This window comes from Pseudorasbora parva, chromosome 12 (assembly GCF_024679245.1).
Source record: "Pseudorasbora parva isolate DD20220531a chromosome 12, ASM2467924v1, whole genome shotgun sequence".
In the NCBI taxonomy this organism is placed as follows: domain Eukaryota; kingdom Metazoa; phylum Chordata; class Actinopteri; order Cypriniformes; family Gobionidae; genus Pseudorasbora; species Pseudorasbora parva.
In genome coordinates, this window is record NC_090183.1 from 2,788,223 (window position 1) to 2,860,311 (window position 72,089).

The 72,089-nt window shown below is 40.0% G+C and overlaps 3 protein-coding genes across 3 annotated transcripts in view; all 3 read left to right on the forward strand.

The window, feature by feature from the left end:
• Window positions 1-3,566, forward strand: part of snrpb (small nuclear ribonucleoprotein polypeptides B and B1) — a 6,050-nt gene extending 2,484 nt beyond the window's left edge. Inside the window, exons 5-7 of the mRNA XM_067458758.1 lie at window positions 637-769; window positions 980-1,105; window positions 3,388-3,566. Coding sequence (XP_067314859.1) covers window positions 637-769; window positions 980-1,105; window positions 3,388-3,425 — 297 coding nt within the window. The 3' untranslated portion in view covers window positions 3,426-3,566. The remainder of the gene's footprint in view (window positions 1-636; window positions 770-979; window positions 1,106-3,387) is intronic.
• Window positions 3,567-5,120: 1,554 nt separating this feature from the next.
• Window positions 5,121-29,963, forward strand: ddx27 (DEAD (Asp-Glu-Ala-Asp) box polypeptide 27). The gene is made up of 21 exons (XM_067458225.1): window positions 5,121-5,449; window positions 7,063-7,212; window positions 7,909-7,968; window positions 10,040-10,253; window positions 10,329-10,375; window positions 10,468-10,551; window positions 11,904-12,009; window positions 12,827-13,000; window positions 20,465-20,615; window positions 20,687-20,786; window positions 21,376-21,517; window positions 21,668-21,821; window positions 21,903-21,984; window positions 23,073-23,250; window positions 23,854-23,960; window positions 24,042-24,138; window positions 25,822-25,913; window positions 26,016-26,136; window positions 26,228-26,318; window positions 26,403-26,474; window positions 29,367-29,963. The coding sequence occupies exons 1-21, from the start codon at window positions 5,363-5,365 to the stop codon at window positions 29,380-29,382; spliced, it is 2,325 nt and encodes a 774-aa protein (XP_067314326.1). The 5' UTR covers window positions 5,121-5,362; the 3' UTR covers window positions 29,383-29,963.
• Window positions 29,964-31,017: 1,054 nt separating this feature from the next.
• znfx1 (zinc finger, NFX1-type containing 1) lies at window positions 31,018-58,394 on the forward strand. Its single transcript, XM_067458759.1, has 15 exons — window positions 31,018-31,286; window positions 36,101-36,186; window positions 38,501-40,128; window positions 40,886-41,172; window positions 43,095-43,333; window positions 43,830-43,952; window positions 44,254-44,402; window positions 45,421-45,564; window positions 46,073-46,178; window positions 48,184-48,431; window positions 48,603-48,742; window positions 52,910-53,210; window positions 54,149-54,259; window positions 54,372-54,467; window positions 54,581-58,394. The coding sequence occupies exons 2-15, from the start codon at window positions 36,120-36,122 to the stop codon at window positions 57,041-57,043; spliced, it is 6,102 nt and encodes a 2,033-aa protein (XP_067314860.1). The 5' UTR covers window positions 31,018-31,286; window positions 36,101-36,119; the 3' UTR covers window positions 57,044-58,394.
• The last annotated feature ends 13,695 nt before the right edge of the window (window positions 58,395-72,089 follow it).

Below are 72,089 nucleotides of genomic sequence, written 5' to 3' on the forward strand. Positions count from 1 at the left end.
CTTTGACAGCAAGAACCGTAACTGCGTATGGGATACTTGCCTCCCACATAAAAATGCCTATAGAAGCATGATATCTAGTTTTAGGGTGCGTTCACACCAGTGCTTTGAGGCGAGTTTTATGCGTGCTGAGCACAAGGCATATATCCCATCAGCCTATATTCAAGTCTCCTTATTTGTATGGTGCTTTTCACAATACATAGTTTCAAAGCAGCTTTACAGAAAATGCATGTCTGTTATAATTTAGTGACGTTATCAGGGGTGATTAAGTAATGTACATATACAAATCATAAAAAATCCATTGGTGGATCCATTTTTAGGATTTCTGCTTTGTAAGGATTTTTTTTTAGGGAAGCACTGCTACTTGGGCGCAGAGATCACGCAACACATTGCGATCGCTCAACACCCGGGAGACGTGAGGATGAGGCGTGATATCTCTGCACCCAAGTAGCAGTGCTTTGCCTGTGCTTCACCCTAATATAGTCCCAAGATAATATCTGCCTAGGAAACCGCCCAGTCATAATCTGCATCTTAAATTAAGCTTGGTTTGGTGATAGCCAGACAGCTATTTTATGCGATTGCTCTGAAAGCCACCTGTCCTTCTCTTTGTAACCCATCGTGTGTGTCTCTCTCTCTCAGGTCATGACCCCTCAGGGTCGAGGCACGGTTGCGGCGGCTGCTGCAGGGGCCAGTATAGCCGGAGCCCCCACACAGTATCCTCCAGGCCGGGCAGGACCGCCTCCGCCAATGGGCAGAGGAGCGCCGCCTCCAGGTAAACATGGCTCTGTGATGCTCAGTTACGGCGTCTGATGGCTGTGCTGATTCGCCGGCTGTGATGACATCAATGTTTTCTGAGGGCGATGACGAGTCCGCTTGTGTGGAAGCAGGATTACACTGAGCTCAGAATCACATGGCTGTGTAACACACACTCATCCTGTTGTGTGATGGTTAATGTTCACCATTATGCTCGTGTCATCCGCAGGTATGATGGGACCTCCTCCAGGTATGCGACCGCCCATGGGTCCACCAATGGGAATGCCACCTGGCCGTGGTGCTCCAATGGGAATGCCTCCCCCTGGCATGAGGCCGCCGCCCCCAGGAATGAGAGGTACTGAGTCTGGTTTCTCCCAAGGTTTATTTTTCTCCATCATGCCCTGATGGAGTTTTGGTTCCTTGCCACTGTCGCCTTTGGTTTGGCTTGCTCAGTTGGGGACTCTCAAATTATGATCCAAGTTATGCTACTAAGTATACAAACAACATTAATTAATTAGGACTTACTGTATTTTCCGGACTATAAGTCGCTCCGGAGTATAAGTCGCATCAGTCAAAAAATGCATCATGAAGAGGAAAAAAACATATATAAGTCGCATTAGGGCAGAGCGGGAGCCGCGCGCGCATGCGAGCACTTTAACTGTAATGAAGAAGAAAAAGAAAGCTACTTGCGGACTTTAAGCAAGATAGCCAGAGCTGAAGGAACGAGTCCACAGACGCTTGAACTCTCTGCCGGGAGAGGCTCAGCCGCGTGACGCTGTGTGAATCGTTCTCCGCTGCATTTTACTACATGCTGTTTGTATCTTGCAGAATAAGATTTTCTTTATGGGGGCATTTTGTTTGTGTTCAGTCTTTCTAAGTTGTCTTTAAGTTAATATTAGGCTACTGGAGCAGCATAGAGCACATTCTCGTGGCTATTCTTATTCTTGTCAGTCAGTATGAATTAAATTTGATATATAAGTCGCACCTGACTATAAGTCGCAGGACCAGCCAAACTATGAAAAAAGTGCGACTTATAGTCCGGCAAATACGGTATTTAATTCTGTAGACTATAATACTGATCTAAAATAGATGGAGTATGATCTATGGAGTAGATCAGTAATAAATACTGATGGAGTTTTGGTTCCTTGCCGCTGTCGCCTTTGGTTTGGCTTGCTCAGTTAGGGACTCTCGAATTATGATCTAAGTTAACCTACTAAGTTTTTTAAACAACATTAATTAATGAGGTTTTATTTAATTCTTTAGACTATAATACTGATCTGCCAACATTGTCGCTATATGATAAGTTGAAATGGGCTAGTGGCATCACTTTTCTCCAGTGCGACTGTACAGCCAAATAAAATTTTGTTGCAATATTGTCCTGTTTAACACTGAAGCTGCTTTGAAACAATTGTCATTGTAAAAGCGCTATATAAATAATTTGATTGATTGAAATCATGTGACCACCGTGGGACCGCCCCCACCGTCAGAGAACCGACAGTACAAATAAAAACTGAACGTGTCGGCTTACTAAAGCATGATCCGAGCGAGAGTCACATCTCAAACACAGCAGGAGTCAGATCTCATTCATCACGAGTGAGGAGAGCTGACAGACAAGAGGCTGGCAGAAGATTTGGTTTTAAAGCTCAATGTTATAGGCCCGCTGAAGTGCCTTGAAACGCTCCACGTTATTCAATGTGTTGACATAATTTCCGCTGAAATGGCTCCAGCTGTTAGCAGCTCCTCCCCTTTTTTGAAACGGCCAATAGCGTTTTGTTAGTGTCAGTTTGACTAGAACCTTTTTGTTTGGTAAAGTGTCCTCTAACCGTTTATCATCTCCTCCGTATCGCTTTGGATTACATCATTTTGTACAGAATTTAAATGGGTCTGATATGTTTGTTGTCTGCCCCGACTCGCGCACATGATCCGTGCTGTGCTTTCGTGTCTAGTCAACGGCTCTCGTCTAGACTGTGTGCCTAGCTTCGGCGTGCGAAACTAACATCACAAATAAAAACTGAACGTGTCGGCTTACTAAAGCATGATCCGAGCGAGTCTCGCATCACAAACGCAGCAGGAGTCAGATCTCATTCATCACGAGTGAGGAGAGCTGACAGACAAGAGGGTCGCGGAACATTTGGTTAACATTCAATGTTAGTGTCTATTAAGTGAGTTTGTTATTGCACTGTTGTTGTTTTTCTTTAAGAATAATAGGCTAATGGTGTTCAATTCAAGCAGCCCGCCCCCGAATTGGCGCTAATTCAAAAATGGAACTAAAATGTGCACTGCTTCACGGAGCACGCGTTTACGGACGAACTGTGTGTGTGCACTGGTGCGTTTTCACTTCATGCATATGGAAGCTTAACTTTCATGGGAATTCATTAAAAGCACTCGCTTTGCCTCCGCTCTGGTGTTGATGTCCGAGCGGCCGTGTGCGTGTTACTTTCGGTTAGATAGAATTAGTGATTTAAAAGCCCAGTCGGTGATACCGGTATTACCGGTGTTGTGTTACTGTGATTAACCAGTGGGAAAATTTGCACACGTAACATCCCTAATGAGAGGTAACGCCCGTTTAGTTGGTTTGCATGCATCTGATTGAAATGCATGCTGTGATTTTTAATTGGTCTTCTGTGTTTCCTCCAGGTCCTCCTCCTCCAGGCATGCGTCCTCCCAGACCCTAGACCTCTGCACTGGGCGAAAGTGCTTGATCCGTCTTTTCCTTTTATAGGAAAATTTGGCTGCAAGTTCTTGTATAGTTTGATTTTTGTATTTTGTTACTTTTTTGTTTTAATAAAGTGTCTGATTTGACAGTTATGTTTTAATATGACTCTTGTGTTACTCAGTGATGCCAATGAAACCTACAATATGCTGAGATGGTTTTGCAACTTGCAACTAAATGGGACACAAAAATGCATTACAGAAGTGCGTAATCACACACTTATAAATGCCATGTTTTTTTAAAGGCATAATGTAAGATTTTTGGATTAAAATATTATGAACACAAAACGTTATATATTTTGTTGACTTGTGTACTTGCACTATCCCAAATGTTTCCAAGAATGTTTAAATCGAGAGAAATAAGCCGTTTTACTAGGGCACGGACTGTGTGTGTTCATCGCCAATCAATGATGACGTGTCTCTTCCTCGGTTTCTGGTTTTATTACTGTAGAAACCATGGAAACAGATGTTTTAATATGCGTTTTATTAGACAGTTGAGCAACTGTTTGACTCTTTTATAGACAGAAACCTATCATTGTTCTCCAGCTCAACACATTTCGTCTTATTGTTAAAATCTAATGTTCTTGATTTACCCTGAGTACCATGTTTTAATTTAGTCTAATATTGATCTAGCTGACTGCAGTGTGAACAAGTGTCTCAGTAGCATTATAACATAAATCTCAACAATAAAATGTTTAATATATAACGGAGCTGTTCCTCCAAATACACACAAGCGGAGTGAAAGCTCTGCCCAATCAAATTCACCAAGCCACGCCTTGGTTTTAAATAAGTGACCTCTAGTTTATGCGTATTTTTTCTTATGGAATCAGTATGCATATAGTTAATATTTAGAGACCTTTTTATAGTTGTACTTAATATTCAAGAACTGTTAAAAGTGGGAAACCTATTGCTTCAATGTTTTGATATTTGCAGAAGAATTCACCTTTTGTTATTAATATGCTAGGTTATTTTATCATACGTTGTACTAAGTGAAAGACTTAAAGAAGTTTCTTATAACAGCATGGATTCAATTCATTGAGACTGAGCCTGCTAGTTTTACTATGATTTAAAGCATTTGTTTAATAAGCATCTGTTCTGTCAGGTTGCTGTCAAATTGATAAATCGTATCCAAAATAAACGTTTGTGTTGTGTATAATAATGATGTATACATACACATTCATGTATGTATTTAAGATCAATGTGCATGGACATACTGTATAGATATATTTATATTATATAAATGGTTTATTTATTATAGTTACTTAAATCTATACATGTATGAGTCAGTATTTATACTTACATCATTATTATACACAACACACACACCTATTGATAACACAATCCTTTATATTGGATGTGATTTATCAGTTTGACCTATAGACCATAAAAATAATTTGACCTTGCACTTGCAACCATGTCAAAATTATTCAAAATATCAACGTATTTGGGGTTCAGATATTGTATATTTTAGGTCTACAACCATCTGCAGTCTCAGCTGACGTCATTTTTAAAATAAAAATATAATTTTAATTGTAAATGTTCAACTTCTCAATGCTTTGTCGGTGGAAGTGTCGTGTTTACCACTAGTCTCGTCCTCCGCGCCTGTAGGCGTCAGTGTCGCTTCATGTGTCCGCGGCAGCCGCTGAAGAAGAGCCGCGTGTGAATGACGCCCATCCGCTGCGCCGCTGCGACACACGTGTGTGTTTATGAACATGCAGCGCTGTTAGTGTGTCAAACACACGCGATTATATGTTTATGATTGGTGGGACTAAATGAACAAGTATCTGTTATGAATATAAATATATAAGATACGATATACGTCATATATAGTCACTAATAATAGTTATTAACCGTCTGTTTTAGTCATCAGTCAGTTTTATTTGGCGACTGCAGCGCAAATATGTTTTCCGATATGGATCTGATCAGAACTATTGATGATAATGACGACGTGCCGGAGGAGCCGGACTCAGCATCTGATGATGAAGCCGTAAGTTCACTTCACACTTCACATTCAACATGTTTTGGGGGGTCTGTACCATGGTAAAAGATTTACCATGCTTTGGGGTACTACTGTGGTATTACCACGTTTTGTGATGTGCATCACATAGTAAAACTACTTTAATTGGGGGTTTACCATGTTTTAAGCCTCATACTGTGGTAATACCATGTTTTGGGATGTGCATCATGGTAACGTTAGTAGTATGTTGTTTGAAGATCTAGTACTGTGTTTTGGGGAACATACCGTGGTAATACCATGTTTTGTGGCATAGATCAGGGTTATACTATGTTTTTTGGGGGGATTTACCATGTTTTGTGGTAATACCATGTTTTGTGATGTGCATCACATGGTAAAACTACTTTAACTGGGTATTAACCCTGTTTTAAGCCTCATACTGTGGCTACTAATATCATGTTTTGTGTTGTCATTTTTATTCCGCTTATTATGGAGACTTACCATGTTTAGACACTCATACTGTGGTAATAGCATATTTTGAGCCTTATACTGTGGTAAGACCATGTTTTGTGATGTGCATCACATGGTAAAACTACTTTAACTTGGAATTTACCATGTTTTGAGCCTCCTACTGTGGTAATACCATGGTTTTGTGACCTGCGTCATGGTAATACTACTTTATAAGGATATTTACCATATCTGAGCCTCATAATGTGGTAATACCATGATTTGTGATGTGCATCACATGGTAAAACTACTTTAACTGGGTATTAACCCTATTTTAAGCCTCATACTGTGGCTACTAATATCATGTTTTGTGTTGTCATTTTTATTCCACTTTATATTCCTCATAATGTGGTAATACCAATATTTGCACTTTGAGATTCTTCGGAATGAAAAGTGCATTATAAATAAAATCTATTATTATTATTATAAAGCTACTTAACTGGGAATTTACCCTGTTTTGAGCCTCCTACTGTGGTAATACCATGGTTTTGGGATGTGCGTCATGGTAATACTACTTTATAAGGAGATTTACCATATTTTGAGCCTCATACTGTGGTAATACCATCGTTTTGTGATGTGTATCACATGTTAATATACTACTTTATATGGAGATTTACCATGTTCAGACATTCATTACTGTGGTGTGGTAATGCCATGTTTTGAGCCTCGTATGTGAGTGTGATAATACTCTGTTTTGGGATGTGCATCATGGTAATAGTATGTTTTTTGAGAGTAACACTGTGTTTTGGGGAACATATTGAGATACGGGTAAATACGTCACTTGTTTTTTAATAAATCTTTTTAATGAATGATTCAATGACTCCACTTGTCAATGTAATCAATACAATCTTAATTTGAGTTACTTTCAAAAGGTGATTCGATCTATTTTGATCACAATCGCGGAGTTGCAGTCATCTGTGTTGTCAAAGGTTTAATAGAAGAGGCAAATGGTTTTCATTCTGACATGAGATCACGTGCGCGTTTGAATCGAGATCACCATCTTTTAACGATTAATCGCACAGCTCTAGTGCACCATGTAAATGCCATTGCACATGAATTTCTTCACCATTTTTAAGCATTTCCATCTGATGGCATCAGTATAGCACGGACTCACCTGAGATGATGTGTGTGTTGGTCAGGATCAGCCCATCGTGTTGAGTAAAGAGAAGCGGGCTCTGAAGGGCCGCAGCGTCGGAGACTTCAGCGCTGACTTTGAGTTTGGAGAGCGGGACGGGCTGTACAGCGGCGACTGGGCGATGGATGACGTGATGGCTCAGCTGAAGAAGAGGGTGAGACACACACACACACACACACACACACACACACACACACACACACACACACAGGTTTGTTTCACTATATTAGTGAGGACATTACATAGACTTCCATTGATTTTATATCAGGTTAATGATAATTTCTATCCCCTAACCCAACCCCTATCCCTAAACCTACCCATCACAGAAACATGTGCAGAACAACAGATTTATATAAAAACATGTTCTGGACGATTTATAAGCCTTTTAAACTAGTGAGGACCAGTCCAATGTCCTCACTAGTGGGTCATTTTCATGTTTTACTATATAAGTGAGGACATTTGTGTCCTCACAATTATTGCCAAACAAGGAACGCGCACACACACACACACACACACACACACACCCTATCCCTAAACCTACCCATCACAGAAACATGTGCAGAACAACAGATTTATATAAAAACATGTTCTGGACGATTTATAAGCCTTTTAAACTAGTGAGGACCAGTCCAATGTCCTCACTAGTGGGTCATTTTCATGTTTTACTATATAAGTGAGGACATTTGTGTCCTCACAATTATTGCCAAACAAGGAACGCGCACACACACACACACACACACACACACACACACACACACACACACACACACACACACACACACACACACACACACACAGCAGACTGACTGATGCATGTTTCTCATGGTGGCTCTTCATCCTCTTTTTCCAGAGAGCGGCCACGACTTTGGATGAAAAGATCGAGAAAGTAAGGAAAAAGCGCAAAATTGAGGTAAGACGATGTTGAGTCGAATCACCTTTATATAAACAACGCTTTATACAATTTACATCAAAACTGCTTCAAAACACTTAAATAAATGTTTTATAATTTATTATTAGTGTACTTATTATTAGTATTATTATTTTTATGTTGAAACATGTAGGGCTGCCCCCAAATAGTCGACTAAACGTTAGTCGATATGAAGAGGCCTTGGTCGAATACATTTTCATTAGGTGGTTAGTCGGAAAAAAAAATCCTGTGAAAAAATTATGCAATCAGGAGCTGTGCAGTCACGCCCGTTTCACACATACTCCGTCTACGCAACACGCACCGCACACGGAGTATGACATGACATCAAAGCAACGATTGGTCAATGAGACCTCGCGCCTCGCGGTATACCAAAGCGCACTTGTGGGAGAGGTGTCTGGCTGATGCTAATAATTATGTCAGGAAAAAAGTCCAGGGATCATTTTGAAAAGTCGAAGGATGACCCTAAAAGGGCTGTTTGCAAACTCCACAGGCAAACATTTGCCCACTCGTCAACATCGAATATGTCTTATCATTTAAAACATGTAAGTAGTAACGTTTCCTTATAGTGTTTCTGTTTGCTGTCTGTTAGGCTATATAAAAAAACGAGTATTTTTATAATGGGTAGGCTATAAAAATAAATAAATACATATTATTTTTATTTATTTGTTTTTATAAAATGCAGAAGTTGTTTTTTAATTCTGTAAGAAAAATTAGTCTGATGTTTGCAACTTGTTGTTTCAGTTCAAGACTCATCCGTCGTCTTAATGGCAGTTTGCGGCTTTGCTCTGATATTTTTGATCTGTTAGTGTTCTTTAAATGATTTGTTCTGCATTTTGTCTTAAATATAGTTGTTCTAAACAATTTAATCTAACACTTGTTGGCTGTTGATTTGTTTGCCGCCGCCTTTTTTTATTCTAAGTTTTGGCGTTGTGCGATGTGCCATGTGCATGTATTAGCTTGTTCATTTTTGTTAATTTTCCTTTTGAACAATATAAAAAGTATATACATTTTCCACTGTATTTTTATACCAAACAGCGTTTTAGCTACAGTACTTGTTTTGTACTAGGCCTAAGTTATAATACGTGTATTTAATTTATTTTAAAGAACGAATTGTAGTTTATTTTATTCAAAACTGTTTTTTTTGTTGTTGTTTTTTTTGGGACATGTAACTGTTACAGTTTGCATTTCTGATAATAAATTATTAAAATGCACAGGCGGTCTGATTGCTGTTTTTAATGTTATTTTTAGCCGATAACGGCCACTGATTTGTGTCCGTAAGCGCTGTAGGCTATACTTTAAATGCTTTACTATTCTGTTTTAAGCACTTCATTTTTATTTTGAACGCGCTAATATCATGCTTTAGCATTCTCTGTCATAAGGAAGTGTTAAACTTCAACTTGGACTATACCTTTCCTTGTATATACGCAAGTTTTTATAATAATATCATAAATGAATGATTATTCGAGTAATCGCTAAAATGCAGGAGTGTTAGTCGACTAGGAATATCTTTAGTCGGGGGCAGCCCTAGAAACATGGCTGCATTCTACCGAAGGATGTTTTATTTTTATATCAGACCACTATTGTGGATCTGACCATTGTATTTTATTTTATTATCTTTACAACTGTTTTAACTATCCATGTTTTTAATTTTTAATTCATCCACATGGTATTCTTTTTTTCTCATGCATATGTTACCACTATTTTAGTTAATTTCTATGTAAAGCACTTTGAATTGCCATTGGGTCTGAAATGTGCTAGACAAATAATCTTGCCTTGTATGACAGAAGTTGAAAAATAAAACATTTAATGAATTAAATATACAGCGTTATATTTATCTCAGCTGAGTTGGTTTGGTTCTCATCTGATGCGGATCGTGTCAGTGCTAATCAATAATAATACTGAATACTAAGTGTCTTGTTTTGAACACTCAATATTCAGTAATATAAAGTTGTCAGTTTTATGAATTATAGTATTTATTTGCTATAGTTTATAGTTTGGAAATAATTAATTATAATCAACTTAAAGTGTTTTTGTCATATTAATGCGTCTGCAGGAGAAAACTAAAAAAAATAAGAAAACAGAAGCTCCAGCCTCTAAACCGGAAAAAGATGATGACGACGATGAAGAAGAAGAAGAGGAGAATGATGAAGAAGAGGATGACAACAATGAAGAATCCCCTGGAGGAGGTGATGATGATGATGATGATGATGATGAGGTGGAGGAAGATGAGTTCTCATCAGGTGATGAAGAGGTGTTGAAAAAAGCAGGTATGTGGAAGGACACTCATTATTAATGTTCTATACGAACATCTTTCACATGTTTCATACTCTCTTTTCTTCCAGACACTTTGAGAGAAAAACAGAGGAAGGGCAAGAAGAAAACAGACATTGTGAGTATGAATGTGTTTGATTGTCGTATCACATTTCTGTGGTTGTGGTTTTGTGGAGGCGTTCAGAGTTTCACTCCTGCGCTCTCTTCTAGCCTGAGGCGTTTTTTGAAGACGCTTCGCAGTTTGACGAGAATCTCACATTCCCAGATATGAATCTGTCCAGACCTTTACTGAAGGTGAGAGTGATGTCATCCTTCATTAAAAACACACACACACACACACACACACACACACACACACACACACACACACACACACACACACACACGCACACACACGCACACACACATAAATTCTCTCGCTCTCTCTCTCTCGCTCGCTCGCTCTCTCTCTCTCATTCTCTCTCGCTCGCTCTCTCTCCTTTCTCTCTCTCCCTCTCTCTCTCTCGCTCGCGCTCTCTCTCTCTCCTTCTCTCTCGCTCGCGCTCTCTCTCCTTTCTCTCTCTCCTTACTCTCTCTCTTTCTCGCTCTTTCTCGCTCTCTCGCTCTTTCTCGCTCTTTCTCGCTCTCTCTCTCTTTCTCGCTCTCTCTCTTTTTCGCTCTCTCTCTCTCTCTCCTTCTCTCTAGCTCGCGCTCTCTCGCTCGCTCTCTCTCCTTTCTCTCTCTCCTTTCTCTCTCTCCTTTCTCTCTCTCCTTTCTCTCTCTCCTTTCTCTCTCTCCTTTCTCTCTCTCCTTTCTCTCTCCTTTCTCTCTCTCTCTCTCTCTCCTTTCTCTCTCTCCTTTCTCTCTCTCCTTTCTCGCTCTCTCTCTTTCTCGCTCTCTCTCTTTCTCGCTCTCTTTCTCGCTCTCTCTCTCTTTCTCGCTCTCTCTCTCTTTCTCGCTCTCTCTCTCTCTCGCGCTCTCGCTCTCTCTCTCGCTCAGACACACACACACACACACACACACGACTTGGTGATATAGATAAAACTTGATACCACTCATTCTTTTATGTTCTTTCCATCAGGTTTGTCTAAATAATTACTTTATAAGTAGTCATAATTTTTAAATTCTATTTTTTAAATGGTAATACCAAGCCAGTTCTAATAAAGTTGTTTACATATATTTGTTTATATATTACATATATTTTGTATTGAATAATTGTAGTGATATGTCACAATTTTAGTTTCTTTCTGTATTTTTTATTTTTATCAAATAAATGCAGCCTTGGTGAGCAGAAGACATAAAACACTTTTAATTGCTACTATATGTTGATTATTTCACAAATTATGATAATTAATTGTAATTTCATGTAATACACTTTTCATATACTCACTTTTATACCAATATATAGTAATCTTGTAATGCTAGTGACCATTTGTGATCACTTTTGCGCCTAGTAATGTTGGTTTAAGCTACAAAATGAAGATGTAAAGTAGCTTTAGGGCCGATGACTTGAAGATTTTGTAATAATGATTTTTGATAAATGACCTCTTTTACATTCTGTTTTTAAAATGGTGAACAGAATTGCATAAAAATGGCCCTACAGTAGAGGATGTACAGTGTTTCCGTCTCACATTCATTTCCTCGTGTGTGTGTGTTTGTGTGTTCAGGCCATCACTGCGATGGGCTTTAAGCAGCCCACTCCTATCCAGAAAGCCTGCGTCCCTGTGGGGCTTCTGGGAAAAGACATCTGTGCATGTGCCGCCACGGGCACCGGTAAGACTTCCACTTCTGCCTGTGTTTGATTTGACCAGAAAGAATGAATATGAGTATCAATAAACATACCTGTGTTCAAAGCCACGGTAAAATCACATCTGTTGAGTTCTAACCGTGGGCTTTAATGACGGGGGGCTGAGTCCTGTGTCTGTCAGTAGATGACTTGTATATGTATGTTTTAAACAATTCACTTGTTTGTTGTCTTTTTCTTTTTTAGTCTGTGATTGTGAAGCAATTTGGGCAATGTGTTGTATTAAACCATGGGTGTCGGATTTATTGTGTGTGTGTTTGTGTGTGTGTGTGTGTGTTTGGACAAACCCACCCACTTTTTACCACCAATGATATTCGACCCACTCTCTTTTATCATCTCTAATTCAGAAACCGAGAAACACCTTTTAGTAAACACGTTAGACGCTTTATTTCCACTTTGCTAACATTTTCTCAATTTTTATTTTTAAATAAATGCCTTTCTGATCTGATATGTAATGAGAAAAGGAGTAAAGCGAGTGTAGCAAAAGGCGGATTTGAACCTCTGATCGGTTTGTGTCAACTTGATGACATGCGTCTCTTACCCCTAGACTACAGCCACGGTTAATAACTCAGTGATTTCTGTAATTTAGTCTGGCCCAATCAATTGTTTAGTAAACGTTGGTATATGGCATCTAATGTTACTCCAGTAAAAAAAAAAAAAATCTGAGAGAGAGGACCCACACCCTTTGTTTGCTTATGACGCCCATTTATTAAACTGTGCTATACAAATGCAAAAAAAGACGAAAAATGAGTGTCATTCAGTTGATGACTCTGTTGTGTGTGTCAGGTAAGACGGCGGCCTTCATGTTGCCGGTTCTGGAGCGTCTGATCTATAAGCCGCGGGAGACTCAGGTGACGCGTGTGCTGGTTCTGGTGCCGACCCGAGAGCTGGGCATTCAGGTGCACACCGTGGCCCGTCAGCTGGCACAGTTCACCAGCATCAGCACCTGCCTGGCAGTGGGTGAGGGGTCTGAGTGTTTATTACTTTAAAATTAAAAGTTCAAATATAAAAGCCACTTCAGTTTAAGGATTTGGCATAATACAAATTCCTATTTTCCCTATTTTTATGTCAGTTTCTTAGTAATTGTTCATCCTATTATTGTTTAACCTGCCACGGCAACTTTCTAATTGAGTTGTTTGCCTAATGAAATTTTATTTCAGCTTTATGAAAAGATTTGGTAGTTTTATGTGCTTTTTTCTTTCTTTCGTTCTCTCGCTCTCTTTTGCTCTCTCTCTCTCTCTCTCTCTCTCTCTCTCTCTCTCTCTCTCTCTCTCTCTCTCGCTCTCTTTTGCTCTCTCTCTCTTTCACACTCTCTCTTTCGTGCTCTCTCTCTCTCTCTCTCTCTCTCACTCTCTTTTGCTCTCTCTCACTCTCTCTCACTCTCTCACTCTCTCTCTTCTCTCTCTCTCTCTCTCTCTCTCTCTCTCTCTCTCTCTCTCTCTCTTTTGCTCTCTCTCTCTCTCTCTCTCTCTCTCTCTCTTCTGCTCTCTCGCTCTCTCTCACTCTCTCTCTCTCTCTCGCTCTCTTTTGCTCTCTCTCTCTTTCACACTCTCTCTTTCGTGCTCTCTCTCTCTCTCTCTCTCTCACTCTCTTTTGCTCCTCACTCTCTCACTCTCTCTCTCTCTCTCTCTCTCTCTCTCTCTCTCTCTTCTCTCTCTCTCTCTCTCTCTCTCTCTCTCTCTCTCTCTCTCTCTCTCTTTTGCTCTCTCTCTCTCTCTCTCTCTCTCTCTCTCTCTCTCTCTCTTCTGCTCTCTCGCTCTCTCTCACTCTCTCTCTCTCTCTCTCTCTCTCGCTCTCTTTTCTCTCTCTCTCTCTCTCTCTCTCTCTCACTCTCTCACTCTCTCACTCTCTCTCTCTCTCTCTCTCTCTCTCTCTCTCTCTCTCTCTCTCTCTGTCTCTCTCTCTCTCTCTCGTGCGCATGTGCGGAGTGATTGTGGCAGGGAGTGTGTGAACGGAGAGTGTGTGGAGAACCTGAGTAAGTTTCAAACTTTTCCTTTCCTAATTATAACATCGGATATTGTTGAGGTTTAGTTGTAGGGGTTGTTGTAGCTGATTTATCAGCCTAGCTGGTAAGATGTCCTCAAATTCGGACGGTTTTTCCAGTTTGTCTGCTCGACATGCGTGCAAGTGCATGCCGGCAGACGAACTGATATCTGTTGAGAGTGTTTTAATTGTTATTGGTAGGGAGATAGGCGCACAAAACATTATGTCCGCCTCTAGAATGAACAAATCAATAGTTGTATTTCTAAAAGAAGTGGAAATGGTCGATCATTTAGTGGAGTGTGGTTTGACTATTCAGAATGTGTTTGTTCCGGTTTTACCGTTGTCTAATCTCTCTAAAAAGGTGATGCTGTCAAATGTACCCCCGTTTATTTCCGACAAAGCGCTCGAATCTATTTTAGCTCGCTATGGAAAATTGATTGGGTCAATAAAAATGATTCCTTTAGGATTGAAAGCTCCAGAGTTGAAGCATGTTATGTCATCCAGACGTCAGGCCCTGATGATACTAAATGCAGAATTCGCAATGCTGGATGTGTCTGTTAAATTGTCAGTGTTTGGTAAAGATTATACGATCTTTATCAGCACGGACACTATGAAATGTTTTGTTTGTGGAAAACATGGGCACATTAAAACAGCTTGTCCTGTGGCTAGAGGTCAACATGCAAACAATGTTGCGGAATCGAATTCAGTGCAAATTTCAAATGCTCCGGATAATAATGAGGATTCGGTTCGGCTGACTCATGAAAACACAGCTGTTGATTCGAACGCTGAGGTTTCCGTGAGGACAGGGAATGAAGAGCATTTGAATCAAGGCTGTAGTGCTGAGAGTACAGATGCGAAGATATCTGATATAACGCATAGTGAAGTGATGAATACTGTGGAGGCTGATGGTGAGTTAGAGCCATCAGATGGGTCCAAAGTAAGTGATGTCTTGAAGGAATCAAACAGCGATATGAGTCCTGACGATATTGATTTGTCCATTGAAAAAACTTTATCTCAGGTTACTGAAAGTGATTTGGAGAGTGAGTGTTCAGACCTAATTACTGACGAATTGACTGAATTAAATTCTCAAGAAAACATAGCCGGGAGATTCACAAAGCTTCGCTATTATACTGTGGAACAGCTAAATGAATTTTTGAACGAAACAAAAAATCAGAAAAAAACAAAGGTTGAAAAGTTCTTTCCTGATTTAAGGCTCTTTGTTGAGTCCTCACTCCTTGCTATGAAGAAAGCAACAATGGAGGAATTAGATCAGCCTAAGCGCTATCGGTTAAAGAAGTTTGTGAGTGCTGTCAGAAAAAGAGTAAAGAAAAGCTCCTAAAGAATTAATATGTACTGTAAACTTCATCAATACTGGATTTTATTATTTCTCTCTCTATTCATCCTGATGGTGTCTTTTAACATCGGATCCTTAAATATTAATGGTTGCAGGGATGTAAGAAAGAGAGTAACATTATTTAAGTATTTGGAACTTAAAAAAGCAGATGTAACTTTGTTACAGGAAACTCATACTGATGCCTGTAATCAAGCAGATTGGATAAATGAATGGGGTGGCAATATTAGTCTTAGCCATGGCACAAGTCTTAGTGCTGGGGTTGCTTTTTTAATCTCAAAGCGAGTCAAAGATACGCCTGTCTTTTTAGAAATAATACCTGGAAGGCTTTTGCGAGCAGATATAAGAATAGATGATAATAGTTTTTCTTTTTTTAATGTTTATGCTCCTAATATAGGAAGCGAGCGTGGCACTTTCTTTCTAAAGCTTTCTGAAGAATTATTGAAGTGTTCTGGAGATAGGATTGTAGTGATAGGTGGTGATTTTAATTGTACTGTGGACCATACATTTGATAGGAATCATAAAGAGCCTCATTGTGGTTCAGCAGAGGTTTTGAAATCCATAATTCGTAGGCATAATCTGGCAGATTTGTGGAGGGATACATTTCCCCATGTCAGACAGTATACTTGGTTGAAAGTTAATTCACACAGAGTATCTGCAGCAAGATTAGATCGGTTTTATATTGAAGAATGTAATAAGGGAAGATTTTTTGGTAGTTGTATCTCACCTACATCTATGTCAGATCATCATTATATTTCTATGTCTATGTCTGTTTTGTCACCGAAACCCTATCAGTCACACTGGCACTTTAATAATAGATTACTTCAAGATCACTCTTTTGTGCACTCTTTTGGTGTTTTTTGGAAGTCTTGGAGAGAAGAGAGAGCTAGTTATTCATCCCTAAGTCAGTGGTGGGATTTAGGAAAAGTGCAGATAAAGGATTTTTGTCAACAATATACAGCGAATAACACTGTTAACTTGAAAACAAAGATGAAGATAATAGAAGAAAAAATTCTTCAGCAAAGCATCCATAAAGAGGGAGGTGGATTATTATCATCAGTTGACATCATCAATGAGAACAAATGCCTTCTGAAGGATTTATTGGTGGAACAGGAAAAAGAAACTCTTGTCAGAATGAGATATCTAACGTGTAATGAAATGGATGCACCAACTGCCTTTTTTTTTGGACGGGAGAAGAAGTCCAAAGAGCAGACATTCTTTCACAAATTAAGACTCTCTAATGGCAAAGAAACAACTAATCAAGGAGAAATCATGTCTTCTGCTTTGTCTTTTTATGAGGAACTGTATCATTCAGAGCTCTGTGATGAAGCAGCAGCGGATGAATTTCTTCAGGAACTTCCACAGTTGTCTAAGGAGGAGGGGAAAGAACTGGAAGGATTCGTAACTTTCTCTGAGTTTTCAAGTGCTGTGAAAGAACTGAGCAGTGGAAAATCTCCTGGGCTGGATGGTCTCTCTGCTGATTTTTTTAAAAGCTTTTGGGATACGCTTGGGAATGACTTGTATGAGGTTTTTTTAGAATCATTTAAGCAAGGTGTTTTACCCCTAAGCTGTCGAAGAGCGGTATTGACATTAATCCCTAAGAAAGGAGATCTTGGACTCTTAAAAAACTGGCGTCCTGTGTCGTTGTTGTGTACTGATTTAAAAATTTTGTCAAAAGCTATAACTAACAGGTTGAAAAGATGCATGGCAACTATAATTCATGAGGATCAGTCATACTGTATTCCTAAACGGACGATTTTTAACAACTTGTTTTTGATAAGAGACATTATTGAAGTTGCCAAAAAACATCAAATTGATATTGGACTCTTTTCTTTAGATCAGGAGAAAGCTTTTGACAGAGTGGACCATTTATACCTACTAAAGACTCTGAAGGCCTTTGGATTTGGTCCACATTTTGTCTCTTGCATTAAGCTGCTATACAGTGAAGCATTTAGCATGCTCAGGATTAATGGTTGTTTAACCAGACCTTTTGCAGTAACAAGAGGTATACGCCAAGGATGCCCTCTTTCTGGACTTCTATATTCTATTGCTATTGAGCCTTTGCTGTGTTATTTAAGGAAACGTTTATGTGGTTTTGGTGTTCCTGGTTCTTCAGGAATCCCACCTGTCAAACTTACAGCTTATGCGGATGACATAACTGTATTTATTAGAAACTCTGAGGACATTGATGCCTTGACTTCTAGTCTTAAAACATTTCAAAAAGCCACATCTGCTAAAATTAACTGGGAGAAGTGCACATCCTTGCTGTTAGGTGATTGGCAAAACTCAGACACTCCTTGTCTTCCAGAACATTGTCAATGGAGTAGGAATGGTTTTAAAGTTCTTGGAATACATTTTGGAACTGATGATTACATGAAAAGTAATTGGGAAGGCCTAGCTGACAAAGTTGTCGGGAGACTACAGAAGTGGAGATGGATCCTCCCGAAGCTATCTTATAGAGGGAGATGTTTAATTGTGAATAATTTAGCAGCTTCGATGTTGTGGCACAGATTTACAGTGTTGGATCCTCCTGAAGAGCTGCTGGTTGTAATTCAAAAGGCCTTTGTCAACTTCTTTTGGGATGGCTATCATTGGCTTCCTCCTGGAGTTTTGTATCTTCCAGTGATAGAAGGGGGACAAGGTTTAATACATTTAGAAGCAAGGCTTAAGACAATGAGACTCCAAACACTACAGAAGTTATTATACTGTTCAGACACAATACCTTGGATTGCATTCGGGTTGTCTGTTCTGCAGAATATTGGTGGAATTAGTTTAAATAAGCAGTTGTTTTTAATTGAGAAATCTTTTGTTTCGAAAGCAAATTTTTCTTTTTTTAATTTTTATGCATCTGTTTTTAAAGCTTGGCAACTGTTTAAAATGCTTAGAAAAGAAGATGAACATTATGGTGTTTTAGAACCCTTATTCTTTAACCCTCTTTTTAAAACCAGCTTTCCTCTTTCGAGTTCAGTGATTGATAGGTTTTTAAAAACCGGAATAGCTACTGTGGAGGACCTGATTGACATGACAAAAGGTCGGTGGCATATGGCTAAATCGATAGCTGATAAAGTTGGAATTAGATCAGAGAGATATGTTGAAGAGTTAATTGAGGATCTTAAAAAATCTTTCCCTCAAAGGTTTTTGACTTATGTAAATAATTTTATTGATAAGGGTGAAATGTTTTTGTCATTTCCGGATCTCAGAGTTAGCATGAGTTCTGAATTGGATCTAAATGATACTTTATTGAAGGGGTATGAAGATGTAATCTTTCACAAAGTTGATAAAAAGATGTTATATTGCATGTGTGTGAAATCCTTGTTTTACAATCAATTGAAAAAACGCATTGACACCAAATGGAGAGAGTTTTTATCAGTTTCTTCAGAAATAACTCCATCATGGCGGTGTCTGTACAAGCCCCCTATTCCTAAGCGGTCCGGAGATCTCCAGTGGAGACTACTCCATTGTGCTGTGGCAACAAATAGCCATGTGTCAAAATTCAATGGAATGGTTCTGTCTGCATGTCCTTTTTGTGATATTTTTGATACTGTTTTTCATTTATTCTATGATTGTTTTAGATTAGCTCCTTTGTTTGACTTGCTGGATAAAATATTTACTAAGCTTGGCTTGATGTTTACAAGAAATATGTTCATCTTTGGGGTGAAGTATAAGAAAGAATGGAAGGCTCAGTGTACACTTGGCAACTTTCTAGTAGGACAGGCAAAGTTGGCCATTCTGAAAACTCATAAGTGTAAGAATGATGGACAAAATACTGACTTGCTTGGAGTGTTTAAAACTTTGGTAGAGTACAGGGTTGCTGTTGATCATGCATACTGTATAATAACTAATAACATGTACTTCTTTGATGTGAGGTGGAGTGTAAAAAATGCTCTTGTGGTAAGAGACGAAGTTGGAGAGCTATTTTTTAATTGGTAATGTGTATTAAGTCACGTTAACATTGTTAATTTATTGTTTGATTAAAAGAGTTTTAAAAGTCAAAAGTCTCTCTTTTGCTCTCTCTCTCTCTCTCTCTCTCTCTCTCTCTCTCTCTCTCTCTCTCGCTCTCTTTTGCTCTCTCTCTCGCTCTCTTTTGCTCTCTCTCTCTCTTTTGCTCTCTCTCTCTCTTTTGCTCTCTCTCTCTCTCTCTCTCTCTCTCTCTCTCTCTTCTGCTCTCTCGCTCTCTCTCACTCTCTCTCTCTCTCTCTCTCTCTCTCTCTCTCTCTCTCTCTCTCTTCTGCTCTCTCGCTCTCATTTTCTATTTCAGTTTTTGTGTAATTTTATAATTTTAGTACTTCAACCTAAACATATTTTATTTCAGAAAGTTGCCAAGGCATTTCTACTTCTACTTCTTTTTTTCTTTTCTTTTTTTTGCAATAGTTTTAAAGCTTTGGGGGGGTTTATGTGCCCTTTTTATGTTAGTTTTTAGATTTTACTACATACTTTAGTTAATATAATAATTGTATTTCATTTCAACATTTTTGATTTTTTAACAAATTTCAAACGTTTTAAAGCTTTTATTAGCTTTTGCTTCATTTTAATATTTCTGTTTGTCTTTTAGTTTTTGTTTTAGTACTTTTAGAAATTTAACCTAAACTAAAGTTGCCAAGAAAACAACATCTGATTTTCAAGTTTAATGTTTTCATCTAAATATTATATTTTATTATATTTCGACTTTATTCATTTTATATTAAAATATATATTTTTTAAACTTTTATTTTTATATAGTTTTAGTAATTTTGGTATTTGCTTTTGTAATTTTCATGAATGTATATATTTCTTTTTGCCTTTAATTTATTCCCATTTTAGTTTTAGAAACTGTAGTACTATAACCTACATATTATTTCAGTTAGTTGCCAAGGCAATGTTTCTAAACAAATTTTATTTTATTTCAGCTTTTTAAACTTTTTTTTTTTCTAAGTTGTTTTAGGTTTAGTTGACAATAACCAGTGGATATGAATGACTCTTTTGCTTTAATTCTTGTTATTGCTCATCCTTGTCATTGCATTCAAAAAGACATCTGTAAGGTGTGATGTAGAATGAAGCAGTTTTGGAAATGAAGGCAGGAAGTGCTGACATGTTTTGTGACGCTGTGTCAGGTGGGCTGGACCTGAAGTCTCAGGAGGCGGCGCTGAGGGTCGGGCCGGACGTCCTGATCGCCACACCTGGGCGTCTCATCGACCACTTACACAACACGCCGTCATTTGAGCTCAGTCAGATCGAGATCCTCATCTTAGACGAGGCCGACAGGTGAGAGGGGAACTCCTACAACTGTGACTATAAAGTGTGGCCGTTTGTTTAGACGTGTGTGTTTGTCTTAGGATGCTGGACGAGTACTTTGAAGAGCAGATGAAGGAGATCATCAGGATGTGTTCCTATCAGAGACAGACCATGCTGTTCTCAGCCACCATGAGTGAGGAGGTGATGCTTCAGATTTACTGCAACATTATTTCACAGCCAATCATGTGTTCTGAAACAACGCTCTGTGTCCACTGTTGAAGGTTTGAAATCAAATTATGTCATGCAAGTAGTTGAAAGAATAAGATAGATTGAAGGATGATTGACAGATGGATAAATAAATGGATGAATGGAAGAATACACATTACAAAAAGTCGTTACAAAGCCCATCTCACTACAGCGGCTCTACTATCATTTAAGAAGAGGCCAGAATAATCTTTGTGTGCAAAAAACTAAATAACGACTTATATAGTGATGGGCCGTTATGAATCAGTGAATCGATTCATGATTCGTATTACCAATGTCATGGGATTTCAGCAGTTTGACCAATGATTCGAATCATGAATCGATTCACTGATTCATAACAGTTCGAAGCTTTATTTAGAAATTGGTCATTGAAGGCCTTTCTGAGCCATCGGATTTCAACACTAATATCTTCATCTGTGTGTGAAGATGAATGGAGGTCTGACGGGTGTCCAACCACATATGGGTGAGGAATAAATGGCAGAATTACATTTTTTAGGTGAACTAACCCTTTAATATCTGGTTTCAGGTGAAGGATCTGGCGTCGGTGTCGCTGAAGCAGCCGGTGAGGATCTTCGTCAACAGTAACACAGACGTGGCGCCGTATCTCAGACAGGAGTTTGTGCGGATCAGACCCAACAAAGAAGGAGACCGAGAGGCTATTGTGGCAGGTAAAGTGCCCTAATGAGTGCTCTTGGTAGTTTCTGTCTACACAGGGCATCCTAACTAAATTGGATCCTTTTAAGTGACTTTTATTCCACAAGCTGACAAACTAAAGGCAAATGAAAAGGTTTAAAAGCATCACATGACTCTGTCCACAGCTCTCCTCACCAGAACGTTTCAGGATCACGTGATGCTCTTCACTCAGACCAAGAAGCAGGCTCACCGCATGCACATTCTGCTGGGTTTGATGGGGTTAAAGGTCGGCGAGCTTCACGGAAACCTGTCGCAGACGCAGAGATTGGAGAGTCTGAGGTGCCGTAAAGAGTTTCCTGTGACGATAACACACATTTGCCTTTATTAAATGATCTGAATGAGACGTGTCTTGTGTTTCAGGCGTTTTAAGGATGAACAGATTGATATTTTGGTGGCCACAGACGTCGCTGCCAGAGGACTGGATATCGAGGGCGTGAAAACTGTGAGTTCTCGTTAGTTTGTACTGAATATCAATATTATCACATACAGTGTCTGAATCATAGACTGTAAAAAATATGGACGTAGTGTCTGTGATGTGCGAATAACAGAAACGGGCAAAAAGGCGGGATGTGGGTGGAGCTGAGGTGATGTCATGACTAACAGACAGCGGACAAACGGCAATCCACCTCAGGGATTGACATTAACGCTTGTCTGGGACAAGTGGATTTCTTGAAGGGACAAGTGAAAAATAATTGTACTTGCCCGATGGAAAAAATGCCAAGAGCCTGGTTAAAATGCCAATTACATAAAAAATAACTAGCGAATCACCAAAATGCACGAGTGATTGTAAATTATAAAGTCTAAGTGGCGATCGATAGTGGATAATGGTATATAATGAACTGACGATAACACGGTGGCGCTGCTGACGCTCGTGCAGCCTATCGAGGAGAAATCACAACACTTGAGCGCCGCTCACAGAGAAACTGCAAGTTTTTATATTTATAACGCATACAGTTAAACATAATCACACAAACAAGAGTACTGTTTCCTGAATACCATCCAGACTGAAAATGACACCGATCTCATGACAGTTCCATAAACAATTAATTAACATTCACTTAAAGTCACTTACATTTTAGACGCAATATTGACTGTTTTTGTTCTATTTCAGCAGCGAAAATCGTTCACAGCAGAACTGTAACGCCTCTCACAGCAACAAGTGTTACTGAACGATTCACCGTTTGAATGAACGACTCAATGACTCACTCATTAAGACTCACTTCGCCCTTAATTATGCAGAACTTTAAGGCTTTATTTAATGTAAACGAATGAGTTATAAAAAAAATCCCCCCTTCACAGTTGTCATGAAGGGCAAAATTAGCCGTATAGACCAAAACCACAATTTGTACCAGACTGTAGACATGTTTTTTTTTCTGCTGTAAAGTTGGGCATTTTAACATGAGGCTCACTGAGATTCTGGAGCATGTCCCTAGTGGCCAGTCGATGAATTGCAGTTTAATCACTTCCGTATTGGCTTCAGCAGAAACTGGAGGAGGTTGCCGCTTGGTCTGAATGCTTGTGTGTGTGCAGGTGATAAACTTCACAATGCCCAACACGGTGAAGCATTACGTGCACAGGGTGGGCCGGACGGCTCGTGCAGGTAAAGTGGGCCGCTCCGTGTCTCTCGTGGGCGAGACTGAGAGGAAGATGCTGAAAGAGATCGTGAAAAAAGCCAAAACGACCGTCAAGGCTCGGGTCATTCCTCAAGGTAAAGACTTGATCTCGTGTTGAGGAACATATGCGCCCAGTTTATGACCAGTTTATTTCTATGATCCTCTTTTCAAGATTTCTTTTCATTCTTTTTTTTTTGGTTGAATTGGAATCAGAATTATATTAAAAAATACTATAAAATATCCAATCCAATATCACAATCCACAAATATTATATTAAACTAATATTTATCTAATATATTTCAGTGGGTTGCCAAAGCAACATTTCTCATTTGATTAAATTTTTTACCGTGCTCTAATTAATTTTAATTTAATATGTTTATTAAAAAGTGTTATTATTTATATTTAAAAATAGCAAATTCGAAGTGTGTGTATACACACACACACACGTATGTTTTATAATATTAATATTCTGAGTTTGCTTATTTTGTATATTTTTATTTATGTTAATTTTAGTTATTTCATTTTGTGCTTTTGTCACTTTATTAGGTTTATTTATTTAATTGTTGTGTTGGTATTATTTCAGTTTATTGCCAACATTTCTGATTTTTGTTTGCTTTAAGTTTTTTTAAGCTAATTTATATTTGATTTAGTTTTTGATGCCCCTTTGAATGACGTGTGTGTTTCTGGGCGTCTCTCAGAGGTCATCCTGAAGTTTCGTGATCTGATTGAGAAGCTGGAGAAGGACGTGTACGCAGTGCTACGCTTGGAGAAGGAGGAAAAGGAAATGGCCCACTCAGAAGCGCAGGTCTGACACTCGCGTCTGTTTCAAACACTGATTAAACACACACTCACACTGACTCCTGTATTAAACGCTGTGTGTTTCCAGATCAGTTCGGCTCAGAGGAGGTTAACACAGAGCGCAGACGAGAAGCAGGCGCCCAGGACGTGGTTCCAAACACACGAGGAGAGGAAGAAAGATCGCAGTGAGTCCACATCAGTTCATGAAAGAAAGCCTTGAAAAGACACACACACACACACACACACACACACTTCAAGAGTTTGGGGTCGGTGAGGTTTGAAACGTTTTTAAAAGTCTCTTCGGCTCACCAGTGCTTCATTTATTTGATCAAACATACAGTAAAACTGTGAAATATCATTAGATTTATTACAATCTATGTGAATATATAGTGAAGTGTAATTTATTTCTCTGATCAAAGCTGAATTTATCATCATTACTCCAGTCTTCAGTGTCACTGATCCTTCACTAATCATTCTCATTTTTGACCCAGACCTGTCTATAAAACCTGTCACAAGGTTTAATTTTATTTGTATACAATATATGAAAGCTGAATAAATAAGCTTTCCACTGATGTATGGTTTGTTAGGATATGACAATATACAACTATTTGAAAATCTCTAATCTCAGGACGCAAAAAAAGTCTAAAAAGTGAGAAATCTCCTTTAAAGTTGTCCAAATTAAGTCCTTAGCAATGCATATGGTTAATAATAGAGATTTGTTATCAGGGTTCCCACGGGTCCCTCAATCCTTGAAAGTTTGTGAAATTGAAAAAAAAATTCAAGGCTCTGGAAAGTGTCACTTATAGATGTAAGTGCTTGAATTTATTTTCTGCAGGTTTTCTGAAAAAATATTAATGTTATTTCGCCAACACTTTGTGGCCTGTGCATACTAGCTTGCTTGATTTACATTAGTTACGCGCATGCATGCGTTATTTTAAGAGTTTCTCGCGTGAGGTACTTTGTGTTGATCGTTGCCATGATGTTCACGCGTGCGTTAAACTACCACGATGGTACCTCAGCCTTTTCATGGCTTACACCGAACCCGAATATGTTTAGTTTAATATGACTGTTTATTGTGTTTAATAAGCAAAAGACATTACTGATAACCTGTTGCCAAAATATTTGATTTAATATTATGTTGGATTGCTTTGCTTGTTAATATAATGTAAACCCATGTAAACCCATAATATAATGTAAAAACTTTAATGCATATTCATATATCTTAACTTCTGGCTACATAAGCCTAATCTCTTTTCAATCAAATCCATGCAAAAGTTAGAATACATTATAGGATGTACCAAATATTATTTAGTTATGCAACAGAAATACGACAAATAGAATATCAGATCTGTCATATGGCCAAAAAATAAATGCCCGTAAAATGCTTTTTGCATAGTTCGGTTTGACTCATGAAACTGTAACAAGGTAACTCAATGTAGCCTTGCTCTCACTTCAAATGTGTCCCCACATCAAGTCCTTGAGTTTGAGGGTACTGGACCTGGAAAGTCCTTGAATTTGAAGTTAGGAGTGGGAACCATGTGATATATTTACAGTCATAAATTTGCTTAATTTTGCCTTTTGCACCTAATGGAACATGACCTTAATATCCTAATGATTTTTGGCATAAAAGAAAAACGGATAATTTTGACCCACACAATGTACTGTTAGCTATTGTCACAGATAAACCCGTGAGACGTGGAACTGGTTTTGTGCTCCAGGGTCACAAATGATGATTTGCTGCTGACCCCAAACCAAGCATTGTGAAAATGTATTCCACTCATATGATGACCACATTCACACCTCAAGATGTGTCAATAATAGCTTGTCTTCCTCATGCTGTGATTTAATTGTCTTGTTCTCTGTCAAAGTGGTGAAGGCGCTACAGGATTTTGATTTGGCTCTGAGAGGAAAGAAAAAACGTGCACAGTTCCTGAAACAGGGCAAGAGAAAAGAGTTAACGGTGAGAGAAGCCTTCAGATGAATCAAACCGTACAGTAAATCACAGCCTCTGTACCGTCTGAAGTGAAATGTGCTCTTTGTAATCTGTGTGTGTGCGCACCAGGCTGAGGAGAGAGCTCAGTTCGAGGTGCTGAAGTCTCAGATGTACGCAGAACGAGCAGCCAAACGCGATCGCAAGCCGAAGCGAGCCAGAGTCGTCCCGGAAGACGAACCCGTTCAGAAAGGTTCGCTAATAAACCCTCCAGCATAGACTGACGTTCTGAAAACTGATCTGAGTTCAGACTCTGACTCTCAGCTTGAACTTTCTTCTTCCAGCTGTAAAACCAAACAAATCTAAGAAGAAGTCCATGTTTGACAAGGAGCTCACGAACACCAGCACGAAGAGCCTGAAGCAGTACAGAGCGGGGTGTGTGGCGTCTGGGCGCGAGGAGAACGATTTCAAGGTTTGGCTTTGTTGTCTGTGAGTCTAACAGTTTTTTGCTCTGTCCAGGCCGTCCTTCGAGGACAGAAAGAGGCTCGGCCTTCCAAACAAGAAGGGAGGACGCTTCAAGTCAAAAGCCAAGTAAGATTTATAATTTCCTTAAAACACGTTCAGATTAGATATTACATGTGCTCATTTTTCATGCATCTGAAAACAGACTTCTTCATTTAAAGGGATAGTTCACCCAAAAATGAAAATGTGATGTTTATCTGCTGACCCCAGTGCATCCAACATGTAGGTGTGTTTGTTTCTTCAGTAGAACACAAATTAAGATTTTTAACTCCAACCGTTGCCATATAATGCATATCAATGTTTTTTTTATATGAGAGCCACTCGTGATGATATATTGATGTCTTAAAACACGAAACGATCAGTTTCTGCGAGAAACTGAACAGTATTTTTTTTTTACCTCATAGCATAGCGGTCCGTCAGTACTTCTGTCGAAGAAGGTCAAAACCCGGCGTGATCATATATATATTAGGCTTGGGCGGTAATAAGGTAAAATGGTATACCGCGGGATCTAAAAATAGCAACGGTATCAGTTTCAATACCTTCAAACCGTCAAAAAAAAAATATTAAAAAAATATTAATTATTAAATATTTAATAAGTTGAACTAATTAAACTATTTACATATTAAATACTATTTATTTATTTAAAGCCTAAATATATGCGTTATTGTGACAGCGGATGAGAAAGAGAGAGAGGGGAAAAGACGGCGAGTCGGGCACTGAGTTATTCGGTCTCGAAAAAGAACAACTTCTGCAGTTTGGAAGTATTTTGGGTTTTGACCGAACGAGAAGGGAGAGGCGGTAAATATAGACGAGGCAATTTGCAAATTGTGCAACAAAAAGATGACCGCAAGAGAGATGGAAATACCTTGAACCTAAGGGCGCATATCCGAAAACCACCATCCACTCACTGCTGCGTGGATGAAAAACCGAGCGCACCCTCGGACTATGCTGTAATATTGCCGAAGCCTTTTGTCACACAGCTGGCAATGTAAGCAATAAGCATGAACTCCACAAGAATCAAGTGGACATGGGACTCACAAAACAAATGTCAATTGTCTGACAATTGTCTCATAACGGTAAGCATAAAACGTGCAGAGAGTTCCTCAGGGGCAGGGGCTCAAATGTAAAAAAAAAAATATATATATATATATATATATATATATATATATATATATATATATATATATATATATATATACACATATACTTTGCATCACATAAATAAATTATATTTAAAAGTAGGCTATGTTAAAATAGAAAACCTTTTTTTCTGTATTTTTTATCATATAAATGCAGACTTGACTCGCATAAGGAACTTACTTAAAAATGTGAATGCAAATTTGAACAAATGGAATAACATTAATGGGCTTATTTTTTTATGCATTAATTCGTTTATTTAGGCCTATTTATTCATTCATTCGTTCAGGCCTATTCATTCATTCGTTTAGGCCTATTCATGAATTATTTTGTTTATTTAGGCCAGTTAACTCATTCATTCGTTAAAAGAACGAATGAATAAGCCTAAATAAACATCGTTTTTTTTTTTTTGCTGCAAAAAAACAAAAAACAAAACAAGCCGATGCAGGTCCCGCGGCATCGGCACCGTAGAGGACCGAGTCGGAGCTCAAATGACAACTCACTGTTTGGAGCCACAAGCACAACGGTTTTCAGCCCCGCAGGCAAAGTTGTCGGTCCACAACGTGCCCTGTTAAAGCCGGACAAAGTTGGTTTTTCTAGCGAAAAATCTTGACTAGATTTGATGCCACTTGCCATTCGTTTCTTTTTTCTTTTCTTTTTCTCTTTTTCATTTATTGTTATTTATTTAATTAATTAATTCGTTAATCAATTGATTCAGGTAGCCTATTTTATTTGGTTTTCGTTAAAAACAATATTGTTAAGAAGACTGGAAAGAATTTATTTTTATTTAGGCCTATTACTTTGCAATCATTTTTATAATATAGATCTTTATGTTAATTCAACTCTGGTTGACTGTAGTGGGTCTATTTACACTTTTTTTATAAGCTGCTCTTTAAAGTTGTTCCAGGCAGTGTGATTTGATTTAATTCATTTGTGCGCGCTAAACCTGTTCTGGATGTTTATGTTAATTTAATTATGTTTGACTGTTGTATTGCACTTTTTTTAAACTGTTATTTGTTGCTAATACCAGTTGTTAATATTGTTGTGCATGTTATTTTGTTATTGTTTCAGTATTAGTGTTTGGTATTCAGTTTCTGAACGGTTTAGGCACAAGCCAACAGTTTGTTGACGCTGTCTGAGCCTTACATCATAATGTTTTAATTATTCACGGTAATACCGTATACCGAGGTAAAATAGGGAGGAGGTTTGACGGTATCAAAATTTGGATACCGCCCAAGCCTAATATATATATATATATATATATATATATATATATATATATATATATATATATATATATATATATATATATATATATATATATATATATATATATGTATATGTATGATTCCTCATTAGTGCATGCGCGGATCGGTCGAATGAGGCATCTATGTACACATTTCTATGATCACGCCAGGTTTTGACCTTCTTCGACAGAAGTACTGACGGATGGGAACACAAAAAATTTTCTGCTATGAGGTAAAACAAATAACAAATACTGTTCGGTTTCTCGCAGAAATTGATCGTTTCGTGTTAAGACATCAATATATCATCACAAGCCACAGGGTTTAATATGGATTAGTATGTATGTGTTTTTTACTCTCATAGTGGCTCTCATATTAAAAAAAAAAAACATTGACATGCATTATACGGCAACAGTTGGAGTTAAAAATCTTCATTTGTGTTCTACTGAAGAAACAAACGCACCTACATGTTGGATGCACTGGGGGTCAGCAGATAAACATCACATTTTCATTTTAGGGTGAACTATTATTATATAATTATATATATATATATTATTAAATCATTATTGCATTTTTCCAGGTTCAGAAGAAGATGAAGCCGTGGCTGAAACTTCAGTGGAACATCAGCCTCTTTATCATTTTATTTCCATCATCCCTCCAAATGCAACTTCCAATAAAACTCTACAACTGAAAACCTGCACTTCTGTTCGTCCATGCGTTTGTCAGGATAGAGCAGAGAATATATGTGCATCCGAAATAAGATTTAATTAAGCCAAATGATTCTTGCAGAGCGAGGTGAAATCAAACAGAGATGTTTGACACTTTACAGACCACATGAAACAATGAATCAGTGTCCGAATGCAGGACGAGATCCTCTTAATCGGCCGACCTTGAAGATAATGCAGAGAGAAGCTCTCCCTCGTTCCACAACAGATGAAGCTCGCACATTGCATTGTTCACACTAATACATCATCAAACTGGATCATTTTATTTCATATTTTGATGTTTACAACACTTTTATTTGCAAGTTTTACCCCTACCAGTTTATTTTGACGGTCCACTTTAGACGTTCTACTGACTATAAGTAACTTTACAACTACCTGTCAACTAACTGTAACCTAACAGTCAATACCGCACTCCCATTTGCGTGTGTCTAAGAGCCAATAAAAAAACTGAAACCAAACGGGTAGCGCAAGAATTTTTTTTGCATACAAAATCTCTTTCATGTTCTCTTTCTACACTTTCATGCTCCTGCAGCGTTGTTTTCACCCTTAGAGTCTGCACAAATTGCGTAATATGCACACAATTAGTGTCTTGCTAAATTGGACATTGCATTGAGTTGTAGTTGATTTAAGAAAAGTAAACATAAAGCTTCGGTCAGGTCAAAGTGTGCAGGTGGAGTCGGTCAGAAATGATTCTCTGTGTCTGTGAATGTTGAGAGGAGTTTCCTCGATAATTCTGTACCTCCATTTATGTCTTCTCATTCATCACAGCTCGTCTCTCCACAGTTAATCATTTATTACAGACCAGGTCATGTTTGCACAAGTTTGCACTCTTTTATGCTTATTTGTTTTGCCACATATGTGTGTTGTTGAACAGCGACAGCAGGCCGTGCTTCTGACTCTGACTGCCCTGTGTTAGCGCTGTTAGCGTGCACTAATTCTGCTTTGCGTTCAAGACATGTGAAATAGGTTTCAGTTTCGTCGGTTTTGCCACATGGCCTCTTTATGGCCATAGATTTAAAGGGATAGTTCACCCAAAAATGAAAATTGTCATAATTTAATCACCCATATGTTGTTCCAAACCCGCATGAGTCTCTAAAACACACACAAACACACAAAATAATATATTTTGAAGAATATGGGTAACCGTGCATTTGATGAACCCCATTGACTTCCATAACCCACCAAACACATCCTTCAAAAGCCTATGCTGGTGTTTTTAAGTCTTGATTAACACGATCTAAAAAATAATACGAATGCGTCACTATCGCAGTTGTTGATGTTTACTTTGATAATGTTTTATGCATGCTTTATTTAATTTACTGATAATAATACTGATATGACCAAATGCCGTGTCATGACCGAGCAAGAAGTGTGTGTGTGTGTGTGTGTGTGTGAGAGAGAGAGAGAGAGAGAGAGAGAGAGAGAGAGAGAGAGAGAGAGAGAGAGAGAGAGAGAGAGAGAGAGAGAGAGAGAGAGAGAGAGAGAGAGTTTGTGTAATTCCATGTCAGTGTGCTCTCGGTTAATTTGTTTATTTTTGTCCTCAAACCCTCATATGAGGTGAGTGCCATTTCATGTGTCAGCTAACCCCCTAATACTCTCCTTTAGGCTCAGTCTCACTCACCACGGCAACCGAGTTTTGTTTTCCGTTCATCACTTTCGGTTCTGACTTCTGACTCATATCGGATCCGCCCATCATCCGACGAGAATCGAAACTAGACCGGTACTTAAAGACACGGGCTAGATAAAAGCTGCACTACTGAAGACATCATAACCAGGTGAGTGCTCGAGATCATATTAAACAACACTCGCTAAATAACACTTTTATTGGTTATACTGTCATTTGCTGCATTCAGATGCTGTTTTTAATCGTCTAAAAGACTAATGTTTATGTTTATCCTTATCATTTCCGGTAAGTACGCAGCCATTTAATTTTAAATTATTGTTATTGGTTTTTAAGGTAGGAAGAATAATATAATTTTACAATAGCCTATATTATTACTTTACAATATATTAAATGACAAGTCTGGTTCTGCAGTCTGTGTTGATAGCCTATAGCAAGAAATGAAACCTCACTAGCTAATGTGTCCGGTTCTGACATCAGCTCTATTGCTACCTAAAAACAAGCAGATTTCAAAGGTTGGTCGTGTTGGCGCATGTGTGTGTGTGTGTGTGAGAGAGAGCGTGCGTGTCGTGAGAAATTGTTGCTATGATAATAAACAGTCTTTTGTAATCAATATCCCACATACAATAATAATGTGTAACTTTGTACTGTTACAAAACTCATACTATATGCCATATAGTTTAAATCAGGAAATGCTGACAGACTCATATTGACAACATGAATCATTATTTTGATCTTGTTTTACTGTGAGCAATGACACAAGGACTTTCCCTTCTGATGTCACTGATTCATATTAATTTACGGTACTTTTGAGAGATGGATTTGAGCAAGTTTTTGCATTGTATGGTGCTGTTTGTATGATATGGAGATTGAAATATTAATAGTAAATAATTTTCATATTTTTAAATTTATTAAATATGATTAGAAGAAAATGTTTGATGTACTTGTTTGTAAAATATATTTTGAAATATATATTTAAATATTACATTTTGGCCCCTTTTTAATATTTCTTATATATTAAAATGTAAACATTTTTATTAGAAATATTTACATATAAAGGAAATAAACATATGTAAATAAGTTTTGATATCCATCTATGTACATATATTAATTTGCAAAATACATGCATGTATTCATTTTTAATGTGTTAAAGGGTTAGTTAACCCAAAAATGAAATTTTGATGTTTATCTGCGGACCCCCAGTGCATTCAGCATGAAGGTGTGTTTGTTTCTTAGTAGAACCAAAATGTAGATTTTTAACTCCAACCGTTGCTGTGTGTCAGTCATATAATGGTTTGAATGGGTAACAATTCTATGAGAGCAAAACAAACAAACAAAAAAACATGCTTGGACAACATTCACAAAAACCTGCTGCTTGTGGCGACCTCTCCAGACAGAAGTAATGATGGACCGCACCGGAACACTAGATGACAATCGTCAGGATATGAGGTAAAAAATAACAAATACTGTTGTGTTTCTCACAGAAACCGATCGGTTCGTGTCTGAAGACATCAATGTGTCGTCAGGAGCAGCAGGGTTTTTGTGCATGTTGTCTAAGGATGTTTTTTTGTTTGTTTGTTTTGCTCCTATAGAATCAAGTTCAAGTTCAAGAGTTTTATTTGTCACATACACAGTTCTACAGAATACAACCGGCAGTGAAATGTAAACAGGTCCGCTCCATGGACAGCAAATAACAATTAACAAAAAAAGCACAATAAATTATAAAATAGGAATAGGATAAAGGTGCTATATATATACATATGTAGAATTATGAATAAATCAAGTAAAAGAGATAAGAGATGTGGAATAAAATAAGTGAGATAAAGTAAACTGGAGACTATAAAAATAAATAACATTTACATTTTACATTTAATCATTTAGCAGACGCTTTTATCCAAAGCGACTTACAAAAAAGGGGAGAGTAATAGAAGCAACGGAACAGACAAGGCCAAAAACCTGTAAGAGCTGTAAGAAATCTCAATTAATTAGCACAATACACAACAATTTTTTTTTTTTTTTTTTTTTTTTTTAAAGACAGACATCTACAACAAAAACTCACGTCCGCAAAGTGCCGAACACTGGATTTGATAGCTAAGATAGCTACAACCCATTAGGACTAAGGCTGTTGCCCCAGCTGTTGTCGTTAATGCAGATTCAGTGGCCCAATGGGTTGGTTTTGTATTCTAGCTAAACGCGCAGCAATAGCCATCTACAACAAAAACTCACGTACGCAAAATACAGAAAACTGGATTCTGATAGTTATGATAACTATGTAACATACCCGCCTGAAGGCACAAATCCGGATGAGAGACGTAGATATGATCCAGGAGTGTGCGCTTTTGGTCGTTGCTGTGGTGATCAGTAAGTGCTATTCTGTATTGGTCAAGTGCAAATGGAAAAGATGTGTCTTAAGATGTTTTTTAAGAATGGCTACAGACTCGGCAGCACGAATTGAGATCGGCAGGTCATTCCACCAGGTAGGAACCAGGAACGGTCCAGGAAAATGTCCGTGAGAGCGATTTCATGCCTCTTTGGGATGGAACCACGAGGCGCCGCTCGCTCGCAGAACGCAAGCTTCTGGAGGGTGTGTAAGTCTGAGCAAGTGAATTTAGGTATATTGGTGCAGAGCCAGAGGTTGTTTTGTAGGCGATAACTAGTGTCTTGAATTTGATGCGGGCAGCCATTGGCAACCAGTGCAGTTTGATGAAGAGAGGCGTAACATGCGCTCTCTTCGGCTCATTAAAGACCACTCTCGCCGCTGCATTCTGGATCAGCTGCAAGGGTTTGATAGTGCATGCTGGAAGCCCAGCCAGAAGAGCATTACAATAATCCAGTCTGGAGAGAACAAGAGCTTGAACCAGGAGTTGTGCAGCCTGTTCTGATAGATAAATACGTGGATAACAGAAGTGCAGGAGTGTAATGTGCAAACAGCATTATAATGAGTAGTTACATAGATAGATAGATAGATAGATAGAAGTTTATTGTCATTACAAATGTACAAGTACACTGCAACGAAATTTGTTTCTTGGAGCAAGCCTCCGGGCTGCAGCTATTTACCAGCGCTGCCACACGCTCTCCGAAGAAAAAAAAAATGCAGATTTTGCAAAGCATAGCATACGTACATACATAAGAAACACAACATAACATAACACAGCACACGTGGTCACGTGATGGAATTTTTTGTTTGGATTGGGTAAGGGAGGAAGGGAGGGAAGAGGCAGACTGATGGAGGAGGGGATAGGATCGGGGTGGGTGTGTATGGTGCGAGTAAGAGTCTGAGTTTGTGTTGTGAGAATGTCAGCCATAACTTAAGATGTTTACAGTTCAGTTCTGTGGCTTGCCCTTGAGGGGAGATAAGTCAGTGCACGGGGAACGATATCAGACCCAGCTGTCAAGCTGACCTCCCAACCGAGAGAAAGGGAGAAGGTGGGGGTTGCAGGGTGAAATTAAGCAATTTTAATCCATTTTAGTTGATCTTCGGTAATTTGTCCGGATCGTAATCAATCAGTCACTGATCCTCAGCGTTCCTGGCGCACGTCCGGCTCATGGAGTGACTTGGACATTTCGTCCAATTTCATACCCAGACCGGTCATAATCCGTAGAAGTTCACCAGTCTGTCCTCCGATGGTGTCCACTCTTTTCTGTGTTTCCACAGTCCGAGCTGAGATGTAACGGTCATCGGTCTGTGCCACTCTCCGATCTAATACCTTCAGTCGGTCACTCACAACCCCGAAGCACCCTATAATTTCGGCAGACAGCGGCTGGGTGAATTTGCAGGCAGCTGTCTTACAAATCCTCCGATATGTCAGGGCAGTCCCAATGCCGAGAAATAGGAACCCTGCTATCAAAAATACAAATATGAATATATTCATGTTCATGGAACACAAGAATAAAGTGCAGTGCAATATCAGTATGTGAGTTTGTTAGTACTAAACTAACAATTGTTACCTATTCACTATTAACAATTGTTACCTATTCACATTCTCATTTGTGTTCTACTGAAGAAACAAAGACACTTGTGTTGGATGCCCTGGGGGTAAGCAGATAGACATCAAAATTTCATTTTTGGGTGAACTAACCCTTTTAATATATTCGTTTTCTGAATATGTAAATCTATTTTTAAACATTCAACAGAATCGGACTTTGCATCACAACTAGAGACACAGGAAACAAGGCAGGACCAAAAAGCAGTACCCACACACATAGCATAACAGCACACGTAGGCACAACGTATAACGAACCAGCCACACATGAGGGAAAGAGCACACATTATAAGGGAGCAGAAGACATGAGGAACAGGTGAACACACAATTCGTGAAACGAGGACTAAACAAGGAGGTGGGACACAAGGAGCACAGGGCAAACACAAACCAAGACAGAGACATGTGTTCAAGCACAACACAAACAAAGACACACTAACCAATGGCAAAACAGACAGAGCTGTCAGAGGAGAACCCTGCCACTATGTACATATTTTCATTTTATATACATTTATAAATTAAAAACGGTTTTCCAGACAATGCAAAAATGTTGAGCTGGTGGAGATAATCTAAATGTGTTTGCAATTGAGCAAGGGAACACATTCTACACAAAAATAATGGGTAACATTTTATTTTACAGTGTTACATATGTTATACAGTAATAACAGTAAATTATGCATAATTACATGCAACTAAACCTGACTGTATAGTATGTATTGTTAATTTATATTACTCCGTACATAACTATATAATTACACTGTAACAATGACACTTTAAAATAGTGTAACAAAATAGTGTTATTTTTATTGATAAATACAGAGTACTTAGGAAAAGTACAGAGACACACACACACACACACACACACACACACACACACACACTGCTCAATCACAAAATGAATATAAATACAGCAACTTAAAAATCAAAGCTTTAATGTATTCTTGGGTTTGCAACAGGCCTATAATCTATTGGTGTAATTCCCTTGCAGAGATATAAACTGCTGTATAATGGCCAATCCAAGAGGAGGAGGACAACAAAGAGGAAGAGGAGGCTTTTGTGGCCCTCAAAGAAGAGGTATAGATTTTTATTTTTGCTTCTTTGCGTTCCGTCTTTAAACTTGTCAATCAGTATCCTCTGTAGAGGTAATTATTGATGTAATGGTTCAAAATTACAGTTCGGTTATCATGGTTTTATATGCTATGTTCAGGCCTACTGTCAAATAAGAACAATCAATCTAACAATACGCACAAATAAATACAATAGATCAAAGATGCAAATCCAATAGTGTTTTTTTCAGGTATGTGAAACAGTAGTTTTTTAGGTACATAAAGTGAATGAAGTCATCAAATGTAAAATAGCATTGCTTATTTCACTGTTTAAAGATTAATCCATATCAAATTAAAAAAAGATATTCATTCAAGATCAGCGAATGGTTTCTTGATTTACTGCGGGTAACATGTTTTACCATGCCTAATATTGATCTAGGTCTAACCTAGCACAATAGGAACTACCAGTAACTTACGTGTTGTTTGGCCGAATGCACATGAAACACCAGCTCCCGTCATTTACACAAAAAAAAGCTGTATACACACACAGATTATAGTCTATATATTTACTGCAGAAACTAACTCTACGGACATGAAAAACTGTAACACCTCTAAACCTTTACGTTAGAGTGAACATCCAATGCAGCTTTGTGGGAAACAAGCGAAACATGCTTATGTATTTTTGCTCAGGCCCTAGAGGAACGTTTGGTTCTCGGGGAACCTCCCTGTTGGCTAGTTCCTATAACTACCCAGTGTGAAAGTCCCTATAGTAGCCGCAGAGCGAACACACAGTGTATCATTATAACATGACTTTCAACACACTCAAATGTATGTAATATGATAAAACAGAGCTGCGTTTCCCAACATACTCATGAGCGGAAGAAGTGGAAGTGGCCGACTTGTGGCATAATAAATCGCTCCAGCAGCCTCGTTCTGCTCCAGTGGCTTTCAGCCCCCACCTGCTTCATACTCAGTAATGTTAAATCTTTAATACTTTAGCTCATCCGTGAAAATTATTTTGTGCCCGAGTCCCATCAGAATCTTTTCACTGGCTGTAGAGGTGGAGATAACTCCCAACTCCCCGCGAAATGAAGGCGTCATCAAGCTACGCCTTTGTTTTGAATAAGCAAAATTACTTATTGTGCCTTTAAGACATACAGTGCCTTGCAAAAATATCCGGCCCCCTTGAACTTTGCGATCTTTTGCCACATTTCAGGCTTCAAACATAATGATATGAAACTGTAATTTTTTGTGAAGAAACAACAACAAGTGGGACACAATCATGAAGTGGAACGAAATTTATTGGATATTTCAAACTTTTTTAACAAATCAGAAAACTGAAAAATTGGGCCTGCAAAATTTTTCGGCCCCTTTACTTTCAGTGTAGCAAACTCTCTGCAGAATTTCTGTGAGGATCTCTGAATGATCCAATGTTGACCTAAATGACTAATGATGATCATTAGAATCCACCTGTGTGTAATCAGGTCTGCGTATAAATGCACCTGCACTGTGATAGTCTCAGAGGTCCGTTTAAAGCGCAGCGAGCATCATGAAGAACAAGGAACACACCAGCCAGGTCCGAGATACTGTTGTGGAGAAGTTTAAAGCCAGATTTGGATACAAAAAGATTTCCCAAGCTTTAAACATCCCAAGGAGCCCTGTGCAAGCGATAATATTGAAATGGAAGGAGTATCAGACCACTGCAAATCTACCAAGACCTGGCCGTCCCTCTAAACTTTCAGCTCATACAAGGAGAAGACTGATCAGAGATGCAGCCGGATATTTTCGCAAGTCACTGTAGCTGACTATGTATGCATGGATACTCGCCAAGACGGGCATGTTGACATTTTTACGTAAATTTGTCCAATCAAGACCTGAACGAGAACTCAATATGTGTTATCTTGTGTCTTCTTGCACTTGAATGTTTAAATTGGTAAGGCTTTAATGAGTTTAACACAAATAGCAACGGGTGCTGTTCACGTCTCACCTGTGCTTACGCGCTATAAACCCAGTTGATGACGGCGCAAATGACTGGTTGTATTTGAGTATACGGCACTCGCATTGAACAGTTTACAAAGATTGGCATGTAAAACATTTAATGTATTGGGAAGCCTGATTGTGTATCCATCGACAGGGACATACATTAGCAGGACTCATTCTGTCTGTTTTACGCTTTATTATTTTCAACAAGCCATATTATATATGTGTCGTCAGATTTGCGATGAACTGTGGTGTAAGTGCGTGCCGAACCATGAATGTTAGAATCCATGGTATAATGTTTTACAGAGAACCGTTACACCCCTAATCCTCATTAATTATACACCACAATTTTATTTTAACAGATGGTTCTGTACCTGGTCACAGACAAGCAAGTAGCTCTCCCAATCAAGTCAGAGGAAGAGGAGGTGGCAGAGGAGAGGGAGGAGGAAGAGGTCGAGGTGACAGGAGGAGTGAGAGTACACACAGCCAAAGGGAAAGACGGCCGGATGAAAAAGCACAAGGAGGAGGAAGAGGAGGAGGAGGAGATGGAAGGGGTCGAGGGGATAGGAGGAGTGAGAGTACACACAGCCAAAGGGAAAGACGGCTGGATGAAAAAGCACAAGGAGGAGGAGGAAGAGGAGGAGGAGGAGATGGAAGGGGTCGAGGGGATAGGAGGAGTGGGAGTACACACAGCCAAAGGGAAAGATGGCCGGATGAAAAAGCACATGGTGGAGGAAGAGGAGGAGGAGGAGATGGAAGGGGTAGAGGGCAGTGGAGAGGAGAAAGCAAGCCACATGTCCACCGCCCTGTGATAAGGGGACGCCCAATTAATGCACCCTTACGAGCATTTGGGAGACCTGTTTATGGGATCACTCATCAAAATTTTGTCAATTATTCTGTTCCGGCTCCTGTGAATTCAAGCTACCGCCCTGCAGACCAACAAGCCAGTGGAAGCATGACTGATTTAAGAGTCAGTCCACAAGGTGAAGAACCTCAAAGAGGAAGAGTAGAAGCTATGAGAGGTAGAGGAGGCCATGGGAGAGGGAGGGGGAGAGGGAGAGACGGCAACCCTGATGTCCGCAAGCTGGGGTATAAAATGCTCGAAGGTCTACTGGAGAAAGATGCGTCCGAGGTGGCCATCACTCTTTCTTCTTGCAGTGGGCTTAAGAATCTGCTTGAGGAAGATACGATGAGAAGCGACTTAGTGCTGCTGATCTGTCAGGTTCTCTGCAAGGCCTTCCAGTCTCGAATCGACCGCAAGAACGTGCTTCACTTGGCTGGTGTTGTCAAGGACTCGCCGTTTTTCCGTAACTTTCTGCCGTTCCATGTGACTGGAATGATGTCCGAGTACCAGCAGGCTCGGAGAGATCATTACCCCCAACATTTGAGCAACATCATCAGCCTTCTCACTGATGTTCTCAACATGTATCCACACAGCTCTGTCCAGTCCGTCTCAATGCTGGTGGCTCTTTTGAAACCAACTATCAACCAGTTGCGTGCCTCTGGTGTGCCTATTCTCGACAGCACTGATGAGGACTTGGAGAGGGTGCAGGGTTTGGTGGACCATCTCCAAGAGAAATCAAGAGAAGGTACCTTGCGGACGGATAACTACTCCTTCTTAGCAGATGATGAGGACGCCCCACCTGGAGAGGAAGATTTCAGGAGGATGAGCATTTATCCAACCACTGAAGAGTTCCACCAAGACCAGAGGCCTTTCCTGAGACCCAACATAATGTCTCAAAGCTTCCCTAATGCTCGCATCTATCTGGACACGCACTTCCGACTTCTCCGTGAAGATTTCGTGAGGCCATTGCGAGAGGGCGTCAGGGATCTCCTGAGGATCCAGCACAATGATAACATGGATGGAATACCATTGAAAAAGAGGCGTTTTGATGACATCCGAGTCTACTGTGACACCCGGTTGATTTTACCACTCTGCACATCAATGGGAATCGCCTACAAAGTGCAGTTTGACCCACGGCCTCTTCAGGTAATCACAAATGACGAGTTTCTTTTCAGTTGCTCTGTTTACACCTGGTATTAGGATGCATTTTGGTCAATCGGATCATGTGGATGACTCTAAATAAAGGTGTAAACATGGTCTAAAAAGTTTTGAGCTTGTACACTTTGGACCACTTCCAGAGGTAGTAGAAAACACATTGCTTTCGTAGAGTAATCACTTGTGGTCAAATCCTCTCTGCTTTCTGACCTAAAGCATAAACATTATGGAATATGAGCTAGCCAGACAGAATTTAAACTTTGTCGGCCGGAGACCCAAGTTTGGTTTTAAGATGAAAAGCAAACCAAGGACATTACCATTCCTTATTCCTAACATGCTAATACCATTATTTTGTTGCTTTCAGAGCAGAACTAAAGCTGCTGCTCTCAGTCTCCGTATGTTTTTCCTTCGTCTCCAGTCTTGTTCATATGTAAACTGCACAAACTTATGCCATCCATTAGATCAAATGATCTGGAAAAAAAACATACTTATACATATTTACCCGCCCATAGACCCTCCCCTGGAAGAAATCAGGACAGAAGTGGTTGAAAGTGGCCAAACCGCCAGGGGTAAACAGGAATGTGATCATGTTTAGTTTTACTTGTTGACTTGTTTATTTGTGATCCAATCGACCAAAACGCTCATTGATACCAGATGTAAACAGGGCCATGTCCTCTGTTATCCTAGTCATGTTCTCTCACCATTGTTCCTTCTATCAGTTTATATTTCATTGCAACTTCTCTTACAGTTTGTCCGGTGGGAAAATTCCAAGCGTCTTCTTTATGGATCCCTTGTCTGTCTCTCCATGGACAACTTCGAAACCTTCCTGTTTGCCACTGTGGCTGATCGGGACCCAAAGCAACTAAAGCAGGGGCAGGTGAATCTCTGTTTCTCTTCGGACAGCAGGGCCAGAATGGCCACGGTTCAGCCCTCAGACTCCTTCCTGATGATTGAGACCACGGCTTACTTTGAGGCGTACCGATATGTCCTGGAAGGTCTCCAGGAGCAAGACGAAAATGATGTTCCCTTTCAAAGGTACGCAGGTCTTGTTTACTTATGCAAAAAACCCTCTTTGTTTGTGATGAATTTGCTTTACATACATTATGTTCAATGTTTTAGTAACCAAATAAACCTTCATTCATTCAAAACTAACTCTGTAGTTGGTTGCTATTTGGTGGCTAAGATGTTCTGAATGGTTTTTATAGTGTTGTTTTGTGGTTTCAAGGGCATTCTGGAGGTTTCAAGTCAAAGAGGTCAATGCCAAGTAGGAGTGTGCTATATAATTAGTCTACAATAATATCCTAAATGTTTTTTTAACAATGTCTGATCTGACATTATCTAATATGTCCCTCACTTTACAAAAACACACCTAGAGAGTGCACACATACACACTACACTACATAATATGTAGTAGTCTAGTAGTTTAGACTAGTGCACGTTTTCACAGCGTGATTTAGTCTATTAAAAATTTTTTATAATGGCCCCAATATTCAAGATAAGGGGGCAAAAAATACTTCTATGTATAAAACATTTTAGTTAATATAATTAATCAATATCACCCAAAAAGTGCCGTTTTTTTCTCCAAATATCTGCACTATTACAAATGCGATATTGATTTTATACAACAGTTCAATAAACAAGAAGTTAATATTAAGTGACTTACATTTGAGACCCAATATTGCCTGTTTGACTTTTTTGCATCTCTGAGCAACACAGCAGTTTTGCTAGAGAAAGAACGAATCATTTAAATGAATGATTCAATGTCTCACTTATTAAGATGGTCAAAGGCTTCGTTCTGGAATTAATCTACCATTTGAATGAATCGGTTGAAACTCAATGACTCGCACATTAACAGTGACATGCTGCCACCTACCGGCAGTTCACATTTTCTTTTCACTTTTTAATGTCAAATATCAATACATTTTATGTTTAAAATGTCAAAACATTATTTCTGCATTTGTAACAGCCCTATTGCGTTTTATTCTTCTAAATTAATTTATTGATTAAATGTATGAATTTGACGCGAAAGATGATGCATTCATTTAATTAGGTTAAATGGCTTTATAAAGATAAAAAAATGCCCATAAAAGGGCAAAAATCGATTTAAACTTATTGGAAAAGATTAACTGACCACTTCACAGAATATGAAGAATATTAAACACTTTAAGAGTCAGCTGTGAACGACACAATAAGCTGTGAGTCCAGCTGTGAACACAATAAACACACTCATCATTATTGATAAAATCCCATAAAATATTGAAATATTATTTTTTGTCAATATCGCACACTCCTAGTGACAAGTCATATTATTATAGGTTCCAGGTCTGAATGATAGTAATAGTAATGCTTGACTTGGTAAACACACATTTTTGTAATTTTTAAAGGGGTGGTTGTGTTTTTTTTCTAGGCTTGGTTGTTTTTATGGGCATCAGTATAACATGTCTTAATACTTTTATTTTTATTTTTTAAATGCAGTATTTTTCTTATATTTGACCTTTACTCAACACCGCTGTCTCCACTGTTCTTTGAACGGCTCATTTGCTTCCTGCTTCTATGAAGCCCATCCCTCTGAAAAACGCAATGGTCTTAGATTGGTCAGATGGCCAAATATAGTTTCCTGTATTTTTATTGGCTGAAGTGCCAAGCACAGGTTGCTGGAAACGCCACGCCCCTTCCCATTACGGGCAGAAGTCACATCTGCGGAGACTAGCATGGGTTTATGATGTCGCCAACCCAGGAAGAAGCGCGTTGTAGTCCAAACCGGCCGTTTTTGTAGGCAATAAACTGCTGTAACTTTAAAAGACAATATCTCCGTTTGCATTGAACTTTCAGCGCTGTAACTTTGCAGATACTGTTTATGCTCAAGCAGCGACACTACACACTAACTAAAGTTAAAAAAGTGAAATCGCATGTAACCGCCCCTTTAACATATATAATGTAAACGTGTGTTGTTTTAGGTACATAGTGGAGTGCAACACAAATGTGGATCCTCCCGCTTACCTTCGGGAGGAGGGAAGGTCATACGATCTGTCGTGCATTATGGCAGAAGGGCAGGAGAAGATCCCACCCTTTAACCCCCTGACCCCACACGCCTGGCCTGATGAGGAAGCAATGGGTCTCGATGAAAGCCAACTTCAAGCACTGAAACTGGCCTTGACCAATGAACTGGCAATCATACAGGGGCCGCCAGGCACAGGTGACTGTTTTAAACAATCTGAAATAATGCATATTATTTTGTTATTTTGGTTATTGTTATTTTATATGTTGAATATGATGAGTGAAAACTGGGTTTGATGGAAATAAGGTTTGAGTATGAGTAAATCTGTGGAAGGGTATGATGAGTGAAAATGGGTTTAACAAGAAGGTTTCTGAGCAAAAATCAGGGAATAATGATTAAAATGGATGTTATGAACGTGTCTGAGAAAGAAATGAAGGAGAGGTGAGATCTAATTTAATTTTTAATTCGTACACATTCGTGCATATGTTACCTCTCTTTTAATTCATTACTATGTAAAGCACTTTTTCATTGCCATTGGGTATGAAATGTGCTATACAAATACACTTGCATGATTACTCTTGAGGTTATATATGCACAAAGTACATTTTAAACATTATTATAGATGCAACCTATTTTTGGGCTACACAGATATCTGGTAATGTTCTGAAGATCCTGTTTGTTTTCTTCTTTGCAGGAAAGACGCATGTAGGACTAAAGATCGCTCAGGCTTTACTAGAGAATCATGAGGCCTGGTCACATGGTCGTCCTATGCTTGTGGTCTGCTATACCAATCATGCGCTTGACCAGTTTCTGGAAGGTACCATTTTATTTATATTCACAAGAGCCTGTGGCTGAATTTTCACTTGCTTTGAGGTTAAACGCGTGGACAAAAACGACATTTGAGGTCCCTTGGGGATTTCTATAAGATTAAATGGAAATCAAATGGAGAATCCTCCTACTTCTGAGTTCTTTCTCTTGATGTAATCTCACGTTATTTGCCTAAGAAATGATGTTTTGTTGTTGTTTGTTTTAATCCTTTAAACTTTAATGGCTACTCCAGAGAGTTCAAATGAACTCTGAAATTATGAGATTTATCATATATTTAACTTGTGTCCCAGGCATCCATGGCTTCTTAAAAAAGGGCATTGTAAGAGTTGGAGGACGAAGTAGCAGTGAAACTCTCAAGAGTTTCGGTCTGAGAGAGCTGACCAAGGCACAAAACTTCCGGAAAGGTTTGCCACCGCACCTGAGGAAAGCCCATCATGAGGTGAGGCCTCTGTCATGACATTGGACTAGTTCATTGTGACATTTATGTGCTTTATTATTATTTTATTATAATGCTCTGTTATTTATTTCACTGTCAGTCGAAAACAAATAATTATTTTATTTTATTATTACTAGCATATTATTTCTTAGGACTGTTATTAGAATAAGTTTATTATGGTTGCTTTATTTTATTATGCTAGTCTATTGTTTCTTATGACTGTTTGTACTAAAAATATTATTTTATTTTATCATAATAATTTATTATTTCTTAGGATTGTCAGTAGGATAAAAATAATTGTTTATTTTATTATTTTATTTTATTTTACTAGTCTCTTATTTCTTAGGAATGTTAATATAATAAAAAAAATTATCTTATTTTATTGCACTATTCGTTTGGTTTTATACATTATTATTGTATTGTATTGTATTATGTTTCATTTGAATTGTATTATACTGCTAGTCTATTATTTCTTAGCACTGTCAGTAGAATAAAAAAATATTTTGTTATTTATTTGATTATACTAGTTTGTTTCATAGGATCGTCAGTAGAATAAAATAAAGGTTTAATTGTAATTTTATTATTTTATATTATTAAAGTATTCTATTATTTATAAGGACTGTCAGTAGAATAAAATAATTATTTTATTATACTAGTCTAAGATTTATTAGGACTGTCAAGATATGTACATGTAATATTTTTATCAACTCAAATTGTAATTTAAATTATACTTTTTTGCATACACTGTCCCTAAAGACAACAAAATAATATGTAACAAAGAGAATGTCTCAATAATAATCAAATTAATGGCATTTTTAGTTTGAAAATTAAATTAAATGTGTGGCTGTGGTGCTGTCATGCTTTTGCATAACTTGCATTATAATATGTAGATTTGTTTGGTGCGTATGCGTATAAAAATGGCAGGATGACAAATCCAAAAGTTATCTGAAAACAATTATGTGCCAGTGTATCTCATAATATATTAACGATATTTCTAACAAATTCTGCTGTATGTCCTCAGATCTACACACAGATGGAGGCCGCAGAGGAACTCTTAAAGCGACAGACCGCACAGCTCGAGTGCAGCTTGCGTGGCGTTCTCAAAGAAGACTTCCTGGAAAGATACATCTCTGATCGGCACTGGGACAGCCTGTGTCTTCAGCCAGTGAGTCTATCTGACACGCACACACGCGCCATCCGCACACACACATGCCATCCACAAATAGTTTATACAGAACTCAAAGGCATTGGACCCTGCTTAACCTTGTAATGTCTACTGTATCATATTTATAGCAAATTTCTAATGCTTCTAAATGATCAACATGATCTGATAAACCTGTTGCATGTCATCTCACTTAGACATATTTTTGGCAGATATAGAGTGACTTCTGATATTTATATGCTTTTAATGAAAGTATCTGTTAATTTTGTGGCATATAAAACCGCTCTAAACTGCATATATTACCCAGTCTGGGCCTCTGAATGAAATGGAGGTATTTCCCCTCCTATGTTTTGTCTAAAGGTTCAATATAAACTGTTCTGTTTAAAAATATTACATTAGATTATTTCATATGTCAGGCTTAAACATCAAGCCTTTAATCATTTGACTGGTAACATGTACATAGGTTTTTACTCACAGCAGTTTTCAAAGCTTGCTTTTTTCCCCGTGTTAGGTGTGTGATGGATTTGAGAGTGTGGGGAAGAAGCCTTCAATGATAGCTGAGTGGCTCGGCATCGGATCTAATGTTTTTTTGCTGGGGCCACAACTAACAGGAGCAGGTGAGACTCTAACAGTTCAACCACAATGTAGTTTTTGTTCTGTAGAATAAATCATAGTTTGTGCTTCCCTTGAAGAAAAATCATTAATGTTAATTTCTTTCACCACATGCTTATTAAAGAAAGCAATGGCTTTTCTATGGCGTTTCCTTGATTATTTTACGCACAATGATTTTCCCTCACCACGGAGATGCAGTATTTATTATTATTTGGTACTTAATGCAATAACTGCCAAACTAATCATAAGACAAAGGCTGCATTGATGCTGCAGGTCTTGATGCACTATATCCAATTTTTTTTGACAACCTGCTTACATCATCTTTTAAAAGCGACCCGTATCGGATACTTTTTATATACACTGGTGAAACCGTTCTGACCGGGAAAAGGAAGTAAAATTGAGTGATATGCAACAAATGCAGACAAAATGATTATTCAATGTTTGTTGTTAAAGGTCAGCAAAACATTGCTCTCGTCTTCCTTAGTGTCATGTGATTGCAGTTCGTGTTCAACTGAGTTGACGTCATTCGCCTCCATCCCTTTTTTTAGTGACGTAAGACTCATTCACTGGGAAATATCCATTTACATTGAATCATTTAGCAGACGCTTTTATCCAAAGCGGTTTACAAAAGAGGAGAGCAATAGAAGCAACTAAACAAACAAGGGCAACAGCGTGCAAGTGCTGTAAGGAAGTCTCAGGTAATCGAACAGTACACCTTTTTTTTTTTAACAAACAAACAAATAAACAGAAAGAAAATATCCTCAGATCGGATTCAGGCCTCACTCAAATAGGATATCACAATTCATGCGTTTGTATCCTGCTTACACATTCACGTGTCATATACGATCTGTGCCACATGAGAGAAAAAAAGCACTTCAAGAGTCACTTGAACCATGCAGTGTAAACGGGGTCAAAGTGTTCAACATTTATTGGCATGAATACAGTGCCAGTAAATATTGTTTGTGCAGCTCATCAGGGCCCCCTGCTGGTTTGGGGCCCTGTGGAAAATACCTGCAATTGTGTCTCTGAGGCCCTGTCCACACGAACATGGGTATTTTCAAAACCGCAGCTTTTTCTACGCGGTTTGGCTGTTCGTCCACACGCAAACGCTGTATCCGGTTACTAAAACCGGACTTTTTTGAAAACTCCGGCCAGGGTGAAGATTTTTAGAAACTCCGGTTTCACCATCTACACGACAATGCTGTAACCGGAGATTTCGGCTTTTTAAATTGAAGTGCGCGCCGTTCTCTCCTTTGTTTGATATCAGATTTTCCACATCTCCTTTTGATTTATGTGAGTCGATTCTATGCGGTGGACTCCACTAACAGCGCTTATCACATGTATAGCCTACAGATACATGTTCAGTTATTTCATTGTATTGCAGAACAAAGGTGCCAGAATGCAGTAATACAAAATAGTAAAGCAAGTGTGTGAAGCTATTACAGTCCACTTCGGCCCTGTACCATACAGTTACCTGTCACCGAGTCCAAAGCAAAGGAACTTGTAGGAAGTGTTTCACTTGAGCCCGTGGCATCCCTCAGTCAGTGCAATGTGCATCGGTGCAGTGAATGGGACCCATGTGGAAATCAGGCAGCCAATCATAGCGTAGTTTTGCGTTCTCATGTGGACAGAATTTTTTTTTAAAACCGTCCTCGTGTGCACGCGATTGTTTTTTAAAATGGAGGAGGAAAAACTCCGGTAATAAAAATACCCGTGTACGTGTGGACTAGGCCTGAATGTGTGTGTTGGGGCTCTGATTTCATGACTAAGCACTTCTACATCTTTTTATTTCTGCATGCTGATAAAGCAAAACATATTTGGGATCTTGACACATTACAGATTTGGTCAATGAATGCATCCACAAATGTTATGTTTTAAGTAGCATCCCTAAACAGTCATTTATCACAGAGACATCCTATTTTAACCATGGCACTAATTGTCTCTTAGGAAATATTTCGGATCTTAGATAGGAAGTTTAAATTCTTAAATGTCAAATTCTTCCTTCCTCAGAGGCGGTAGATGAAAACGGGGCCCTACTGGAGGATGAGGAACTGATAGATATAGAAGAAGAGGCTGATCTGATCCAGGCTGAGAGGATATTAGTGGATGGAGATCATCGGGACAAAGACCACCAGAAACTGAAACAGGATGAGAAAAACATCGCTGCCATGGCTGAGTTGATGTTGTCTTTGAACCTGAATGATATTGAACCTCAACCAGACCAGGGTCACAATCAGACTAATCCAGAAGAATGGCAGGTGTGAATACTCATGCATTATTTAATTTATTTATATCATATTATATTACATATTATTTTTGATTTAATCATTTAAGAAGTGTGTTCAACAATTTTATTGTAAAGGTATTGTACTATTTACCACAATTTTTTCAATGGCCTCATTGCTTCTGTTCTGTTCATGTGTGTTCAGGTGCAAGGCCACCAGAAGAAAAAGATGAAGCAAATGGCTCGAAAAGAGCTGAGGAAGACTTCAGCCATGAGTGAGGAGCAAGAAAAGCAAATCAGAGATGTGTGGAGCCTGAGTCTGAAAGACAGATGGAGACTGTATCGGTAATACATGCACACTCCCTCCACTAGATGGAAGCATAATCTCTCGAAATTGTTTAAGCTGCACCGGTGAACTAACATCTTAAAGGGATCAACAAAAAATTAAAATTCTGCCATGAATTCCTCACTCTCATGTCATTACAAATCTTCAGGACTTTTGTTCATCTTCAGAACACAAATTAAGATATTTTTAATGAAACCTTAGACGTTTCTGTCCCTCCTACAACTCTGACGCTTCAAAAAGTTAATAAAGATTTTTGTAAACTAATCCATATGAATTGAGCGGTTTGGTCCAAATTTTCACACTCATATTAAAGGGATAGTTCACTTTGAAATTAAATGTTTTGGCTTACCTCATGGGCATCCGAGATGTAGGAGTATTTGTTTCCCCAGTAGTTTCAATTTTGATCATTTTAGGTCAAACCGTTCTTGTCTGTGCCTCACATAATGCAGGTCTATGGTCACCACCTCAAAGAGCATACACAGAGAAGTCCAAATTAAACAATCCCCCATCGTAAGTACACACTGATAGCCTAAGACACGAAACGAGCGGTTTGTGTGAGAAAACGAACTTCATTTATATCGTTTTTACCTCTTGTTCACCACTACGTCTGACTGATCCGAGGGCGCGCGTGTGTTTCCTGTGGTGTAAAAGAGGTAAAAACGATATAAATACTGTTCGTTTTTTCACACAAACCGCTGGTTTCGTGTCTTAGGCCATCAGTGTGTACTTACGATGGGGGATTGTTTCATTTGGACTTCTCTGTGTATGCTCTTTGAGGTGGTGACCATAGACCTGCATTATGTGAGGCACAGACAAGAACGGTTTGACCTAAAATGATCAAAATTGAAACTACTGGGGAAACAAATACTCCTACATCTCGGATGCCCATGAGGTAAGCTAAAACTTATCAAAATTTAATTTCAAAGTGAACTATTCCTTTAAAGGTGCATTATGCAACTTTCCGTCCACTGGAGGGCACCTATTCAAAACAAAGGCGTAGTTTGATGACGCCAAGTTTGAGAGCAGTATTTTGGGACATGTGGTCTTCACCTCACAGCCGGTGGAAAATAGGACTCGGGCAGAAATCATGTTCATAGATGCGGTTATTAACGTTACTGTAGAGAAGCAGAGCAGGACCGAGTGTTGAGGAGTTGAGCACGGCCGCTGGAGCGATTGGTTATTAACGTTACTGTAGTGAAGCAGAGCAGGACCGAGTGTTGTGGAGCTGAGCACGGCCGCTGGAGCGATTGGTTATTAACGTTACTGTAGAGAAGCAGAGCAGGACCGAGTGTTGAGGAGTTGAGCACGGCCGCTGGAGCGATTGGTTATTAACGTTACTGTAGTGAAGCAGAGCAGGACCGAGTGTTGAGGAGCTGAGCACGGCCGCTGGAGCGATTGGTTATTAACGTTACTGTAATGTGAAGCAGAGCAGGACCGAGTGTTGTGGAGCTGAGCACGGCCGCTGGAGCGATTGGTTATTAACGTTACTGTAGTGAAGCAGAGCAGGACCGAGTGTTGTGGAGCTGAGCACGGCCGCTGGAGCGATTGGTTATTAACGTTACTGTAGTGAAGCAGAGCAGGACCGAGTGTTGAGGAGATGAGCACAGCTGCTGGAGCGATTGGTTATTAACGTTACTGTAGTGAAGCAGAGCAGGACTGAGTGTTGAGGAGCTGAGCACGGCCGCTGGAGCGATTGGTTATTAACGTTACTGTAGTGAAGCAGAGCAGGAGCGAGTGTTGAGGAGCTGAGCACGGCCGCTGGAGCGATTGGTTATTAACGTTACTGTAGTGAAGCAGAGCAGGACCGAGTGTTGAGGAGCTGAGCACGGCCGCTGGAGCGATTGGTTATTAACGTTACTGTAGTGAAGCAGAGCAGGACCGAGTGTTGAGGAGCTGAGCACGGCCGCTGGAGCGATTGGTTATTAACGTTACTGTAGTGAAGCAGAGCAGGACCGAGTGTTGAGGAGCTGAGCACGGCCGCTGGAGCGATTGGTTATTAACGTTACTGTAGTGAAGCAGAGCAGGACAGAGTGTTGAGGAGCTGAGCACGGCCGCTGGAGCGATTGGTTATTAACGTTACTGTAGTGAAGCAGAGCAGGACCGAGTGTTGAGGAGCTGAGCACGGCCGCTGGAGCGATTGGTTATTAACGTTACTGTAGTGAAGCAGAGCAGGACCGAGTGTTGTGGAGCTGAGCACGGCTGCTGGAGCGATTGGTTATTAACGTTACTGTAGTGAAGCAGAGCAGGACCGAGTGTTGTGGAGCTGAGCACAGCTGCTGGAGCGATTGGTTATTAACGTTACTGTAGTGAAGCAGAGCAGGACCGAGTGTTGTGGAGCTGAGCACGGCCGCTGGAGCGATTGGTTATTAACGTTACTGTAGTGAAGCAGAGCAGGACCGAGTGTTGTGGAGCTGAGCACGGCCGCTGGAGCGATTGGTTATTAACGTTACTGTAGTGAAGCAGAGCAGGACCGAGTGTTGAGGAGCTGAGCACGGCCGCTGGAGCGATTGGTTATTAACGTTACTGTAGTGTGAAGCAGAGCAGGACCGAGTGTTGTGGAGCTGAGCACGGCCGCTGGAGCGATTGTTAAACAAACACGCGGGAGTACCGGGACTTTTATTATGATGGGACGAGACACAGTCGCTGGGCGCCTGCACTTCCGCTTTTTCCGGTCAGGTATTTTTATCATATCAGATACATTTAAGGGGCCAAGGGCTTCGGCCATCCGTCCGCTCTCTTCCCTGAAGTGAAATGAAGTAGTGGGCTGTACTTTCCACACGATTGACATCAGGTTCAAGTACGCCCACAAGTCATGCGAGTTATTCGTGTATTGCAGGTTGGCTGGTGGTTATGTTGCCCGCATACCGCCTCCCATGGCCAAGACTGGTATTACGATACCTGTCGGGCCGGGGCTACTAATGCTACTGCTAATTAAGGTTGATATCTTTGCAGCACTATAACTTGACATTTTTTTAATGACATCACCCTTATTTCTTCTCATTCATTTTGATGCGTGTATGTCATTTTTTGGATATTTTTACCTCAATTTTTACACATGGCACCTTTAAATGACCAATAGATTGAATTGAATCTTTATTTCACATATAAACAGAAAACACAAACAGTACCTCAAGTGAACCTTCTTGACACACGAGAATGAATCTCATTGGTTCTTGCACATCATTTGAATATGTTTGAGATTGTTTTACCATATCTGATGTGAGTTGATGAACGTTTATATGTGATTAAAAGCCTAAATTAAATCTGTTCATCATTTAAAGTGATCGAGTTTCTTCAGAAATTTTTGACTTAACCGCTCAATTCATATGAAATAGTTTTACGATCTCTTTTGTGTACTTTGTGAAGCGTCAAAGTTGAATAGTTTTGGGTGAACTATCCCTTTAATCTACTGAAATATAAACCAGCTAGTTTAAAAGGTTAGTTCACCCAAAAATGAAAATTGTCATTAATTCCTCACCCTCATGTCGTTGGCCAGCCGTCAGACCTCCGTTCATCTTCACACACAGATGAAGATATTAGTGTTGAAATCCGATGGCTCAGAAAGGCCTTCATTGACACCAATGTCATTTCCTCTCTCAAGACCCATAAAGGCACTAAAGACGTCGTTACAAAGCCCATCTCACTACAGTGGCTCTACAATCATTTTATGAAGACACGAGAATAGTTTTTGTGCGCAGAAAATAAATAAATAATGACTTATTAATGCCAATTTCAAAACTAACGAACTGTAATGAACCGTTATGAATCAGTGCATCGATAAGCTGGTTCATTGAGCTCCGATGCTTTAGGAAGCTTTGTTTTGAAATCGGCCATCACTATACAAGTCGTTATTTTTTTATTTTTTGCGCACGAAAACTATTCTCAGGGCTTCATAAAATGATTGTAGAGCCGCTGTAGTGAGATGGACTTTGTAACGACGTCTTTAGTGCCTTTATGGGTCTTGAGAGAGGAAATGACATTGGTGTCAATGAAGGCCTTTCTGAGCCATCGGATTTCAACACTAATATCTTCATCTGTGTGTGAAGATGAGCGGAGGTGTTACGGGTGTCGAACGACGTGAGGGTGGGTAATTAATGACAATTTTCATTTTTGGGTGAACTAACCCTTTAAGTTCATGGTATAAACATCTTTGTTTTCTCCTTCAGTCTTTGGGTTCTGCGCTATCGGACTGATCTTCGCACTAAAGCGCTCGCCGCTGAACAGGTCTATCAGGACGCGGCGGATCGGCTGAATGAAATCCGTCGGCGTGAGGATCTGTGTGTGCTGCAGCAGGCGCGGGTCGTCGGCATGACCACCACAGGAGCGGCTAAATACAGACAGGCTCTTCAGGAGCTGCGGCCCAGATTGGTGATCGTGGAGGAGGCGGCGGAGGTGTTGGAGGCGCACACCATCACCACCCTCAGCAAAGCCTGCCAGCATCTCATACTGATCGGAGATCACCAACAGGTAGACAGGACTTGTAGCCTGACATGGTCATACTCAGTTTTAGTCAGAATATGTGTCTAATACTGCTCCATTGGGTGTTAATTATGGGGTGTGTTTCAACCAAGCGGCAACCTCCCGAGATCTCTCTTGAAGCCAAGTAAAATAATAGTTTAAACTGTAATTCCTCAACTGGCCACACAGGCTCCAGAAGGAGCAGAATCTTATTATGCCCCATGTTAAGACTCCCAACTTTACAGCAGAAAAAAAACATGTCTACATTCTGGTACAATTTGTGGTTTTGGCCTATACTATGCCTAATATTGACCCTCAGGACAACTGTGAGGGGGGTTATTTTTTTGTATAACTCATTCATTTACATTATATAAAGCCTTAAAGTTCTGCATAATTAAGAGCATGGTTACTTTGAGTGACAGGTGGATAGCCATTTATTCTGCCGTCTATAGTCACTGCGTTGATTAAAGCAAATAGTGTCCATGTAAATGTAGCTAGTGATTTAGGAAATATTCTGGGCCAAAAGTTTCTAGCAATTTCTAGCAACAATAAAATTGAATGATTAGCAGGAATGTCTTCACCTAGGAAAACTATTTTGGCGTACTCCTCAGAGAACCTCATAAAGAAATGTCAAATTGTATTATTCTAAACAGTTAGGCCTGGTTTCAAAGACAAGGCTTAGATTAAGCCTTTTCAATTAGGACATTTAACTAGCTTTTATAAACATGCCTTTGGAAAAAAAACATTACTGGTGTGCATCTTGAGACAAAACAATGACACTGACATATCTTAATATGATTCTGAAATATGAAAGCAGCATAAACTTGCATTTTAGTCTGGGACTAGGTTTAAGCCTTGTCCGTGAAACTGGGGGCTAATTTAAACAATAAATGCTTCTGTAGTAAGGGACCATAATGCTTATTCTTTCTGTATTTGAACCTGTACAGCTGAGGCCTAGCGCAACAGTGTACGATCTTGCCAAGAATTTCAACCTGGAAGTGTCAATGTTTGAGAGGCTTGTCAGAGTAAGCTTCCCATATGTACGCCTCAACTACCAGGTTAGTGTGTGTACCATCACATCAGCCACAGATGTCAATAATTCCTCTAGAGAATCTTGCACTAAACCAACAAAAACAACAATCCTATTCTGTTTATTTTGTTTGTTTATAGCATCGCATGAGACCAAGCATCGCTAGGCTACTGACTCCTCATATCTATGAAACTCTGGAAAACCATCCCTCTGTGCTGGAGTATGATAATGTCAAGGTAAGGAATTTAAGTGAACACAACCTTAGATGGTCACAGTCATTATTGTAAGATTTGCTGTAAGTAATTTTGGTACCATCATCTACTTGACACCTGTGTATTTCAATCCACAGGGGCTTCTGACAAATCTCTTTTTCGTTGAACATTCCCAACGCGAGGAAGAGATTAAAGATGGACGGAGCCACCAGAATCCCCACGAAGCTAAATTTGTGGTCGAGCTTTGCCGCTACTTGCTTAACCAGGAATACAAGCCTTCCCAGATTACCATTCTCACAACCTACACTGGACAGCTTCACTGTCTTCGTAAGCTCATGCCCTCTCCCGTTTTCTCGGGCGTCAAAGTCCATGTCGTCGACAAATACCAAGGGGAAGAGAATGATATCATCATATTGTCTTTGGTGCGCAGCAACTCCCAGAGGAGGGTCGGCTTCCTGAACATATCAAACCGAGTCTGTGTTGCTCTCTCTCGTGCTAAGATGGGTCTTTATTGTATTGGAAATATGGACATGCTTAGCTCAGTTACACTGTGGAGCAACATCCTTCACACTCTGAGAGAGACTGGTCAAGTGGGTCCTGCTTTGACGCTGAGCTGTCAGAACCATCCGGATAAACAGATCGAGGCATCCTGCGGGAATGACTTCAAAGCTGCCCCTGAGGGTGGTTGCGATCAGCCCTGCCAGTACCGTCTAGACTGTGGCCACGTGTGCACCCGTATGTGCCACCCATACGATGCTGAGCACAAGAATTACAAGTGCATGAAAGACTGTCCGAAGGTGCTGTGTGAACTAAACCACAAATGCACAAAGTGCTGTTACCAAGAGTGTGGTAAATGCAGGGTACTCCTAGACAAGATAATCCCATTATGCCTGCACAATCAGAAGGTGCCCTGCCACCAAGACCCTGCAACATTTGAGTGTCAAGAGCATTGCCAAAAGACCCTCCAATGTGGCCATCCCTGCAAGGCGACTTGTGGAGCCACCTGCACCTCTCAGTGCATGGTGAGAGTTCAGATGCAGCTGAAATGTGGACACATCCAAGAAGAGCCATGCTATATTTCTAGGGACCACAAAAAGGAGCCAAACTGCAGAACTAAATGTGGCACCACCTTGAAATGTGGCCACACTTGCCCAGGAACTTGCCATGGATGCTATCAAGGTCGCCTGCACAAAGCATGCACCCACAAATGTCAAGAAACCCTTGTGTGTTCTCATCGATGTCGGGAACCCTGTGTTAGAGATTGTCCACCATGCTCCTTACCTTGTGAGAACCGTTGCATCCACAGCATCTGTAAGAAATTTTGTGGACAATCTTGCGCTCCTTGCAACGAACCCTGTGAATGGCAGTGCCCTCACTACAGCTGTACCAAGCTGTGTCATGAACCCTGTGACCGTCCGCCTTGTTTAGTTCCCTGTAACAACACCTTACCCTGTGGACACCGCTGCATTGGCCTGTGCGGAGACCCATGTCCCAACAAATGTCGCATTTGCCACAAGGATGAGGTCACGGAGATCTTCTTCGGCAATGAAGACGAACCGGATGCCTGTTTTATTCAACTGGAAGATTGCAAGCACTTGTTTGAGACCAAAGGAATGGATCAGTACATGGGTCTCGATGAAGACCAAGGTGCTGGACTGGATCAAAGAGCAATCCGACTCAAGGACTGTCCAAGGTGTCGCACTCCCATCCGTAGAAACCTTCGGTACGGCACTCACATCAACCGCAGCCTGGCAGCCATTGAGATGGTCAAGAAAAAGATCAATGGTCTGCCTGATGTTATCATGCAACAGCAGGAAGTCCTAAGTTTGCAACTGCTCGAGCAGAACAACTTTAAGAAGCATATTCCCAAAGAGTTTGCATCGCTTCAAGAGACTCTTACTACAAAGGACCTTTCATTCCAACAACTTTGGCATCTCGAGAACTTGATGAGCTTCCTCGAGAGTATTGGGAAACTTAAAGAAATGAAGAAAGAACATATGACACCACAACTAAGCTTTTATAAACCATTTTCCCGCAAAGTCGAAGAAGTTTTGAATTTCCTCTTGGATACATTTCAGAGGTTTTCAGACCAGCAGGTTGCAGATCTCGAACGCGAATTGAAGAGACTTTCCTACCTGGCTGAGCTCAATGTGCGCTGCAAGATGTCTCAATTGAAACTTCAAACTAACGTTGCCCTAGGCACAGAGGTCCAACAGTTAAGAGACATCCTGGAGGACACTTTGCCTTTCTCTGAGGGTCTAGAACGTACAGTGAAGAAAATGTTCACAGAGCTGGATGCCAAACTACCACGCAGCGGCCTGGGGATCACCGACGAGGAGAGGGTGATGATACTCAAAGCCATCGGTTTGAATAAAGGACATTGGTACAAATGTCCCAATGGACATGTATATGCAATCGGTGAATGTGGGGGTGCTATGGAAGAAAGCAAATGTCCAGAATGCAGCGCTGCAATTGGAGGTGCTAATCACAATCTCCTTCAGGGAAACGCTGTGGCGTCTGAGATGGATGGTGCACAATATGCTGCCTGGTCGGATGCGGCCAACATGGCAAACTTTGACCTGATAAACTTTGAAGATTAAACCTCCGGAGATTCCAGAAAATACACTGGAATCAATCCTGATCAATCCTTGGATCTGTTTGCGTTCACACAGAAGGCACTTTAACAATTCTATGGCAATTTTCTGGGATCAACTCTTTGTGTGAAAGGGGCTTTAGATATTTTTGTCTGCAGATAGGTGTTGGGTTTTGATCCAATAATGCAAATCATGAATGCTGTTTTTAACCACCTTGTTTCAGAGCAAGTTATAATTTAACAGTTAGCAAGAGTGTTTAAGGTAAACGTTTTATCATGCTTGCACTGATGGGCAAATGATACTGTATTTAGCATAATTTCCTTAGATGTATTTTTTACCTGTGATGTATTATGCAGTTGTTTTTGTTGTTGTTCTGCAAGTCAATCTCTTGATGAAATGCTCCTTCCACTTGGTTTTGATCCTTATATATTCATTTGGTAGGGAAAAACACTTCAAGCTAAAATTCCTATGGCAAATTTTCCATGAAGATAACATTTACAAAATAGAAGATGCACATAATTTCTTTTAGTAAGCTTGTCAGATAAAAAAAAAAAATGCCGTGAGTCAAACCCATTCTTACTGCCTGCTAATGGATGAGTAACGTACTCATCAATGCCTATTTTTACTCACGCTTAGTGAGTTGATTATGCTGTGTCTTAAGAACGAGTCTGAATTAGGCCAGTCTACCTTATTATGTAACTGACTTTTGCATAAATTTGACCCGTCTTAAAGGTATGTACGTTTTTGGCTGTACTAAAGCATACGAATACCATAATATGTTTACAGATATTTAAGAAGCATGCTAAGTTCACATACTTGCTTCTCAAAAAAAACAATGCTAATGCCAGTTATTTTACTTTGAAATGTGCGTTCCGTGTCGAAATGTTTGTTTTTGTTTTGGTCTGTGCAATGACGCACGTTGCCAGTTTACCTAATAATATTTCGACACCACAGGTTGCCAATTGGTGTAAAACACAGCATATTGCTGCCATGGAAGCCAGCAAAGAAACTTGGTTAACAATTGCAGATTTTACCGACCTTAAAAGCCTCGGCATCCTTTCAAAAATCTAAAAAAGCACATTAAAACATGGATAAATCAACTCATTAACTTATAGTGTGTAAGTTTCATTGTAATTTGCACTCAGCCCTAGCCTGACAAGCCAGACCCACATCAAGATGTTTGGTTTGGAAACTCACCATTGACAGGGCTTAGTCCGAGGGGCGGGATAAACGGTTGTCTTTCAAACTCCCTCTGCACGGCGTGCACGCAATTGGATAGCGCTACACCCAACCAGAGCTAGTTGAAAGATTAAACTTTCGCCGTATCCGGTCGGCAAAACTCAAACACATCTTGCCTTCTTAAAGGGTTACTTCAGTGATTAGCATATGGCTTTGTATCAGTAGAAACCCTGGAGTATATTCAAATGATTGTGCTTTCCCCCTCATATCCCCCTGAGACAAAAGATTTATGCATTTTATTTCTGGAAAAATTCCTCCTATGATGCAAATTGACGATATTTGCATCATAGGAGGAATGTTTGCCCAAAGGCTAAAGACTACAGCCAGCAGAGGGAGCCATTTCCGCATGTTTTGAATCTGCGCATGGGGGATGGGAGATTACACTCAGCTCGCAGGGAGAGCTCAGGTCGAAGCTACATTCACTCATTTAAATGGAGCTATGGTGAGCAATGTAAGTCTTTTAACTTTTCATATTAATTTCTATGAAAGTGAAGCTTGCAAAGGCATGAACTGAAATGCGCCAGACTGAACTCGCGTTGTGAATGTATGCCGCGAGTGTCGTCGCGATTACCTCAGCTCTCATCACGAGAGCTCATTAATCTCACTCCTGCAGCCAGTGCTCAGTGCTGTGATTCTCAAGCCGCTAGGGTGCGTCTATATTTCTAGGCTAACTCAGCCCTGTTGTGTGTCCTCAAACTGACAACCCACGTGAGCGTCGAGTCTGAGGAGGAGGTGACAGGGAAAACAATATTTTGAATTTGGACTGCAGTACCCATTTCAACCACTAGCTGTCACTTTTACATACAGCACCTTTAAAGAAAAACATTTATGAGTAACTTTTAAAGTCCCACTGAACCCGAAGTAGCGAGTGAGTTTTCTTCAGTGCTGTGACGTATTTCCAAGTGAAATGGAATATTGAATAGAGGGCTGGGTTTTACTTAACTTCTTCTCTCCATCTCACACTCACAGCAAACGAACGGTAGAAGGGAGAGGTTACGCATTTTAAACCACAAGCCGTCAAACTGACATCATCTGAGAAGGAATGCCGTTTCCAGACTGGAAATAACTTTTCAGATTTTGGTTAAAGATTACCACGGCAAACAATTTTTTTCGGTGTATTAACTTGCACGGATTAATTGTTCACCCTAAAACCTGCAATATGTGCTAACAAAGTACGATAAATAAGATCGATTTTGATTTCATTAGGACTTTAAGACTAGTCTTAGAAGTTTATGCAACCGGCCACTGATTAGAAATATTGCGCTTATGTACATCTCAGTGTGTTAGCTTTTAAAAGCATATATTTTTAAATGTAATAAAAAAACGTGTTTTTTGCTAGTTTGTTTTGTTTAAGTGCCACATATTCATGTTCCCAAATAAAGGAGGTAAATACATAAGGCAAATATTTGGTCAATATGCTGTTCCAGGCTATTTAAACGTATAGATGTGATAACATGCACAATGCTAAGCAATGAAATTACCTGTAGCTAACATGTATGCTCGCTGAAGAAAAGCACTTAATCATGAATATGCTTAATAAAATCATGTTTTAATGAAAATGTGTGTATTTTCCCCCAAATATTACCACTATTTACCAGTTTTATTGTGAACACAGCAGTGTCCTCATGTTTTATTGCATGCTTTAGCATCAAGTATGTGCTAACATTTGTCTTTAATTTCACTAGATGGCAGCAGTGTACCAGTCAACAACTCTCTGAGCTTGTGTTAGGACAAAGTCAGTATGCATTTGTGTTCTTTTCATAATGCAAGCTGTGGCTTTGACCTGCATCAAGAAACACACTGGTCTCTGTCAACTTCAGCAGGTTCATCCTCCGCTGAAATCTGGCTAATAATAAAGCATTACCCGAGCTCTCAGCCTAAATTGCCAGCAGTCACGTGAGTCGAGCGGCTAGTCGCGAGCTGCTGGGTCGACTTCCATTTAGACTTCCCAGCAGCTTGCATCAGTTTATTATGAATGCCGTCTTGTCATAATGTAAACCCGAGTGCTAAGTCGGCACTTTCTGCACAGGAAATAAGATAGGGTGGGGTGGAGAAGCGACAACATCAAAATCTGTTGTGTCAGGATGCAAAGGAAAAGCAAGCACAAGTTTAAGCATATTTCTGAGGGACAGTATAACGGGCGGTGATTTTTTTATAGGGCCAGAAAAAAAAAGCTAGTGAAGCAAAACGTTAGTTTGCGTTAGTTTAATGCTTCAAGAACACCCCTTAACTTTGGTCAAAATTGATCTCTCAGTGCTCATTGCTTTTGTGCAATGGTGGCAACAGCACTATGGTAAAATAAACCACTGAGCGATGGCAACATTTGTTTTTGCGATTTAATATAATGTATTAGTTTAGCTGTAGAACATGCACTGTTGCCACAGATCAACACAGCAGATTTATGCATAATTGACGTGAGGTTACGGTCGATTTTTCAATGGCTTCACACACACTCATCTGCTCATTATGGATGTGACTTTTATTTTCCGTTTGAATTCAAGGACAGATTAGGACAGGACACGATCTGACGCATGATTGGGGGAGGGATTGAGCATCTATACATGATTGTTCGTGTTTAATGGAGAGGATCGTGTCACACAGATTGGACTGCGGAGTTCAGAGAGACACAGCTGAGCCCGTGCTCACTCGAGCCGTCCACCCTGAGCGCTAATGTGATTAGGGTTCAAGTGCTTCAGTGTGCAATTGGAGAAAAAACATTTTAGATTGGAAAAGTAGGATTGCTTTCTGTTTGAAATTGTCATGTTGAACGTGATTCCAGGTGCTGAGAAAAAAATACCATAGTGTTTGTTTTGACAAGATTATCAGGTTTGTGAGATGTCAATAGAATTCATACTTATTGCTTTAAAGTTGAGTAATCGATTAAAGTGTTCATAATGTGTCAGTACACACTCCCCTCTACATTTTGTCTGAACATTTTGTCCTCAAAGTTGATGTGTTAGAAGCAGGAAAAATGGCCAAGCATAAGGATTTGAGCGAGTTTGACAAGGGCCAAATTGTGACGGCTAGACGACTGGGTCAGAGCATCTCCAAAACTGCAGCTCTTGTGGGCTGTTCCTGGTCTGCAGTGGTCAGTATCTATCAAAAGTGCTCCAAGGAAGGACCAGTGGAGAACCGGCCACAGGGTCATGGGCGGCCAAGGCTCATTGATGCACGTGGGGAGCGAAGGCTGGCCCGTAAGGTCCGATCAAACAGACGAGCTACTGGAGCTCAAACTGCTCCAGAAGTTAATGCTGGTTCTGATAGAAAGGTGTCAGAATACACAGAAAACTCAGTTTGTTGGGTATGGGCTGCATATGAAAATATATATGGTATTACTACTGCAAACCGTTTGACGTTGGCACTTCCATGCTCCACTTGCTTGTGCAACATAGCATCTAAAATTGTATATTTCAAGACATTTATTTAATTTATTATAATTTTCTTATTCATTGTCTTTATTTAAATGTGTTAATTTCAGAGGGTTCATTATTATATGCGCTAGTAGGAAAAAAGCCCTGGTATATATGGGAATCATTCAGTACCATGGTATATTTCTGATATTGCTATAACAAGTTACAACTGTTGTCTCATTTGTTTCTATTTGTTGTCATAAGGGTTTTTAGGAGAAAAAAAACTTATAAGAGAAGCAAATATAAGGCTTACACTAATGAGCCAATTACAGTTTATTGAGCTATAAAAAAATGAATGTGCATAGCAGCTCAGATTATTTGGAGAATTTGAGGAGAGCTGCTTGAGTTGGTTTGTATCTCAGGATAATCTGAGAATAGTTCGAGGCATTGCTGAGATCTCTTCTGGTGACATGAGGTTACTGCCGTGTTTTTCTCAGAAGACACATCTGAAAGGCTTGAAATTTTATAAGTCTCCATTTTGTTCTGAATTTAATATCATTGCTTTCTAATTGAGATCTAGATCATTTGAGATGCATGATTCTCAGCTGTTTATCCGTTTCATGACTGCAAATTGTTCTCAGTTAGCATTAGTTTGGTGTGCACGTATTAAGAATCATATCTGTGGCTGTTTTCCCCATTGTATTAATCAAACCCACCTGGTTGGAACAAACTGATTAAAATTTCATTGGGCCCTGTGGTGACCGGCTATATGCTTTCATGAAATAATGTGCATGTGTAAATATAGATGTGGTAAGGTTAAAGCTTCGCCATGAAAGCCTTATTCACTCTGGCCTTGCTCTGTTTCGGCGACAGGCACTTTTGTGTCCTGCAGTACGCCTGCTTTAATTAATGTTGGATTATGTGTCCTTTGAACAGTCACTGATTCATGTTCAAAAGGAGGTTTGTCGTGTAACGAGGTGTAATCATAAGTCGAGTTTTGGAGTGGCTTATGAAACATGGAAAATTTGCGAACTTTTAATCATGTAATTACTAATGGGAACAGTAATGGGGGGACACAGTGGTTGAAAGATTAACCTAAGAGCTCCTGTCATACCAAACCTGATGAGAAAAACACAATAACTTACCTAATCTACTTGAGTCGCCCATCCGTTATGAAACACTCTTGTTGTAAAAAGAATTCCCGTCCTTGACCGGATAATGCACTGATGAAATATGTGGTTTCATAGATTAACATTTAGGTTTTTCTTTTAATTTACTGTTAGTTCACATAATTACCCAGGACAGAGTTTATAGGGTGTTTTTTTTATTTTTTATTGAGCTTTGTGCAATGCATTCTGGGTGTTAAATTCTTCTGTTAAACAACCATTTCATCCAACTGACTTGCATCCACTGAGAATGTGCTTCTTAATTCCTCACTCCCTGTTGAACTGATTTAACTTTGGCTCGTGTTCCTGTAATGCAAGTCTTTTATTTGGAGTGGACCAGTTCTCTGGTGCCTCCACTCCTTTTTGGCACGGGTCCTGCCAACGTATTTTGTAAAACCACTGCCAATTATAGACTCAGCAAAGCAAGATTTTAATAAGCCTCGTTTGCTATGTAAAAGAAAAACATGCACCGACGTGCTTTTTTTATTAGAGGAGCCCATTTAAAAGTTGCAAAAATCTGGCAAAATTGCAAGATGAAAAAGTGTGAGCATGAAGATTAATAAGACGCATTAAGACACATTGTACTCTAAAAAATGCTGAGTTGTTTTAACCCAATTTGGGTCAAATATGGACAAACCCAACCGTTTAAAAAAATAAAACCCAACAGCTGGGTTTGATCATATTTGACCCATCTTTGGATTGAAACAATCCAGCATTTTTTAGACGGTGTACTATGAGGAAGAAGTTGTAATTTACAACTATAAATGTAGATGTTTTTCTTTTACATTTTTGGGAGACGAGATATTAGTGGTTCTCAAGGAGCAAAACTCAAGTCTTGTGGGTAGTGCCCGTTGCTGTTAGATTTTCTAATATGTTCTTTGTTTTTCGGGTATTCAAGGTTGTAACAAGGAAAAGAAGTCTCCGATCTTCTGGTTTGTATAAAGATAAGGATATTAGCATCCACACTAGCAGACAATATTTTTCTGTTCATTATGAGTGTGTGTTTAGTGAGTTGATATAATTTCCACTGAAACAGCAAGACAGGGTGTGGCATATCAAACTGCCTTAAACAGTCTATTTATTGTCACCCGTTTTATTCATCATTAGTCCAGTGACTTTGAATAATGATACTGATGCTTGACTTAGCAAATGCACGGACGTCCATATTTTCTGTTCAACTGTAAGTCAACTATTGCATTACTTTAACTCTTATAACTCTCTTTCTATAGAAGCCTGACAGGTTTGACACGACCAGTTGAGCCTCATTTGCAACATGGAAAACCCAGATATGTAGAAATAATTGAGAATTACACATAGATAATCTGTGACCGAGACTCAAGCGTGTTTTTTTTCGCACAATTATTATGAACAGTGGTGTAACTGAAGTTACTGAACAACTAATTGCCTATTTTCAGTCACCAGAGCTGCACGATTCAACCAGAGCATTGGGTTTATCTGCATTCTGTATCGCCTCTCTCTTGACATGTGCATAAAGTCTAGCACCTTTTTGCCCAGGTAAGCATATTTACTCAGGTGTGATTCTAAACTGATTTGAATAAATGCATGAAACTCAATTTCACCTAATGGCGGCTCGCTATACGAGCACCTGCCGTTGAGTTAGTGAGTGACATTAAGCCATTTTGCTGTGCTGGGCATGAGAAATGCTTCATAACTCTGGATTCAATTCAGCATTTTCAATATGACACCATATGTGCTTTTTTGAAATGGGCAATTATGTGTGTGTACTTCATATTTAATGAAACATAGCCAAGAAACTGGAGCTAATGAGAATCAATTATCTTCCTTAAAATGGCAGACAGCATTCATTTACTGGAGTACGTAAGGGGCATGCAACTGTATGATAATTTTAATGCAGTTATAATATATTTTTTATTCTTTTATTATAATTAAGAATTTTTCATTAATGTGTACACGTGTAATGCATAGGTTATATATAAATACACACACACACACACACAGAGAGAGAGAGAGAAAGAGAGAAGCTATAACTTTATGACCATGTTCCTAATATTGTGTTGGTCCCCCTTTTTAACAGCCCTGACCCGTCAAGGCATGGACTCCACTAGACCCCTGAAGGTGTGCTGTGGTATCTGGCACCAAGATGTTAGCAGCAGATCCTTTAAGTCCTGTAAGTTACGAGGTAGAGCCTCCATGGATCGGACTTGTTTGTTCAGCTCATCCCACAGATGCTCGACTGGATTGAGATCTGGGGAATTTGGAGGCCGAGTCAACGCCTTAAACTCGTTCTTGTGCTCCTCAAACCATTCCTGAAGCATTTGTGCTTTGTGTCAGGAGCATTATCCTGCTGGAAGAGCAACAGCCACCAGAATACCGTTTCCATGAAAAGCTGATCATGGTCTGCAACAATGTTTGAGCAGGTGGTGTGTGTCAAAGTAACATCCACATGGATGGAGGACCCAAGGTTTCCCAGCAGAACATTGGCCAAAGCATCACACTGCCTCCGCCGGCTCGCCTTCTTCCCATAGTGCATCCTGGGGCCATGTGTTCCTCAGGTAAGCCACACACACACACACACGGCCATCCACGTGATGTAAAAGAACACGTGATTCATCAGATCAGGCCACCTCCCTCAATTGCTCCGTGGTCCAGTTCTGATGCTCACATGTTTCTGAATAATGCCAACATGCAAATTTTTTAGATGTCCTAAATTAGTTCAATAACGTCTTAAATTAACTTAAAGGGTTGTGAGAAAATGAGATGTGCGTCAGATCCCGTGTCCATGTTCGCCAGCAGCAGATCTTAAAGTGACAGCAGCCCAATAAACCATTTGCTGTGATGTCTGTCATTAATGTTAATTTAAGAACAAAGGTAACAGATACAATTGTAGTTTTAATAAGGCTATCTTAATTTATCATTTATGCAGTTAGGACTAAAAAGGGTTTTCAATCAAAAAAAAAAATATGTAATCGATTGACAGCACTAAAATATAAACATGTAAACACATTTATAATTATCATCACAGCTCTCTTCAATAAGCTGCCTGATTTGAGGAATCAGATGTTTCAGCGCCTAATTTGAGCAACAGAAAAGCTTCTTCTCGTTTTTGTTCTGGATATTATTGCCATCTGAGGTTTGACACAGAAGCAGCCGTGCCTTAATTTAACCTGCCGCTATTTGAGTTGTGTGTTAAAAGACATCCGTGCACTATATAACACTACGAAAGCCATTTTGTTTGAAAAGGGAACCGAAAATCTTGGCATTCCACCTTTGCCGACGCTGCAACGTGCCAAGTGTGCTGAATGGACGTTTGGCAGTGAGCGGGGGGGACGTCTGACAGGCTGCTTTTATATGCCTGCGTAGCTGCGTGATTTGTGCTCTGCCAAAACCATCGATCCACTCCAAATTAGAACAATTACTGTCGCCTTGCCTCCCTTTTTGCCTGCCTTTCATTAAAAATGGCTCTGTCGATAGCACTGTTTATGTCAGGATTAATGTGATGCCGACCTGACAGGATGTCATTATGTGATTATTTCATCTCGGGCTGGCAGAAGGAAAAGAATAAAATGGGATGAAACTGAAAGATTATTGTTAAAAATAATGGTTTATTTCACCTGGCACATTGAGAACTTCCTTCATTGAGAACATCGGCCTGTATGTCTTCAGCCGAAAGAGGTGTTTTCCCAGAGTTCAACTTAATTTATACAGTGGTGCTTGAACGTTTGTGAACCCCTTGCAGAAAATGTGAATAATCTGAACAAAATAAGACAGATCATACAAAATGCATTTTATGTTTTTATTTAATACTGTCTTGAATAAGACATTTTACATAAAATATGTTTACATTTAGTCCACTTGACAAAAAATTTAATTAATGATTTCTTAATCCTGAATGTCATTGACTCATGATCCACGGCGTTGTGTGTGTGTGTGTGTGTGTGTGTGTGTGTGTGTTCCTTGTTTGGCAATACTTGTGAGGACACAAATGTCCTCACTTATATAGTAAAATATGAAAATGACCCACTAGTTTGACATTGGACTGGTCCTCACTAGTTAAAAGGCTTATAAATCGGCCAAAACATGTTTTTATTTAAATCTGTTGATCTGCACATATTTCTGTGATGGGTAGGTTTAGGGATAGGGGTAGTGTGTGTGTGTGTGTGTGTGTGTGTGTGTGTGTGTGTGTGTGTGTGTGTGTGTGTGTGTGTGATGGGTAGGTTTAGGGATAGGGGTAGTGTGTGTGTGTGTGATGGGTAGGTTTAGGGATAGGGGTAGTGTGTGTGTGTGTGTGTGTGTGATGGGTAGGTTTAGGGATAGGGGTAGTGTGTGTGTGTGTGTGTGTGTGTGATGGGTAGGTTTAGGGATAGGGGTAGTGTGTGTGTGTGTGTGTGTGTGTGATGGGTAGGTTTAGGGATAGGGTAGTGTGTGTGTGTGTGTGTGTGTGTGTGTGTGTGTGTGTGTGTGATGGGTAGGTTTAGGGATAGGGGTAGTGTGTGTGTGTGTGTGTGTGATGGGTAGGTTTAGGGATAGGGGTAGTGTGTGTGTGTGTGATGGGTAGGTTTAGGGATAGGGCTAGTGTGTGTGTGTGTGATGGGTAGGTTTAGGGATAGGGGTAGTGTGTGTGTGTGTGTGTGTGTGTGATGGGTAGGTTTAGGGATAGGGGTAGTGTGTGTGATGGGTAGGTTTAGGGATAGGGGTAGTGTGTGTGTGTGTGTGATGGGTAGGTTTAGGGATAGGGGTAGTGTGTGTGTGTGTGATGGGTAGGTTTAGGGATAGGGGTAGTGTGTGTGTGTGTGTGTGTGTGTGTGTGTGTGTGTGTGTGTGTGTGTGTGTGTGTGTGTGTGTGTGTGTGTGTGTGTGATGGGTAGGTTTAGGGATAGGGGTAGTGTGTGTGTGTGTGATGGGTAGGTTTAGGGATAGGGGTAGTGTGTGTGTGTGTGATGGGTAGGTTTAGGGATAGGGGTAGTGTGTGTGTGTGTGTGATGGGTAGGTTTAGGGATAGGGGTAGTGTGTGTGTGTGTGTGTGTGTGTGTGTGTGTGTGTGTGATGGGTAGGTTTAGGGATAGGGGTAGTGTGTGTGTGTGTGTGTGTGTGTGATGGGTAGGTTTAGGGATAGGGGTAGTGTGTGTGTGTGTGTGTGTGTGTGTGATGGGTAGGTTTAGGGATAGGGTAGTGTGTGTGTGTGTGTGTGTGTGTGTGTGTGTGTGATGGGTAGGTTTAGGGATAGGGGTAGTGTGTGTGTGTGTGTGTGTGTGATGGGTAGGTTTAGGGATAGGGGTAGTGTGTGTGTGTGTGATGGGTAGGTTTAGGGATAGGGGTAGTGTGTGTGTGTGTGTGTGTGATGGGTAGGTTTAGGGATAGGGGTAGTGTGTGTGTGTGTGATGGGTAGGTTTAGGGATAGGGCTAGTGTGTGTGTGTGTGATGGGTAGGTTTAGGGATAGGGGTAGTGTGTGTGTGTGTGTGTGTGTGTGTGTGTGTGTGTGATGGGTAGGTTTAGGGATAGGGGTAGTGTGTGTGATGGGTAGGTTTAGGGATAGGGGTAGTGTGTGTGTGTGTGTGATGGGTAGGTTTAGGGATAGGGGTAGTGTGTGTGTGTGTGTGATGGGTAGGTTTAGGGATAGGGGTAGTGTGTGTGTGTGTGTGTGTGTGTGTGTGTGTGTGTGTGTGTGATGGGTAGGTTTAGGGATAGGGGTAGTGTGTGTGTGTGTGATGGGTAGGTTTAGGGATAGGGGTAGTGTGTGTGATGGGTAGGTTTAGGGATAGGGGTAGTGTGTGTGTGTGTGTGATGGGTAGGTTTAGGGATAGGGGTAGTGTGTGTGTGTGTGTGATGGGTAGGTTTAGGGATAGGTGTAGTGTGTGTGTGTGATGGGTAGGTTTAGGGATAGGGGTAGTGTGTGTGATGGGTAGGTTTAGGGATAGGGGTAGTGTGTGTGTGTGTGTGTGTGTGTGTGTGTGATGGGTAGGTTTAGGGATAGGGGTAGTGTGTGTGTGTGTGTGTGTGTGTGTGTGTGTGTGTGTGTGTGATGGGTAGGTTTAGGGATAGGGGTAGTGTGTGTGTGTGTGTGTGATGGGTAGGTTTAGGGATAGGGGTAGTGTGTGTGTGTGTGTGTGTGTGTGTGTGTGTGTGTGTGTGTGTGTGTGTGTGTGTGATGGGTAGGTTTAGGGATAGGGGTAGTGTGTGTGTGTGTGTGTGTGATGGGTAGGTTTAGGGATAGGGGTAGTGTGTGTGTGTGTGTGTGTGTGTGATGGGTAGGTTTAGGGATAGGGGTAGTGTGTGTGTGTGTGTGTGTGTGTGTGTGATGGGTAGGTTTAGGGATAGGGGTAGTGTGTGTGTGTGATGGGTAGGTTTAGGGATAGGGCTAGTGTGTGTGTGTGTGTGTGTGATGGGTAGGTTTAGGGATAGGGGTAGTGTGTGTGTGTGTGTGTGTGTGTGTGTGTGTGTGTGTGTGATGGGTAGGTTTAGGGATAGGGGTAGTGTGTGTGTGTGTGTGTGATGGGTAGGTTTAGGGATAGGGGTAGTGTGTGTGTGTGTGTGATGGGTAGGTTTAGGGATAGGGGTAGTGTGTGTGTGTGTGATGGGTAGGTTTAGGGATAGGGGTAGTGTGTGTGTGTGTGTGTGTGTGTGTGTGTGTGTGTGTGTGTGTGTGTGATGGGTAGGTTTAGGGATAGGGGTAGTGTGTGTGTGTGTGATGGGTAGGTTTAGGGATAGGGGTAGTGTGTGTGATGGGTAGGTTTAGGGATAGGGGTAGTGTGTGTGTGTGTGTGTGATGGGTAGGTTTAGGGATAGGGGTAGTGTGTGTGTGTGTGTGTGTGATGGGTAGGTTTAGGGATAGGTGTAGTGTGTGTGTGTGATGGGTAGGTTTAGGGATGGGGTAGTGTGTGTGATGGGTAGGTTTAGGGATAGGGGTAGTGTGTGTGTGTGTGTGTGTGTGTGTGATGGGTAGGTTTAGGGATAGGGGTAGTGTGTGTGTGTGTGTGTGTGTGTGTGTGTGTGTGTGTGTGTGTGTGATGGGTAGGTTTAGGGATAGGGGTAGTGTGTGTGTGTGTGATGGGTAGGTTTAGGGATAGGGGTAGTGTGTGTGTGTGTGTGTGATGGGTAGGTTTAGGGATAGGGGTTGGGTTAGGGGATAGAAAGTATCATTAACCTGATACAAAATCAATGGAAGTCTATGTAATGTCCTCACTAATATAGTGAAACAAACCTGTGTGTGTGTGTGTGTGTGTGTGTGTGTGTGTGTGTGCGCGCCACAGCCGTGGATTTAGGGAATGACACACACACACACACACACAGCCGCGGATCATCATGGAAACACACACACACACACACACACACACACACACACACACACACACACACACACACACACACACACACACACACACACACACACACACACACACACACACACACACACACACACACACACACACACACACACACACAGAGAGAGAGAGAGAGAGAGATCATCCAGGGAACAACACACAAAAAACAAGGGTTCATAATCTTCTGAACAGGATTATTTGAATAAAATCAGTTTTATTATTCAGTTTTTGTTTGTCTTGTGGAGTATGTAAACATATTTTATGTAAAAATGTATTCAGGACAGTATTAAATAAAAAAATAGCACACATTTTTTATGAATAATTTTGTATGAAAACAGTTATTCACATGTGTACAGATTCTGCAAAAGCTCACAGACTTCCAAGCCGTACTGTATGTATGTAAACAGTAAATGTATGAATGAGTTTAAATGTTTATTTGATGGTTTCAATGTCAGCTCAATGGTTTAATGCTTTTGGCAGGCAATAGTTCACCTCACAAATTGCGATATTGTTTAATGTAGTCCATGTTTAATGATCCTCATTGCACTGCAGGTTAAACCCATACTTAATCTATGGGTTTTATTTTATATCGCATAGTTTTATTTGTGTTTTTGGGGTCACAGTAAGCAACAGCAGCAAATGGGATGCAAAGTGTTTCTCTTCTCCTTTAAATATCTATTTATTTTGCCATAATCATGATTATATGGTTTGTTGCTTTTTATTATTTGCTTAGTTGTTCCCTGCTGATTGTTGGTGGGATAATTTCAGTCGTTCGGGATCAGCTGGCAGGAAAAGTTGGAGGAAGCCTGGCAATTTCTATTAGATCCAACTCCATCAGGATCCAGATGGCAGATCGCAGATGTGAACTGAAAAGCTTTTTTACCTGTTAAGTTTAATGTTTAAAGTCTTTAATGTTTAAAGACTCCCAGAACACACGCTTATACTATGGTTATCACACCTCAAAACATTGCTCAGATTATTTATTTCAAGACATTTGTCAGGTTTTATCCTTAAAACATGATTTTAGAGCTAGTAACGGAGGCTTGAGCCACTGATAGCAGACTAATGCAGAGAGAGAGAGAGAGAGAGAGAGAGAGAGAGAGAGAGAGAGAGAGAGAGAGAGAGAGAGAGAGAGAGAGAGAGAGAGAGAGAGAGAGAGAGAGAGATTAAGATTAAACGTATGTGAATTACTGAGTCTGTGTCTCAACAGTGTTTGGCAGCAGTGTCTCTTCTAAAAGCGAAACTGTAAGTTTATCTGCTTCAAGAACAGCAGCGTTATTACCTCACTATTGAAAAATGTCATGTTATCAGCAAGGTTCAGGAATGCATGAAAAAGATGATTATGATGACGAAGACAGAGTTGAATACTAATCCAAACAGGTAACACCTAACACAAACGAGACCCGACAAATACTGAGTGAGGGTGAGGATTTTTTGGTGCGTTCAAGTCGTGTCGTAAAGAGTTAAATGCACATGAACGCCACCAGAAAGTTGTAAATACCAGTGGGAAGTTTTCCTGGTGTTGAGACTTGTATGGCTTAATATAACATAAACTATGTCTCTTACTGAATTATGTAGTAGAAAACCCATGAAAGATCTACGTTATTTAAAAAATCTATTTTATATTTGGACCATGGGCGGCGCCATTTTGTTTGCGTTCTAGGTTGATGACGTAGAGTGGTTGAACTCCTCAATCAGCTGGCGTTACCCGTAGCTATTTTTACCACAACGCAACTCGAAAATTTTTTCAGAGTTAAACAAAACCAATGAATTACTTTGTAATTGTACTTAAAACACACTCAAATATACATGTGCACACAAACTCACCTACACAAGTCACAAACAGATCGGCGGGCGGGCACACACACCTGACAGACTGCTCTGTCTCAATCGAGATGTTGGGCTGCTCAGTCTACACGACAGGGGCTGAATCTAAAATCGACCTCCTATACCCTGAAATAGGGCATTATTTGAAGGGACGGCCATTTGTAGTGT

Bases quoted from the DNA above. Each gene is read 5' to 3' on its own strand.
- znfx1 (XM_067458759.1), top strand. From the start codon at position 36,120: ATGGCCAATCCAAGAGGAGGAGGACAACAAAGAGGAAGAGGAGGCTTT. The intron at 36,187-38,500 runs GTATAGATTTTT...TTATTTTAACAG, and splicing joins TTGTGGCCCTCAAAGAAGAG to ATGGTTCTGTACCTGGTCAC. The intron at 43,953-44,253 runs GTACCATTTTAT...CTTGTGTCCCAG, and splicing joins GCTTGACCAGTTTCTGGAAG to GCATCCATGGCTTCTTAAAA.
- ddx27 (XM_067458225.1), top strand. From the start codon at position 5,363: ATGTTTTCCGATATGGATCTGATCAGAACTATTGATGATAATGACGAC. The intron at 21,822-21,902 runs GTGCCGTAAAGA...CTTGTGTTTCAG, and splicing joins CAGAGATTGGAGAGTCTGAG to GCGTTTTAAGGATGAACAGA. The intron at 24,139-25,821 runs GTGAGTCCACAT...TCTCTGTCAAAG, and splicing joins GGAGAGGAAGAAAGATCGCA to TGGTGAAGGCGCTACAGGAT.